The sequence below is a fragment of the Macrotis lagotis genome, chromosome 8 (genome assembly GCF_037893015.1).
Source record: "Macrotis lagotis isolate mMagLag1 chromosome 8, bilby.v1.9.chrom.fasta, whole genome shotgun sequence".
Lineage (NCBI taxonomy): Eukaryota > Metazoa > Chordata > Mammalia > Peramelemorphia > Peramelidae > Macrotis > Macrotis lagotis.
This window is the reverse complement of record NC_133665.1, coordinates 104,246,216-104,299,430: the sequence shown is the minus strand read 5'-3', so window position 1 is coordinate 104,299,430 and position 53,215 is coordinate 104,246,216. Positions and strand designations below refer to the sequence as shown.

Sequence of the window (53,215 nt, the reverse complement as noted above, 5' to 3'; positions counted from 1 at the left end):
CTCCTGGAGTCAGGAAGATCTTAGTTTAAATTCAGCATCAGATGCATACTAATTGTATACCTCTGGATAAGCCAGTGAACCTCTCTTGAGTCTCAGTTTTCTTATCTGTAAAATGAGGATAATAAGCACTATAGAAATGCTATCTGCCATTATTGTTTTCTCAACTAGTTCTGCCCTCTAGGGTCAAGCAGAACAAATCTATTTCTTCTTCTGAATACTTTTTTTTTTTTTTTTAGTTTTTGCAAGGCAATGGGGTTAAGTGGCTTGCCCAAGGCCACACAGCGAGATAATTATTAAGTGTCTGAGGCCGGATTTGAACTCAGGTACTCCTGACTCCAGGGCCAGTGCTCTATCCACTGTGCCACCTAGCTGCCTCCTGAATACTTTCATTTGAATATTTGAAGACAGATGTCCTGTGCATTCCATAGATGTGTAAGAGATTTTGGAGAGATTTCCATCCTTCATATTGTATTTGTGTCCTCTACATCTATAAGAGCTTGGATACAGGAAGGGTTCAACAAATACTTATTGAACTTTGTCATTAAAATCATCTCCCAGGTGGTGACCTTGATGACAGTCAGCCTGTAGGATGCTGGCTCTTGTGGGTGTCCTGAAATGCAGGCAGCTCCACCTTAGTTTATGGCTTCATGGCCTCCTGCAACTGCAAGTCTGCTTCTCCACAACAGAGGGAGGCAGAGCCCTTTGCTTTTGGTACCTCTATGTATGTGTGTGGGGGACACACACTTGAAACCTGAGCATTTGGGATCTTGGAGGAAGTAAGTGCAAGAGGGGGAGTCAAAGGTATATGAATTTGTAGAGGAGGACCCAAAGTTGTGCATGTCTGGGGAGATGGCTGGAGGGTAATGTCTTTTTGAGGGTAAGGCTGTGGGTTAGAGATCTTTCCTGTGTGGTGTGTGTGTGTGTGTGTGTGTGTGTGTGTGTGTGTGTGTGTGTGTGTGTATGTATGGAGAAGGGTGGAGTTGTGCATGTTAGGGGAACCAAACATTTATTAAGCTCCTTCAGGGACTAGAGTGAAAGGGGGGGGGTTGGGGGTGGAGAGAGTTAGGGAGTGGAATTGTTTGTTGGAAGTGGGGACAGTTTAAGGGTAAGAATAATTAATGCTTAGAATGGAATTGGAGGTAGGGGTGGAACCTTAGTGGAAGGTTTGGAAGACTGAGGCTGTGTGCCTTAAAGAGAGGGTAGTTGGTTTTCTTCTTTTTTTTTTTTTTGAGAGGGTAGTTCTAAAACCAAGCTTGTTTGGGTAAGAGAGTATTCATGAATCTGAGTCGGGGGAGGGGGGCAGAGATGAAGTTTTACATGTATCTGAGTAGGTGTAAGGATTGAAGACATAGGCAGCCCAGGAATAGGAGCAGGCAGGAGTGGAATTAGAAAAGAAGTATTTTTGATTTCAAACCCAAATGACCTTGACTCTATATTATGTCATTGTTTCAAGTGTTAACTCATAACCCCTGTCCTTATGGAGATAAAAAATAAACATAATAATTAGTAAAATACTTGAGGAGTATATCAGAGATACTTTTTACATGAAAAGTACATCAAGACTCATGGGACTATGGGGGCGGTTAGGGGTTCCTAGGGGAGTGAAAATTTTAAGTTTGGCTTTACTACCACTATCACTACTATTGTTACTGTCGTACTATCACCCGCCCCCCCCCCATGAAACAACCTCTATTCTTAAGGAATTTACATTGTATATTAGAAGACAGCACAATGTTTAAGTATATACAAAATAAACATTTCCAGATAAATGCAAAATACAAAGTTAAAGAAAAGGGCACTAGAAGTTAGGAGTGGAACTCAGGAAAGATTTTGTGTAGATTAGAAGGTGGATTCTTGAAGGAAGTGATGAATTCTTTATACCTCAGACTACCACCAGTCTGTGTGTCTTAATGAAGAGAGAACTGGCCTCAGATACATGGAATCCTGGGTTTAAACGCTGAATATATGATCCTTCCCATGTCATTTTACCTCCCAGATCCCTCAGACAGTTCTCTAGGACTTTAACTTTCAGAGTAGTGATGATACTTTGGAAGCTGTAGAAGAAATATCCCCTACAAGATGAAGTCCCTGGTAAGGCCATAGTTACTACTTCTTTAACACCTTTCAATTACCAAGCAGTGTTCTTAAAACAACTCGGGGAGGAGGTAATTATTCCCATTTAATTTAGGAAGAAATTGAATCTAGAGTTTTCAGAAAGATTTGTTTAGAGTTTCACAGCTAGTAGGAACTTGATTTGAACCCAGGTCCTGTTGAATCAAAATCTACATTTTTTTTCCCTTAATACATTAGAAAAAGGAAGAATCCGACCTGGGTCGGGAATAGGACCTTAATATACCTGTAACAGAGGCCGAGACCCTCCACGGAGTTCTTTTCTTTCCCAGCAGGGGAAACCACTGGAGTAACCAACGCCCAGTGGGAATACTAGTCCCAGCTCTTTATCCCCGCCCATACCTTCCCCAATCCAGGAGGTGGAGATGAAACACGAGAGAAGCCTCTGATTGGCTGGCGATGATGTCATAGCGACCGCAGCCCAGACAGCCAAGAGCTTTGTGGGGAGGGGTTAACCTAGGCTTTGGGATTCTCGGATCGCATCCCTAGGATCTTGGATCTGGATTATCCATTACCTCCTTAACCTTTTCCCCATGTCCGAACCTTGATCCCAACCCTCCCAGAACCTTAAAGTCTGGCCTTTCCCAGCTCAATATCTACATACTAAATTGCTGCAGAGGGATCCAAACTGACCCCGGATTAACGGAAGTCGAAATTGTCTGGCCATCGCCTCCTTCCCCCTAAATCCTGAAGACAAAGAGGCGAGCTCCTCTTGGGGGGGGGGGGGCGGGGTTTCTCATTGTGCTAATGAAACAATGTATTTCTGATTGGAACTTTGAATACCGACCTTCTCTTCTATTTGCGCCTTCGCTCATTAGCCCACTGGGTACGGATGGTGCCAAGAGCAGCCGCGATCTGGGAGGGGTGGGACTGTACCATTAGCCCTCACCAATGGGATTAGGGAGCGGGGGGCTACGTTAGCGTCTTCTGTCTCTTAAAGAGTTAAATGAAGGGGCTGAGATGACTGTGTTCTTGGAGCAGCCTCTTTCTGGACTGCCCTACCGGGCCAGCCTATCCCAAATGCTGTTTACTCAGCCTGCCACTGGGTGGACACTGCCTCCTCGGTGGTTTTAGAGCGCCGGTCGATATCGCGGGCTTCACTCTTAATTCTTCCTCGCCCAACCCAAGCTTGACTAGAAAGAATGGGTGTGGGGAAGCAAATCAGCTGGCTGTTTCCGGCAGGCTGAGTAGGGACCAAACTGTTGCTGGCTTAGTTCAAGACCGCGCCCCATCGATGCCCCGCCCCGCGCCTCCCGGGGAAGTGGTCCAACTCCCAGAATTTCTTTCTTCCCTGGATCTACAGCTTCCAAAGTAGTTAGAGCTCTGTAGTTACTTAGCTTACATGCCCGTGCTTTGGGGGGGTTGGTGACTTATGGAGTTATGGAAGTGGAGAGGGTAGAGGAGGTTTCTTTCCTCTTTTTGTCCCTATTTGGGTTCCTTCCCTCCAGGATAGAAGTTGTCTCTCCCCTTCGTTATTTAAAGGTGCCTTTCTCACCCTGGACAAAAGGAGAGAACCCTAGTCCTTATTCCTATTGTCCTTCAGACAGTCCCACGGGGAACTCTCCGGAAAGCCCACGCTATGTCCCCCTCCCACGCTGCCACCTCGGTTGCGGGCGCCCAGACGCGGTGAGCGCGGGAGGCTGGCTTGGGGCGTCCTGGGAGCTAAGCCTTATCGCCCCGGGGACCCCAGGGCAGGTGGAGTCAAGGAAAGAGAACTGAAGGAGCCGGAGCAAAGTTCGGCAGGAGGAGACCCGAAGCGCCGAAATCTGGAAGCCACGGTAGGAGGTGGGTGACTCGGAGAGCGGCGGAAGGCGGATCCCGAAGGACTCAGCCCGAGCGGGTCCATTCAGCACCACAGCCAGCGCCACTGCCCTCAACCAAGATGGCGGCGGAGGCGCCTGGCGCACAGGCTGCCATGCGCGGCGGGCCGTACCACCGGGCGTCGGGGATCGGGGCGGGGGCGGAGCGGACCATCGGGGCTACCGGGAGCCATGTTGGAGCTGCGGGAGGCGGCGGCGGCGGCGGCGGCGGGGATGCTGTGGCGGGGGCCGCGGGGGCCGGGGCGGTGGGCTCGGGCTGCACCGGCGGCGGAGTAGATGGTGCCCGAGGGGCGGCGGGGGCGGGGGCGCGGAGCGACTGGGTGGGGGTCGGGGGGCTGGGGTGGGGGCCCGGGCGGCGGCGGGGGCCCGGGCGGCGGCGGGGGCCCGGAGCCGGGGCCAGGGACGGGGGCGGCGGAGGCCAGGCCGGGGGCCGGGGGGCCATGGCGGAGCGGCCGCCTCGCAGGGGGCTCCGGAGCCGGCCGCGGCTCCCGCTGCTGCTCCTGTTCCTCCTCCTCTCTTTGTTCCCTCTCAGCCTGGAGGAGCCGGGGGGCAGCGGCGGCGAAGGCCGCGGCCCCAAGACCCGGGGAGAGGCGGCCGGGGGGCCCGGGGCCCGGGGCGGCCTCGGAGCCGCAGCTCTTTGTCCCGAGATTCGCGGAGCCCCGGGGGCTGCTGGCGGCGGCGGCGGCGGCGGCGGCGGCGCGGCCTCCCCCCGGAGCCCTCCGGCCCCGCAGGGAGTGAAGCCCGGCCCGGGAGCGAGAAGCCGCGGCCGCGGCCCTTCAGGGCGCTCCGGGAACGGTCGGGGACCCTGGGGTCTGCGCCCCGCCGAACAGGGCCCCCGGCCCCGAGAGGGGTCCCCGGGGACAGGCTCCGGGGAGCAGTGGCTGTGCTGGGCCCGGGAGAGCCTCTCCTGCGCGCGGCCGGGCCCCTCGGCCTCCGGGCAGGGAGGCCCGCCCCTGGCCGCCCCTCCCTGCCGGCTGCGGGCCGCGGGGCCCGGCCGGAGGGCGCCCGGAGGGGGCGGGGGGCGGCCGGGCCCCAGCGGCGCGGCCCGAGCCTCCCGGCTCCCCGGGCCCGGCTCCGCGGCTTCAGCACCACGAGCGGCGGGGACAGCTCCCGGGCCGGGCGCCCGGCGCAGGCGCCTCGCGCCCCCCCGCGCCCGCCGTGCCCGCTCCCGGCGCGCGGCCAACCGCCACCCGCACTTCCCGCAGTACAATTACCAGGCGCTGGTGGCGGAGAACCAGGCGGCCGGCACGCCGGTGCTGCGCGTGGCGGCCCAGGACCCCGACGCGGGCGAGGCGGGCAGGCTGGCCTACTCCATGGCGGCGCTGGTGAACAGCCGCTCGCTGGAGCTGTTCCGCATCGACGCGGCCAGCGGCCTCATCAGCACGGCCGAGCCGCTGGACCGCGAGAGCATGGACCTGCACTACTTCCGCGTGACGGCGCTGGACCACGGCTCCCCGCGCCTGTCGGCCACCGCCATGGTGGCCGTGGCCGTGGCCGACCGCAACGACCACTCCCCCGTGTTCGAGCAGGCCGAGTACCGGGAGACGATCCGCGAGAACGTGGAGGAGGGCTACCCCATCCTGCAGCTGCGGGCCACGGACGGCGACGCGGCCGCCAACGCCAACATCCGCTACCGCTTCGTGGACCCGCCCGCCGCCCGGGCCGTCTTTGAGATCGACCCCCGCTCGGGCCTCATCACCACGGGCGGCAGAGTGGACCGGGAGCAGGAGGAGCACTACGCGCTGGCCGTGGAGGCCAGTGACCAGGGCGGGGAGCCGGGGCCCCGCTCGGCCACCGTGCGAGTGCACATCACCGTCCTGGACGAGAACGACAACGCCCCCCAGTTCAGCGAGAAGCGCTATCTGGCCCAGGTGCGGGAGGACGTGCGCCCGCACACGGAGGTGCTGCGGGTCACGGCCACCGACCTGGACAAGGACACCAACGCCCTGGTCCATTACAACATCATCAGCGGCAACAGCCGCGGTCACTTTGCCATCGACAGTCTCACCGGGGAGATCCAGGTGGTGGCCCCGCTAGACTTCGAAGTAGAACGAGAATATGCCCTGCGCATCCGAGCTCAGGATTCGGGGAGGCCCCCCCTGTCCAACAATACCGGCCTGGCTAGCATTCAGGTGGTGGACGTCAACGATCACGCTCCTATCTTTGTGAGCACCCCTTTCCAGGTGTCCGTGCTAGAAAACGCCCCTCTGGGTCACTCAGTCATCCACATCCAAGCGGTGGATGCTGACCACGGGGAGAATGCCCGCCTGGAGTACAAACTGACTGGCATGGCCCCGGACACGCCCTTTGTAGTCAACAGTGCCACGGGCTGGATCACCGTGAGCGGGCCCCTGGACCGGGAATCTGTAGAACATTACTTTTTTGGGGTGGAGGCCCTGGACCATGGCTCCCCTCCGCTCTCTGCCTCAGCCAGTGTGACCGTTACCGTCATGGATGTGAATGACAATCGACCAGAATTTACCCAGAAGGAGTACCACCTTCGGTTGAATGAGGACGCGGCTGTGGGCACCAGCGTTCTAAGCGTGACCGCTGTAGACCGTGATGTCAACAGCGCCATCAGCTATCAGATCACCGGGGGCAATACCAGAAACCGCTTTGCTATCAGCACGCAGGGGGGTACGGGATTGGTCACCTTAGCCCTGCCGTTGGATTACAAGCAGGAGAGGTACTACAAGTTGATACTGACTGCTTCGGACCGTACCCTCCACGATAACTGCTACGTACATATCAACATCACCGATGCCAACACTCACCGGCCGGTCTTCCAAAGTGCCCACTATTCAGTCAGCGTGAATGAGGACCGGCCTGTGGGCAGCACGGTCGTGGTCATCAGTGCCACAGATGATGATGTGGGTGAAAATGCACGAATCACCTACCTCTTGGAGGACAACCTTCCCCAGTTCCGGATCGACGTGGACTCGGGAGCCATCACACTTCAGGCCGAGTTAGACTACGAGGACCAGGTGACTTACACGCTTGCCATAACGGCCAAGGACAATGGTATTCCCCAGAAGGCCGACACCACCTACGTAGAGATCATGGTCAATGATGTGAATGACAATGCTCCTCAGTTTGTGGCTTCTTACTACCCTGGTGTCATTTCTGAAGACGCTCCTCCCTTTACTAGTGTGCTGCAGATCTCGGCCACTGACCGGGATGCCCATGCCAATGGCCGGGTCCAGTATACCTTCCAGAACGGTGAGGATGGCGACGGTGACTTTACTATTGAGCCGACTTCAGGTATCGTCCGAACGGTACGGCGGTTGGATCGAGAGAGTGTTCCTGTGTATGAACTGACTGCTTATGCTGTGGACCGGGGTGTTCCTCCACTTAGGACTCCTGTTAACATTCAAGTGACTGTCCAGGATGTTAATGACAATGCCCCAGTTTTCCCAGCGGAAGAGTTTGAGGTCAGGGTGAAGGAGAACAGCATAGTAGGCTCAGTAGTGGCCCAGATCACTGCAATTGACCCTGATGAGGGTCCTAATGCCCAGGTCATGTATCAGATTGTAGAGGGTAATATCCCAGAACTTTTCCAGATGGACATCTTCTCTGGAGAGTTGACAACTCTCATTGACCTGGACTATGAGGTACGACCTGAGTATGTGATTGTGGTGCAAGCAACCTCAGCTCCCCTGGTCAGCAGGGCCACTGTCCACGTCCGCCTTATTGACCAGAATGACAATAGCCCTGTCCTCAAGAACTTCCAAATTCTTTTTAATAACTATGTGTCCAACCGGTCCAATACTTTTCCAACTGGCATCATTGGGCGGATCCCAGCCTATGACCCTGATGTTTCTGACCGCCTTTTTTATACCTTTGAGCGAGGTAACGAACTAGAGCTGCTTGTGGTAAACCAGACCAGTGGAGAACTACGACTCAGTCGGAAGTTGGATAACAATCGTCCCCTGGTGGCATCCATGCTTGTGACAGTCACAGGTAAAGAACCCAACTATGTTCATGGGGAGGGAAATGGAAAAAAGCCTTTGCAGAGTTGGCTCTGGAGAAGGCAAGCAGGGCTAGGATGGACTTAACCTCATGCTTCCCTTCCCCTTTAGAGGAATGACTCAGATAGCCATTAGCACAACGGGGTTTGCCATCCAGACAGTCTGGGTCAGTGGTCATCCTAGAATTATAGAATTTGGAACTGAGAAGACCCTTAGAGATCACCTAAGAAGTTTTTGAGTCAGGAGATCTGGATTCCCTGACTTGACTCTTATTATCAATAAGACCCACAGTGTATTTGTAGCAGTTGCTCCTTATTAGAGTTGGAGTGGAAGATTTATAACAAGGAATGGTAGAGAAATCTTACAGTGCTTTGCCTGTTTCTGGTTATAGCCTCTCTGCCATTAACTCCCTCATGGTTCAGGAGTCTAATTTTATGAGTTGCACTGTGGTTTGAAGCTAAGTTGGGCCTCTCTAAGAAAGAACTGCTTCCTGGGTTAATGTGGTGGTGGTGGTTGGGGGGAGAAAGCCTTTAATATAACTTCTCTCTGGGTCTGTTCCCTCCTCCACTAGCTGTATGACAGTAGACACAGTTGCACTTTCCTTCTCAGGTCTCAATTTCATCATTTTCAAAATGAGAGAGTTAAATCAGATAATATCTCATTTCATGAAACCAAGGACTCTAGTAGTTGGGGAAGAGTTGGTTAGACCTCTTCCCACAAGGCCAAGCTTTCTGGGCCATATTGGGAAAAGAAAACCCTGGATACCTCCCTCTATCTAGTACAGTGCATTGTGTGTAAGTAATCATTTGATAATCCACCTGAATGAATGAATGGGCAACAATCTTTTATTAAATGCAACTGTACGCAAAGCACTGTGATGGGGTGAGAGAGAAGATAAAACCTACAGAGGAGTGAAAGATGGGGTATCTCAGTCATCCCTTAGATCTTTTTTTTTAATTTTTTGCAAGGCAATGGGGTTAAGTGGCTTGCTCAAGGCCACACAGCTAGGTAATTATTAAATGTCTGAGGCTGGATTTGAACTCAGGTATTCCTGACTTCAGGGCTGGTGCTCTATCCATTTTGCCACCTAGCTACCCCCCCCCCCTTAGATCTTTTTGAGACTCCTTTAGCTTCTCACTTTCTTCACCCGTAATATAGAACAGGGCTGTCCAAATGCAGTCTGCAGTGCAATTTTATGTGGGCCCCTCTGCAGGTTCATTAAACCAAGCTGAGCTACTGCAGAGCTCTCACTAAAATGTCAAAGCAAAATATGTTGTCTATTGTTTCAATAAAGACTTTTATAAGTAAGGTTGGACAGCCCTGCTATAGAAGACAGTTAAATAGAGTGCTTGGAGATCCCCATAACAATCTCCTCCTCTGAGCTCTTGCTTCTCTCTCCCTTGTATGAAGGATCCAGTGAATTCTGCCTCCCTCCCTCAATTTGGGAAAGGAATGGCGAAATAAGGCAGCATGATAATAGTGGAAGGAACATGCGCTCTGCAGGCAGAAAACTTTGATAAGTCCTGGCCCTGAACCTTCTTAGCTCGAAGACTTTGGGGCAGGCTCCTTTCCTAATCTATTCACTGAGGTGGCCCCACGGCTTTCATCTTTTTTTTTTCTTTTTAAGTTTTTGCAAGGCAATGGGGTTAAGCGGCTTGCCCAAGGCCACAGCTAGGTCATTATTAAGCGTCTGAGGCCACATTTGAACCCTGGTCCTCCGGACTGCAGGGCCGGTGCCACCCAGCCGCCCCATGGCTTTCATCTTTAATAGAAAGAGTTGCTCTGATGCTAGGAAGGGCCAGCTTGCAAGCTCTCCTAGGCGTTTATCACAGGCTTAAGAAGCCACAGGGCACCTGGTCCAGTCAGGCCCAGGTCTGCGGGAGGAAGCAGCGGCCGCTGCCCGGGGGCCACACCAGAGGGATCCTGGGGTCCGCCTCCGCCCGCGGCTGTCCCTGGGGGCTGACCCCGCCGGCTCTGTCTCCGCAGACGGCGTGCACAGCGTGACGGCGCAGTGCGTGCTGCGGGTGACCATCATCACGGAGGACATGCTGGCCAACAGCCTGACGGTGCGGCTGGAGAACATGTGGCAGGAGCGCTTCCTGTCGCCGCTGCTGGCCAGCTTCCTGGAGGGCGTGGCCGCCGTGCTGGCCACGCCCAAGGAGGACGTGTTCGTCTTCAACATCCAGAACGACACGGACGTGGGCGGCGCCGTGCTCAACGTGAGCTTCTCGGCGCTGGCGCCGGGCGGGGGCGCGCCGGGCGCGGGCGCGGGCGCGGGGCCCTTCTTCAGCTCGGAGGAGCTGCAGGAGCAGCTGTACGTGCGCCGCGCCGCGCTGGCCGCCGCCTCGCTGCTGGACGTGCTGCCCTTCGACGACAACGTGTGCCTGCGGGAGCCCTGCGAGAACTACATGAAGTGCATCTCGGTGCTGCGCTTCGACTCCTCCGCGCCCTTCCTGGCCTCCGCCTCCACGCTCTTCCGGCCCATCCACCCCATCGCCGGCCTGCGCTGCCGCTGCCCGCCCGGCTTCACGGGCGACTACTGCGAGACGGAGCTCAACCTCTGCTACTCCAACCCCTGCCGCCACGGCGGCGCCTGCGCGCGGCGCGAGGGCGGCTACACCTGCGTCTGCCGCCCGCACTTCACAGGTGAGGGGCGGGCCAGCCCGGGAGGCGGGGCTCGGGGAGGAGCCGAGGAGCCAGCCTATGAGGGCCCGAGGGGCGGGGCCCGGGAGGAGCCGAGGAGCCAGAGAGGCGGGACCCGGGGAGGAGCCGAGGAGCCAGCCTATGAGGGCCCGAGGGGCGGGGCTCGGGAGGAGCCAAGGAGCCAGAGAGGCGGGGCTCGGGGAGGAGCCGAGGAGCCAGAGAGGCGGGGCTCGGGGAGGAGCCGAGGAGCCAGAGAGGCGGGGCCCGGGGAGGAGCCAAGGAGCCAGCCTATGAGGGCCCGAGGGGCGGGGCTCGGGGAGGGGCCGAGGAGCCAGCCTATGAGGGGGAGGAGCCAGGGGCCCAGCCTGAGAGGCGCAGCTCCAGGTGCTTGGGAGTCTCCAGTCCTGGACCTCTGGGGCGGGGTCCGGCGGGGCAGGGCCTTCTCCACCTTGGCTTCCCTGCTGTTCACTGGAGGGGCAGGTGGAGTCCCCCAGGCTCATGCAGGGGCCCCTCACTGAGGAGATAGCTTGGGGCTGGGGCTGCGGGGGAGGCTGGACCTCAGACCTGCAGAGCCTCATGGTTAGGGTGCCGGACTTGGGAGCAGGGAAAAACTGGAGTTCAAATGCGGACCAGGCCCAGAACCCTCAGTTTCCTCACTTGTAAACTGCAGATAATGATGACATCGACCTTAATAGAGCTGTTGTGATGCATCAAGTGAGAGAACACGGTAGAAAGTACTTTGTAAAACTTAAAACCCACCAGCCATTATCATAGTTCATTTTACAGGTAAGGAAACTGAGACCCAGAGTAATTAAGTCCTGCAACTAGGGAGTGTTTGAGGTGAACCCAGGGCTCTAGCCATTACTCATACTTCCTGACCCCTGGAGCTTTGGGTGCTTTATGACCTTGTCTCAAATGTTGGGGCCGGGTCCCCCACTTTTTACTTCTCTTCTTTGCTCCTTTATTCTCAATTCTGATGCAAAAGAAGATGACCACAGATTCCATGCTCCCCTTTCCTGCCTACTCACGATTTACCTCCTCAGCCTTTGAATGTTGCTTCAAACACAAGCTCTAAGACCAAGAAAGTTTCTTAAATTCTCAGTGCAGGCTTCGGTTTGCTCATCAGTAAAATGAGGGGTTTGGATGTGAATTTATGTTCTGAATCAGTTCTGAAGCTACAATTCTTTGACAGCCTTCTCTGCATCACCCCTCCAGCCTGCTATGTCTTTGGGTCTATGGAATCTTCTTTCACAGATTCCTTTAGTTAGTTCCCCTTAGCCCTGCTGCAGAGTTTCTTTTCATGACTCTCCCACCTGCCCCCTTTCCCTTTAATTTCACACACATTAATTAGGAATGAGTTTTAGTCTCAAGGGGATACAAAATAAATAAGCCTTCAAGGAGCCTATACCATTTGTGTTTTATAGCTGGATCAGCACTGTGCTTTGTATGTTCCTGTAGTATACATTTATGGCTCTATAGACTTGAAAGGGACTTCAGAGGATTTCTTAAAAACCTCTTCATTTTACAGATGAGGAAACTGAGCCCTAGGGAAGTTAGGTGACATATTTAGAGTCATGCAGTTAGGGTCAAAAGTAGGACTTGAATTTTCAATTCCCTTTGACTCTTCAGTGTAATTCTACTATTCCTTTGCTTGAATTGTGCTTGACCTAATTGTGAGGCTTTTTACTGTGTCCTTGACCCTATGGAAGCCTGAGGTGCCTGTTTGATACTATAGTCAAAGGTATCAGTTAAAGAGCTCAATGGGGATCCTAGGAGTGCTGCCAGAACCAGATTACAATCTAACTGAGAAATATTTATTTATTTAGGTTCTCCCTCCACCCAAGGCAATGGGCTTAAGTGATTTGCCCAAGGTCACACAGCTAGCTAATTATTAAGTGTCTTAGGTCACATTTGAGCTCAGGTCCTCCTGACTCCAGGGCCAACGCTTCATTCAACATGCCACCTAGCTGTCCCCAAGAAATATTTAACAAAATAAATAAAAGTACAATAAATATAGATAATGCTAACATGTAGTTTTCTAAGTCAGTACATGTCCAGCACATTTCTATTTGAATTTGATGCCACTACTCTAGATAATTAATGTTGTTGGCCCCTAGGTGAGAACTGTGAACTGGATAGTCGAGCTGGCCGATGTGTGCCTGGCGTCTGCCGAAATGGTGGGACTTGCACCAATACACCTTCTGGTGGCTTCCGTTGCCAGTGCCCAGGGGGCGGGGGCTTCGAGGGGCCCTACTGTGAGGTAGCTGTCCGATCCTTTCCTCCTAACTCCTTCCTCATGTTCCGGGGCCTGCGCCAACGATTTCACCTCACTCTCTCACTCTCGTAAGTGTCCTCCCCTTGTGTCTCTTCCATGTTACCTGTCACTTCTAACAAAGTTGCCTCTTTACTTTGCCCAAAGTTCTAGAACCCTTCCTTGGGCCTACCAGGTTGCATTCTGACTGATAAACCTCCCTCCTTCCATACTGGTACAAGCTCCTCCTGGGCCACCAAGGAAGAAGGATGGGGGATGGATTATGGTGGTAAAGGTTCTTGATACTTCCAAACTTGCTAGTACTGTAAGCTGTCAACCCCAGACATTTTATTGCCAAAAAGTCCTCAATCTGTTACCTCTCAAATATCACTTTATTTTATTATTTATTTATTTATTTGTTTTTACAAGGCAGTGGGGTTAAGTGGCTTGCTCAAGGCCACACAGCTAGGTCATTATTAAGTGTCTGAGGCCGGATTTGAACTCAGGTATTCCTGACCCCAGGGCCTGTGCTCTCTCCATTGCGCCACCTAGCCGCCCCATCCCTTTTTTTTTTATTAAAGATTTTATTTATTTTGAGTTTTACACTTTTCCCCCCAATTTCACTTCCCTCCTCCCACCCCCTCACAGAAAGCAATTTGTCAGTTTTTACATTGTTTCCATGTTGTACATTGATCCAGATTGAGTGTGATGAGAGAGAAATCATATCCTTAAAGAAGAAACATAAAGTAGAAGAGAAAACTAGATCAGACAGTAAGATAACAGGAATAGTCCTTGAACTTTGTTCAAACTCCATGGCTCTTTATTTTTTTTTAATTTTTAAAATTTTTTTAGATTTTTCAAGGCAATGGGGTTAAGTTGCTTGTCCAAGGCCACACGGTAATTATTAAGTGTCTGAGGTTGGATTTGAACCCAGGTACTCCTGACTCCAAGGCTGGTGCTCTATTCACTGCGCCACCTAGCTGCCCCCTCCACGGCTCTTTATCTGGATACAGATGATATTCTCCATCACAGATAGCCCAAAATTGTCCCTGATTGTTGCACTGATGGAATGAGCGAGTCCATCAAGGTTGATCATCGCCCCCATGTTGCTGTTAGGGTGTACAGTGTTTTTCTGGTTCTGCTCATCTCACTCAGCATCAGTTTATGCAAATCCCTCCAGGCTTCCCTGAATTCCCATCCCTCCTGGTTTCTAATAGAATAATAGTGTTCCATGACATACATACATATACCACAGTTTGCTAAGCCATTCCCCAATTGAAGGACATTTACTTGATTTCCAATTCTTTGCCACCACAAATAGGGCTGCTATGAATATTTTTGTACAAGTGATGTTTTTACCCTTTTTCATCATCTCTTCAGGGTATAGACCCAGTAGTGGTATTGCTGGATCAAGGCATATGTACAACAAATACCACTTTCAAATCATTTTCCTCCAGATATCTCTATTTTCAATTTGTCATCCTCAAAATTCATCACCTTTTCAGACTCTCACTCCTAAACTCAGCCCCCAGCCTCCCAAAATTGTCTCTTCCAAGCAACCCCCCAATGTCAAATACCTCTAACCCATTACCCACAAACCTGAAAATTCTCCCCAATATTTGACCCCCAAAATATTACTAACTACTACCTCATCTAACCTGTCAGCCCTTAAACCTGTCTCAGTTGTCCTCTACTCACTGACTTGTCAGCTCTCTCCTCTGCCACCATAATCTATCTCCCTTCTCCCTCCAGTCTCCTTAGTGACTAGGAGGTTCATACTAGTAAGGAGTCAAGGGAATTTCAGAACTGAGCCAGATGGTTCATCAATAAGAGTGCCCCCGAGGGGTAGTTCTAAATTCCTTTGTGGAAGTCACAGGAAAAGGAGCTAATCTTGAATAGTATTGGGGATATGAGTTTGGAATTCTCTAGAGTTCCTCTGACTGCTGTGCTTTTCCTTCTCTCCACAGGTTTGCCACAGTGCGGTCCCACGGACTCCTCTTTTACAATGGTCGCCTTAACGAGAAACATGATTTTCTTGCCCTGGAAATAGTGGCAGGGCAAGTGAGGCTCACCTACTCCACGGGTGTGTGCATATCCATGTGTGTATCCTTGTCTGTGTGCTTGTGTATCCTCATAGACCCATAGAATCTGTGAATTGGGCAGAACCTTGGAACCTAAAGTGTCAGAGCTGAGAAGATGTATCCCTAATACATCATTCAGTCCGAGGCTCTCATTTCCTAGACAGGGCAATGGAGGCTCAGAGAGGGCGAGTGAATCAACCAAGGTCCTACAGTTAGTAATTCTGTGTGGGGTTGGGTGGGGCAGCATCTCTTAGAGGAGGTGGTGGTGCTAGTAGGTGTTAGAATACAGTGCTGAGCATGTATGTCTTTGTGGGGCATGTGTCTAGGCAGTGGGTTTTTTCTACCCCAGAGCTGACCCCATCTCTCCCTCATTATAGGGGAGTCAAGCACAGTAGTGAGCCCCATAGTGCCCAGTGGTGTGAGTGATGGGCAGTGGCATACAGTGCAGTTGAGATACTACAATAAGGTGAATATTTTTGTTGCCTTCCAAACCTTCCACTCTTTCTAAATCCTCTCATTCCTTTTGGGCTAGTCCTACCAGTCCCTGAGTTCCTCAGACAGTTCCACAATCCCTCCAGACCTTCTGATTTTCCCTTCTCCTAATCCTGGTGGGAGGATGAGCCCAAGGGATACTGGGTAGTATTAATAAGGATTGTAGTGAGGGTCCTAGATGTTTTCCTGGGTTCCTATTGCTCCAACTGAAAAGGACTTTGCCTTTGATGTCTCCCTAACAAAGGATGAAATTATCTTGGCATAGTTATTTCCTTGATATGGTGTGAATTCCTTGCTTTGTTCTGGGTTGCTTCATTAACGCCACTTTGAGGACGATTGATTCACGGCCAGTCCGTAGATTTAGGCTATACCTTTGGGCTTGGTTTTTGGAGGAGAGAACAGAGACACAGGGCAGAGAGATTAAGAACCAGAGCTGGAAGGTCAGATTAAGAGAAGCTAGTAAAATGCATGTAGCCTCAGTTCCTTGGGTCAGGTCTATCCAGGCTTAAAGTCTCTAGGGAAATCATGTGCCCTAGGAAATCATGAAGTCCCAAGGATGGCGTGAAAGGAGGCAGTGGCCAAGTGGCAAGGAATCACTGGACCATGCCTCCTTGACTTCGTGGTGTAGATTTCTGGTTCAGTTGAGAATTGAAAGGTAAGGGAGACAATCAAAATAGGCTTTTCACAGGTTCACGGAGGAGAACTCTCCCTGAGTTCTTTCCCCATTTGAGGGATCTTCAATCTTGAGGATACTGCTATAAGCCAGGAAGACTATAGAGGTTCTAGGACTCACCAGAGAGCTAATTTGCTTAATTCTAGACCACTGGTGTCAAATTCAAATAGAAATAGAGGCTACTATTAACATTTAGGTTCTTTTGTATTTTTCAGTTATTTTGTTAAATATTTCCCAATTGCATTTTAATATGATTTGGGTCACAGTGGACCCCTCTGCTCTAGTCTCATCTCCCCTGTGAGCATATCCAGTCCTCTAGACATATAGCAACCAATTCCTTTAGTTGGTTACACTTTCCTCATCCTTATATATAGCACTACAAAAATCTGTGGTCTTTTGAGAGTCACTTTACCCCACACAGTCCATGTAACTCACAGAACCAGAGTATGGCAAGGTCTGTGTTTGCCCCTCTATACTTTGACTCTCCAGTCTCTTGCTGCATCTTGGCTTTGGTTCCTTCTTTTTTTTTTTTTAAAGGTTTTTGCAAGGCAAATGGGGTTAAGTGGCTTGCCCAAGGCCACACAGCTAGGTAATTATTAAGTATCTGAGACTGGATTTGAACCCAGGTACTCCTGACTCCAAGGCTGGTGCTTTATCCACTACGCCACCTAGCTGCCCCGCTTTGGTTCCTTCTTGTATAAGACCACCTACAGTTGGTTTAGGAGTCTCCGTCCAGTAGCTCCTCCTTCACTCTGTCACTGCTGCTAACCCAAGGTCTTGCAGTTCCCAACTTGGTCAGTAACTTCTTGCCACTGAGTCACTGCTTTTGTCATGGGGCACATGGTTTCCTGAAAAGGGTATATGACCACAGAGACTTCCTCCTAGGGGACCAGTCTAAGTATAAATGACTGAGTAATCTCCATCTGACCTCCCAGATCTGGTCCCCCCTCTCTCTCTCTCTTTCTCTGCCCCTGTGTTTCTGCTCTCCCTTTTAAAGGCCAAGTCCAAAGGTGTAGCCCAGGTGTATGAACTGACCATGAATCAATCATTCATCCTCATGTGGTGTCAATGGAGCAACCTAAGACAAGGCAAGAAATTCACACCTTATCAAGGAGGTAACCTTGCCAAGGCAATTTCACACCTTGTTAAGGATACTCATCAGTACCAGAGCCAAATCCTCCTCTGTGGGGACAGTAAAGAGCCAGGATGGTGCCTGGGAACACTCAGTACATGTTTTTGATAATAATTACTATAGAAAAGGAAGCTATAGTGGTTGCTGTTATTGTCACATGAATGGGCTGTGGAGGACAGATGCTCTAGGGAAACTGTGTACAGAGGGGTGGGTGTCTTGTCCCTCTCGTCCTGGACTCCTCTGAGTCTCTAATAATACTGTGTCCTCAGCCCCGGACCAGTGCACTAGGTGGGGTTCAGGGCCCTTCCAAGGACAAAGTGGCTGTGCTGAGCGTGGATGAGTGTGACACCCCCGTGGCCCTGCAGTTTGGGGCTGAGATCAGCAACTACTCATGTGCAGCTGAGGGTGTCCAGACCAGCTCCAAGAAGTGAGCCTCCTGCCTGTCTCTCCCTGCCTCCCTTGGCTGTCCCCTATTTCCTGTCTTCCTGGCTGAACATTTATCCTCCCTTTCCATCTTTTTAATTTCCCCTTTTGCATTTACATCAAGTGGAACCCTGGTCCCCTCAGTCATCTTCCCATCTGTCTCTTCCCAAGGAATGCCAGATCAGGCCAAAGAAGGGTAGACCCTCCTAGACCTATCCTGTGTCTCACATCTCTTCCTTAGGTCACTGGATCTGACTGGACCTTTGCTCTTGGGGGGTGTCCCCAACCTGCCTGAGAATTTTCCTGTGTCCCACAAGGAGTTTGTAGGCTGCATGAGAGATCTGTTTATTGACAGCCGACGTGTGGATATGGCAGCTTTTGTGGCCAACAATGGCACCATTCCTGGTATGACCCCATTAAGGGAATTCCCATGTCCCAAACCCCATTGGAACTTCCTTGATAGTCCTATTTCTGACAGCAGCAGCACCTCTTCCAGTATGGCCCCCTGGGACCTGCTCGGTAACCCCAAACCCCTATAAAGTGCTGACCTCTATTAACATCCTTTATATCAATCAGTAGCATTTCCTCCTCATCACATATTCCCCCACCAGGAGGGTAGAACACAGGATTTGAGTGTGGGGGGACCTGTCCAAGGAATTTAGGAGTTTAAGTAGAGGGCAGTGTGGTGCCCTCTTCATATATGTGTTTTGCTTCCTCCTTTGCTTTAGGCTGCCAGTCCAAGAGTGCTTTCTGTGTCTCTGGCCCCTGCCAGAATGGTGGTACCTGCTCTGATGGCTGGGCTGGCTTCCAATGTGATTGCCCTGTGGGCTTCGGGGGGAAAGACTGTAGTCTTGGTGAGGGACCCTGCAAGGAGGGGGGGTGCAAGGGAGATGGGCAAGGGCTGTTGGCTCAGGCTAGCAAACCTGTGGGTATAGAAAAGGGTTTTGGTGGGAGGGTGGGGTACTGTAGGCTCCCCAGGGAGGGCATGGGGAAGGAGGTACAGGACAAAGACTATTAGAAGTGACCCAGAAAGGGGAACCACTAACCCAGAATGTGGAATGTACAACTTCTCCTTCCTTCCTCTTTCAATTCCTAGCCATGGTTCATCCCTACCGTTTCCGGGGCAATGGAGCCCTGAGTTGGGACTTTGGGAATGAAATGGCCATTTCTGTGCCCTGGTATCTGGGGCTGGCATTCCGGACACGGACACCACACGGGCTCCTGTTGCAGATTCAGGCCGGACAGCACAGTTCCCTCCTGTGCCAGGTGTGCCCATGACTCCTGATCCCCAGTCATCACTGTGCCTCTAAGCTAGGCAACAGCCTCTCTGCCCCCCCCACCCCAAGTCTAGTTGTGATTCTTCTGACCTTTCCTGAGCACAGGTTCCCAATACTGATTTTCCCTCCTCCTTACCCTGTGGTAACTGGGAATGCCCAGATTTCTGTATTGTCAAGTGCCCCCCATCTAAGATTGACTTCATTTATCCTCAGCTGGAAAGGGGACTCTTGTCCTTAGTGGTGGACAGGGGCTCTGGCCGAAGTGCCCGCCTTCTACTGGACCAAGTGACACTCAATGATGGGCGGTGGCACGATATCCGACTGGAGCTGCAGGATGGACAAGCTGGGCGGTCTGGGCACTCGCTTCTCACAGTCACGGTGGACTTTGGCCTCTTCCAGGTATGAGGTCCCTTCCCTAGTGCCCGTTCCTATCCATCACCCTATGACATATCTCTCATCCTAGCAGGACCCACAGTAGGCCTGTCATTGACTTGCTCCCCAATCCCTTCCTGGCCCCATTGGGTTCCTGCATGTTCCAGTTAATTGGCACACAGGGATAAACCACTGGCCCCTTAGATCCCTGTCTCTTTCCAAGGGCTGGGCAGAGAGTTGATTATGAAAGCATTAAAGGCTGCCCTAGGAGAAGGGAGAACTAAACTGTTTTCCCAGGAGACCATAACAGCATGAAGGTTATCACGGTCCAACCACACCAGGATGGTCACTCTCCCCTGGAGGCAGGGAGGTGCCCCTTGCAAGAATTGCTTGAGACTTATTCATTCAGTCAGTCAGTTAATCGTTCATTCACTCATTCATCCATTCAACAAATGCTTACTCTGTTCAGGTTCAGGTGCTTGGTCTCAGGCTACAGAATGAAAAAAGGAAATACCACTTTTGAAGAAGTTATATTCTGATAGGGGAAGGGGAGAAGACTTATTTTCATATAAGTGTAATACAAACAAAAATGCCCCATCTCGGGCAGAATGCTTTAGGGCAGTTTGTCTCTACTGCCAGGGCTACCACTTGGGTAATTAAGGAGGACAGAATAGAAGAGGGGGTGTCTGATTTAGAACTTGGAGGAAGAGAAGGCTTTCAGTTTTCAGAATCTGGACTGAATTCCTGGAAAGGACTCCAGGAATGGGGGACACAACTCTGTGCCCACTCCTTGGAGAGAAACATGGACAATGGATGAGATTACAGAATAGCTTTGTATGTGAAAGAAGGTGAAGAACATAGATTGGAGCCCAGAAGTGTGATGTGGCCAGGCCTGTTTGGGCAATAAGAAGATTAGCATCACCAAAATCTGCTGGGTGTGCAATGGATTGGGGAGTGGAGAGAATATAGACTGCAAGACCAGTTAGGCTAAACTGGTAATCTAGTAAGAGCTGATAAGAATATGAATTAGACTGGTGGTAGTGGGATCTCCCTCAGCCAGTGTATTTAGGTTTTGGATTGTCAGTCCTATTTGTTTGGAGGATGGGGGGTTAGGCAAGCTGGGTTGTCTGGGTAGGTTGTTTTTTTTTTTTTTCAGAGTTGTTCCTCCTCATTCTCTACCCCCTGCACCCCCACTCCAGTTCTGTTCTTGGTGCTCTGTGGCCTGTTCTTATGTTGACCTGAAGTTCTCTCCCTTGTCATCCCCTCTTAGGACACCATGACAGTGGGGAGTGAGCTGCATGGGCTAAAGGTGAAGCACCTCCATGTTGGGGGCCTGCCCAAGGCCCATGAGATCCATAGGGGATTTGATGGATGTATCCAGGTAAGGGAGTCCCCCCTCCAAAGCCATGGGGTACTGAAGTGAATCAAAAGGGAGTCCCCCCTCCAAAGCCATGGGGTACTGAAGTGAATCAATCTGGGAAGAGAGAGTCTGAGGGGTATCAGGTGTCCCAGGACCCTTTGGGGGCAGGATGCTCAGGCTTCCTGAGAAAGGGTTGGTTTAGTTGGGGAGATGGGTTGGATGTCAGAATGGATAGAGGCGGAGAACTCTATTTTGGAGGTCTTGTTTGAGAGAGGGTATGTATGCTTTTGTCTCGGTGCTGGGGCAGATGTGCTTAGTACTAGGGGGTGAGTCTTGGGATTTTGGTAGAATAGGGATAGGACTTAGTTTTGAGTATCATGAGTCTTTTGCTGAGACTGGAAGGGGTCAATCTGGAAGACGTGGAGTAAGGGATTTCTGGGCTTGGGCACATTCTTAGTGAATGGGGGTGGTTCTCAGTTTCATGTTTGGGGAAGATGTTGGGTAGGAGTTGGTCCTGGTATTTGGGATCAGGACTTTGTGGCTCCAGAATTTGGGGTACAGTACTGTATCCCCCAGTGACCCATCTTCTGGCAGGGAGTGTGGCTGGGCACTATGTCATCAGGGGCCCCAGCCCTCCCTCCACCCAGCAGTAAGATGAATGCAGAGCCAGGATGCAATGTACTCAACCCCTGTGCCTCCAAGCCCTGCCCTCTGCATGCTGACTGTCGGGACGAGTGGCAGACCTTCTCCTGCGTCTGCCACCCAGGTAGGATTTACTCTTGGGTAGAGAAGGGAGATATCCCCTGTATGAGGGAGGGGGTGTCTACAAGGACAGTGTGGAAGGTTTCCTGACCTGAAGTGGTGACCAAGAGACAGAATGATCAGGGTCAAGGGAGTGATGGTGTAGTGTATTGAATTCAGAGATACTTGGGTTCAAGACTTGGATGTGCTATATAAACACAGGAGAGTGAGTTGACCTCTTGGGGCCGGAGTTTTTCTCCTCTCAGAAATGGGGGGGTGGACTGGGTGGTTTTTGAGGTCCTCAGTATCCTGAGGATGTGACCAGTAAGGCTGATACCCTTCTGATTGCCCAGGTTACTATGGGAAGGCCTGTGTGGATGCCTGCCACCTGAATCCCTGTAAGAACAAGGGCTCCTGCCAGCGGCGGGTGGGAGCACCCCATGGCTATGCTTGTGAGTGTGAGGACGGCCACTTTGGACCTCACTGTGAGCACAGGTGAGAGGGCTAGTGGTTCTTGGGGTTGAAGGAGAAAGTTAGAGGGAATTGTTCTTGAAAACAGGCCCAGAGAGAATGGAGATGAATCTCAGGAGAGTTTGGGTTGGAGAACAGGCCAGGGAAGTTCTCAGTGTGACTTCTGCTCCCTTTCCTCTGCAGAATGGACCAGCAGTGTCCTCGGGGCTGGTGGGGAAGCCCAGCTTGTGGACCCTGCAACTGTGATGTCAACAAGGGCTTCGATCCAGATTGTAACAAGACCAATGGGCAGTGTTACTGTAAGGTAAATGGGGTGGGGTGCGCTGTGTTTCAGACCCCGACTCCTTAGCCCCAGACCTTGACCTCTGAACCCCTCACCTCTAATGCCTGCCACCTGTGTCCTCAACTCTTCCTTTGATCCCTGAACTTGTTTTTACTTTGACCTAGACTCCTGACCCAAATTTTAGACCTATATCTTGATTTTCTTCTTCTAACTCTTGACTTCTGACCTTGACCCTTGCACCTCACCTGTCTCCTGATTTGGATACCCTGGCCCTGACCTCCATTCCTCCGATCCAACCATTCTCAGCTCCTGGTTTCAGCATGTCCATGACCTTTGATCCCTAATCACAATACCTGCCCTGACTTCTGACCCCAGCTCCTATGACCCCTTCCCTAAGCCCTGACCTCTGACCCCAGGCCCCTGACCCCGTCCCCCCTTCAGGAGTTCCATTACCGACCCCGGGGGAGTGACACCTGCCTTCCCTGCGATTGCTACCCTGTGGGCTCCTCTTCACGCTCCTGCTCCCAGGACAGCGGGCAGTGCCCCTGCAGGCCTGGGGTCATCGGCCGGCAGTGCAACAGCTGTGACAGCCCCTTTGCCGAGGTCACCTCCAGCGGATGCCGGGGTGAGCTGGGGACCCCAGAAAGAGATGCTTTTCGGGATTTAGATATGACACTGCACTCTGGTCTGAGGTGGGAGATACAATTTATTCAGCATTAAAAACCCGGGGAAGACCTGTCACTGTTGAGGACCATGGAGTTTGCTGTTCAAATTGCCGCTCAGACGGTTCACACATGTTGCCACTAGGTGGCAGGAATGCGCCACAATCCTGAGCAGAAGGCTTGGCCTGGGGTCCATGATGCCCAGCTCTCCTTTCCAAGGACCCTGTTGAAAGCATTTTCTTTCACTGTTGACCCAAAGATCTTGACTCCATTTGACAAATGAACGATCAAAGATAACATGTGCAAAATAATTCAAAAGCTCCTCATGGCACTATGAAAGAATAAGAATTGAAAGGAACAAGAGAGAGCATCAGTTATAGGAATAACTGTAGAATGTCTGCAAGAAAGGACTTAACGTAAACTACCAGGAACCATCAGAACTGGAGAGAACTTTAGACACAAAATGTTAGCGTATAGAAGTTTAGAACAATAAATATAGAAAGTGAGCTTAGAACCCAAATAGATCAACCCTCCTATTTTAGAGAGGGAGATTTGAGATCCAGGGAAATAAATTATTTGATATAATTTGATATCTATCTTAATATTTCCCTTATTAGCTAGGTGGCACAGTGGACCTGAATTTGAATCCTGTCTCAGACACTTAGTAGTTATGTGACTCTGGGCAAATTACTGTACTTCTTTCAGCCTGTTTCCTTATCTGTAAAATGTGGGTAATAATAGTGCTTACTTTGCAGGGTTGTTGTGAGAATCAAATGAATTAACATTTGGAAAAAATACTTTTCAAGCTTTAAAAGTGCTGTACAGATGCTGGCATTTTTTTTTCTGCTTATCAAAGCCTTAGTTTTTAAGCTAGTCCTTTTCTGAAATAACGACTTGTTTTTTTTTTTATTTTAAGTTTTTTCAAGGCAATGGGGTTAAGTGGCTTGCCCAAGGCCACACAGCTAGGTAATTACTAAGTATCTGAGGCTGGATTTGAACTCAGGTACTCCTGACTCCAGGGCCGGTGCTCTATCCACTGTGCCACCAGCCGCCTCCCCCCCCCCCCAACTTGTTTTTCAAAAAGTTTTCTTCCCAACTTTGTTCATTTGGTACTGCAAGTATAACTGTCTCCTTATGACAGATGTGGGGTGGGGTGGGGGTGGGGGTATTGTCTCAGAGAGGTCTGTTGTCACACAACTAAAACCTGGAAGACAAAGATAGGACACTAACCTGGACTTCCTGACTCCAAATCTAGGTTTGTTTTGGGGGGACAGTGGGCTCTGCAGAATTGTCTTAAGAAATTACTTCAAGGTTTGGTGATCCTCTCTGATCCAGATTTTAGCTTTTTCTTCTTGCTTTCCCAGTGCTTTATGATGGATGCCCCAAGTCACTGAAAGGTGGGGTGTGGTGGCCACAGACCAAGTTTGGACTCTTGGCCACAGTGCCTTGCCCCAAAGGATCCCTGGGTAAGTGACAGTGGGTGGGAGTGATAGGTCCTCAGTGGAACCTGGCAGAGGGAGGGGACAGCTAAAGAAAGGGGAGAATGGGGTCCCAGGATCCTTCTGACTTGGCAGAGGCCCTATAATATATAATAAGTTGGGCCTTAAGGGACAGTCCTTTTTAGGAAGTAGGAAAGGGAGGGAAAGATGGGAGTTGAGGGAATTTAGTTTGAAGTCTCTCCTTCATCACCTCTCTTGCCCCTAGCCCCCTCACCCTGTCATTTTTCCATTTCTCTTGGTTCCTGGGCAGGTTTGCGGGGAACAGGTAAGTCCCCCCATTTTTACACTCAGGGATGCTTTGGGCTCCTCTGCTGCCTGAGGTCCCCGCAGACCCCTTTACTGTCTGAAGCCCTGCCTGCACCTCTCCCCCTTTCCACTTGCTGCCTAAATTCTTTGCTGTCTCCCTCCTTGTCTGAAGTCTCTGCAGATCCCCACTCCTTGTGGCGCTATCAGTTGGTTCTCAATTATCCACAATGTAGTGAGGATGATTTAGGGCTACTGCCTCCTTCCACAGATGACACTGTGGGGCTGAATATGGATGGGGTGTCTGTGTGTGTCTTAGAGTGGGTGTGGGTGTGTTTGGGGGGGGGGCTAGCGTGTTTGTGTTTGCTTATACCTCCCTGCTTCTTAAATGCATTTCTGAAGTTTTTTAATTACCTGCTAGTTTGGAATCTTCCTTGCCTCTGCCCTGCTCTATTAGTACAGGTGATTGAGAACTGACAATGCTTATAATCCCCCCCCCCACCAGGATACTCCTCCTTTGCTTATGGTGTCACCAGGCTTCAGGAGTGCTAGACTTTTAGATCTGGAGGGTCTGGGGGGAGAAGGGGTGGGGCTTCCCCAGGGTGACCTAGGGAAATCAGATGTCAGGGTTCTCTAGCTTCTCTGGACAGACTAGCCCTTGACTCGGGTTGTGTGGGGGCTCAGCTTGTGATTAGTACCTGGGGCCTGGAGGTTCTAGTGGCCCACAGTCTGGCACTCTGACCAGGATGCCCTCTTGCCTTTGCATAGGTGCTGCTGTCCGGCGCTGTGATGAAGACAGGGGGTGGCTGCAGCCAGACCTTTTCAACTGTACCTCACCTGCCTTCCGGGAACTGGGCCTGATGGTAGGATTCCCCCTCCCCTTCCTGTAATGAGGTGGTGCAGTAGATGCAACTTGGGGACTGGAGTCAGGAAGCTCTGAATTCAAATCCAGCCTACAATACTAACCAGATATGTGACTTTGAGCACTTGTTTGCTTGTTTCCTTATCTGTAAAATGAAAATCACAATAGCATCTACTTTCCAGGGTTGTGAGGATCAAATTAGAGAATATTTGTAAAGTGCTTAGTACAGTATATTTCCTGGCCTACAGCAGATCCTTAATAAATGCTTGTTCCCTATCTACCTCAACATCCCCAGGCTCTCTCCAGCTTCCTAGGAGATGGTTTTGCTAGAAATACATGTCACTCCTACCCCAGAGACCCCTCCCTATCTTCACAGCCCCTCACATCTTCTGCAGCTCTCCAGTGCTCTCCATCCTTCTGAACCTTCATTCAACTGGTACTGCCTCCTTCCTGGCTTCACGACCTCCTCCTAAGGCCTACCTCATGTCTGCCTTCCCAAAACTGATGCTACAAGAATAGCCTCTTTCAGCTCAGAACCAGAAATGTATAGACCTCAAATCCAAGAATTTGCTCCGTTCTTCCCTCCCATCTCTATAGACACTCTTTCCCTAGGGTCTTACCTGCAGTTACCACTGGACTTCTTGACACTTAGAATAGACCCTAGTGACGTACAGATTTTATGGATCTTCCCAAAAGACCCTGACTATGGCAGTGGTAGAGCATGAGGCCTGGAGTCAGGAAAACCTGAGTTCAGACATTTGCTGGACAGGTCACTTAACCTCTGTCTACCTCAGTGTTCTGGGCTGTAAAATGAAAGCATTTACTTTCCAGGTTTGTTTTGAGGACCAAATTAGATCATATTTTAAAGCCTGACATGTAATAATTTAATAATTTATTTTCTTTCTCCTTCCCTTCCTCCTTCCTTTTTTCATTCCTTCTTTCTTCCCTTCCTCTTTCCTTCTTTCACTCCTCTCTCCTTACCTTCCTAATTTCTTCCTCTCTTTCCTTCTCTCCCTCCTTCTTTGCTTTCCTTCTTTCTTTCTTCATTTCCTCTTGCCTTTTCTCCCTCTTCCTTCCTTGATGGGGAACAAGCATTTCTTCCCTCTTTCCTTCTCTCCCTTCTCCTTTTCCTTCCTTCCTTCCTTCTTCCCTCCCTCTTTCCTTTTTTCCTCCTTCCTTCCCTCCTTATTCCTTCCTTGGAAATGAGCAGCCATTTTTCATTTGGAATGAGGTCAGATTCTGGTTTTGTGACTCTGAATCTGTTTTGTTCTCATTAAAATAAGGGGGTTAGGTGAGCTAATTGCTGTTTCTTATTGAGAGTCTGAGCCAGCCAGTGGTCCTTATCTGTTCCCCTTGGTATGGCTATGAGAGGACTAGTAGAAATAGTGTAACTCTGGGAATCCCTAAGCCCAGGTAGAGATGGGCTTTGTGTGATCCTTGCCCTTTTACTTCCTCATGGGCAGCTGGAAGACCTAGAACGCAATGAAACAGAACTGGACACCATTGAGGCCAAGAAGTTGGCTCAGCGGCTTCGTGCGGTAACTGGCCACACCGAACGCTACTTTGGCAATGATGTCCACATTGCTGCCCGTCTTTTAGGCCGACTCCTGACCTTCGAGAGTCATCAGCAAGGCTTTGGACTGACGGCCACACAGGATGCCCACTTTAATGAGGTGACCCTGGCTATCCCTGTTGACTCCTACCCTTTTCTGCTTTTCTGTTCCTGGTCATGTTTGTTGACCCTGACCCCTGATCAAATCCCAGTGCTGTACTACCCTAGCTGACATCCCTATGGACACAAAGAATTCCCACTTTAGTAAGGAGATTCTAGACATGCCTCTGACTCTATTAATGACTGTCTGAACTCACCTCCATAGCATCCTGGTCACCACAATGACACCCCACCTTCTCCCTGCTTGCAGAATCACAGAAAATGAATCCCTGAACCAGTCGACCCTGCCCCTGCCCCACTGTCTTCATTCAGATTGGTTATCCCTTATCACCGTAGCTGATATCTTCACATTTATAAGCTCATTTCATTGGGATGATGGGGCGACTCTGCTGCCCCCTTACTCTACTAACTTCTGACTCTGTTTACCACAAGCCATGACTTCCAGTCTATCCTGTTGACTCTCCTCTGACAATTAACCTCACTTAATTCAGTTCAACGGTCATCAATACTACTGGACAGTTCTGCTGACCCTTTGACCCCACTGAATGGCAGCTAATGATGATAATGAGATGACCCTGATGAGCCCTAATGCCTTCCTTATCTGACAAATCTATTCTCTTATCCTGCTGACCTGACAGCAATAAGAACCCACCTCATTTAAACCCCTCAGCCTGATTGCCTCCCCTACCTAAACAATGTTGAATGATCAGTATGGACAATGGGTCTGTCAGAGCTCAGAAAGAAAGGAAAGAAAATTATAGGTGGTAGGAGAGTGAGATGAATAGGGGTGGAAAATTTCTTGGAGGTGTGATGGGGTCTGCCATTTGGGGTAGAGCTTGGGGAGGCAAAGGGTAAGCCACAGTTAGTGACCCTCCAGGACAACCAACCCCACCAAGACCTTGAAGAAAAGGTAAGATTTGGAGAAGAGGAGGAAAGGTGTTTCTGGTAGACTAGTTCAGATGGATATGACAATAGCTGGCACGTCCAGCTGAAACATGAGGATATTTGATGTGTCAAGTGAGTTAATTAGGACCAATGTGACAGAGCAAGGAGTTTGAGCTTTATCCTATAAGGAAGTGTTGGAGAAGGCAGTGTTCAGAACTTGTTTTAGGAAAAGCAGTCTCCTTGCTTTCTATGGACCCGTTCTAGGGGAAAGAGCCTTGAGCTAGGAATCAGGACTGGTGACCTCTGGCCCAGCTCCATCTCAAACATGGTTGGGGAGGTCACTGCCTGGCTCTAGATCTCAATCTGTGGGATGTTTTTGAGATACTGTGAAGGTGGAATGGACAGAAGTGATTTAGTCTTGATTGCATTTGTTAGATAAGGGAGAAGAACGTCATGGAAAACCACTAAGTTTTGGACATGTGAAACTAGCTGATGGGTGAAGCCAAAGACAGAAATAGTCAAGTCATGGGATCAGAGAAACTAGAGCTGACCAAGACCCTAGGGCCTGGTCCAGTCAGGAGACTGAGCTTGAACTCTGGGAGGGTTGACCTGAGGTCAGCATTAATGAGAGTTGACACATCTCTGTGGCCTTTTTATGAAGTATTTCATGTTTATTCTCAGGTGTCATCCTTACCACTGACTTGCCAGGTTGTCATGGATATCATTATCCCTTATTTAGAGAGGGGGAAGCTAAGCCTTAGGCCAAGTGACTTGCCCTGGGTCCCGTGGCCACTAAGTGCAGGGGGACTTGAGCTCCTCTGATCCTGCAGTCTGCTCACTATATTTGCGGGGCCTGCCCTCTGGAGCTCCTTGTGTCAGGTGGTCCTGGGGCTGTGAGTGAGAAGAGGTCAGCAGAGCCCTCCTAACCAGAACCTTCCCATCCCCAGAATCTACTCTGGGCTGGCTCGGCTGTGCTGGCCCCCGAGACCCGTAAACTGTGGGAGTCTCCATGGCTACAAGCTGTCGGTGGGACCTCAGCCCATGGGGTCAGTGCAGGCCTCATCGAGCAGCTGGAGGAGTATACAGCAACATTGGCCCAGAACATGGAGCTCACGTACCTGAACCCTGTGGGATTGGTGGCGCCTAATATTAGTAAGTAGGGACTCCAGTGGGTGGGCAGATGGGAGGATAGGAGCTCCTTAGGAAGGAAGGAGGGGAGAAGTGACCTTTAACCTATGACCTTTGACACTTCCCTTCTACCCCAGTGCTCAGTATTGATCGAATGGAACCTCCGGTGCCCACCTTGGGGGGACATCGATACCCTCGTTACCATGGTAGCCTTTTCCGGGGCCAAGATGCCTGGGATCCTCATACACATGTACTGCTGCCCCCTCCAGTACCTCGGCCCCCACAGTCAGAAGGTAAGTCCCCTAAGGGCAAGCAGCACTAATGGTTTGCCCTCATAGAATAACACCTTTCCTGGGTGCCACGGCCATTCTAAGAAAGGCCCCTGATTGTATGACCTTGGTGGGGTTGTCCTGGAGGGTCACTGATTGTGGCTAACCCTTTGCCTCCCTCAGCACTACCCACAAGTGGCAGCAGTGATGCCAATGAGACAGCAGAGAGTGTGGCAGGCCGAGCGGGGCCCCTGGAGGCAGAACCGGGTCTCACCATTGTCATCCTTCTCATCTACCGAACTCTGGGAGGGCTACTTCCAGCCCGATACCAGGCAGAACGTCGAAGTGTTAGGTATGGGCGGGGGGCAGTCCAACAAAGATTTGCTCTAAAGGAGAAGCTGAGTGGCTCCTGTCTGGGACCACTCAGACTCTGGGTCTCATCAGAACACGGTGTCAGGGCAGGAGATTTCCTACCTAAAGACCTTCCTAGGTCTCAGGCCTAATTATAAACGGGCTATAGAGTCAGAGCCAATTGATTTGGAGAGGATCTGGGTCCTTTTCTTTGCTGAATGCCCTCTGGCCTCAAATTCTAGACATAGTGTTCTTTATAAAGCAGCTTGTCTAGATTGTCACCTTAGGTGGTAAGGGGAGGGGAGAGGAGGGGCTCAAATGGAAGGATATGTTATTCAAAGAATGTCTAGGGGGCGGCTAGGTGGTGGCTAGGTGGCACAGTGGATAGAGTACTGGCCTTGGAGTCAGGAGAACCTGAGTTCAAATCTGGCCTCAGACACTTAATAATTGCCTAGTGGCCTTGGGCAAGCCACTTAACTCCAACGCCTTGCAAAAAAAACCCTAAAAAAACAAAAAACAAAAAAATAGAATGTCTAGGACCCTGTGGTTATAATGTTGATGCAAAGGCCTCATGACCACTGTCAGGGTAGAGGAGGGGTTTGTCTGTTTAGATCTAGATTGTATTGCATCCATTTTCCCATCCATACAATGAGGTGGTCAGACAATGATGTCGCTGTCATTGGGGGGTGAGTAGGTGTGAGTATAGCATAACACTTCTAGATCTCAGACAGTAATGTTCTTTTCAGGCTCCCCCGGAACCCAGTCATGAACTCTCCAGTGGTCAGTGTGTCTGTGTTCAGGGAACGCAGGTTCCTACAGGGTGTTCTAGAGTCACCTATCACCCTGGAGTTCCGCCTGCTGCAGACGGCAAATCGAAGCAAACCCCTCTGTGTACAGTGGGAGCGGCCCAGTCCGTGAGGATGCATCCCTTCTTTCCCTGGCAACCCCCCCCCCCGGGTGACTCCCAGAGCCACCTCTATTGAATGATGTGTTGGCTTAGTCTTTGAGGACCTGTCCCTTTCAGGGAAAACCTCTAACCCGCCCCAGGATCAGCCTGTGTGTGGTAGAACTGGTCCAGCTCATGGGGATGTTCATCCTAACCCAACACCCCTAGACCCACTAGACCTTGCTCAGTCTCAGGTCTTCATCTTTAAGGAGGTCAGAACAGATGGTCTCTAAGAGCCCTGATAATTCTAGATCCTTTGACCATATTAGTTTGAGTACCGGGCTGGCCCACAAAGAGGTCCACACACTTGTCCCTCTCTCCCACCCAATATGGATATAGGCACAGTACCCTCAGTTTCTAGCCTGGGCATCTGATGTGATTCTGAACTCTGATGTGATTCTCCACAGGAGTGACCCTTTGGGTGTGTGGACAGCTCGTGATTGTGAGCTTGTGCACAGGAACGGTACCCATGTGCGCTGCCAGTGTTCCCGGTTTGGTACTTTTGGGGTGCTTATGGATGCCTCTCATCGAGAGGTATGGGGATATCCACTTTCCTGTATGTCAAGGAACTTTCCAATCAGTTCTTGAGTTAGATGGGAGTGGAGAATGATTGTCTTAATCCTTCAGGGTCCTTTGTGGGAGGGAAGCTCAGTTAAAATCTGGGGGGTTAGATTGAGTGTGGGAATGAGAATGGTAGAGTCTGTCAAAGGACTGAGGGAGGGGGATCAGGCTAAGGAGACAAGACCAATAGAGGGTAGCCTGGGGAAGGTGGTGGTCATGCCAGGAGCTCATCCGAGTTTGTAAGGTCCCATTCTGTCCTGACTGCCCTCCCCATGCCCACAGCGTCTGGAAGGTGACCTGGCCCTCCTGGCTGTAGTTACTCATGTGACTGTGTCAGTGACTGTGGCTTCCTTGCTGCTGACTGTGGCTGTCCTGCTCAGCCTTCGAGGCCTCAAGTCTAATACCCGTGGGATCCATGCCAATGTGGCTGCTGCGCTTGGCCTGGCTGAGCTGCTATTCTTCCTGGGGATTCACCGCACCCACAACCAGGTGCTTAGCTGGGGGTCCAAACCAGGAAACCTTCTGAGGCCTGGGCCCTGGTGGTGGTGGTGATGGTGGGGAATTTAGGGGGAAAGGTGGGACGAGCTCTGGGCAGAGGAAGCAGGGGTCTTCCCTGTGGAACTGAGGTTACCCTCTGCTTTCTTCCCCTTCCTCCAGTTCCTGTGCACTGTGATTGCCATCGTTCTACATTACCTCTTCTTGGGCACCTTCTCCTGGCTCTTTGTGCAGGGACTGCATCTCTATCGCATGCAGGCAGAGGCTCGAAACGTGGACCTTGGGGCCATGCGTTTCTACTATGCCCTGGGCTGGGGTGTTCCTGCCATCCTTCTGGGTAAACTGAACTAACCCTTCTCCTTGAGAATTAGCAGAGTAATTTTAGCATTTGCTTTTCTATAAGACTTCCAAAGTACTTTCCTTTCAACAATTATAGGGGCCATTTAGCACAAGAATTATTATTCCCATTCTGTAGATGAGAAAAACTTGAGGCCCACTGAGAAGTGTCTTATCCCAAGCTAAAAAGAGAAGTGGGATTCAAACCCAGGGCTTCTGACCTTGAGTCTAGCACCCCTACCCCTGGTGGGAAACACAGGCAGCACTCCCCAGCCATGGTAGATATCCAAAGGGTTCTTGGTAGAAAAAAGGTTCTCTACACCTGCCCTAAAGCTTCTCTCCCTCTTTAATTTGAGATGTCTGAACTACCTTCCCCCTTGATCAGGAAGGAGGGAGACTCCTCCTCTAATATAGTGGGACCGTGGGTGTGGAATGTGATCCCATTGGGCCTTTTCTACCCATCTTTGTTGCCCTTTTATTTCCTCTCTTTCCCCCCCATCACTGTGATCTTCCTTCTGATTGATGAGCCTGTCAGGGGTCGTGGGGAGGGAGTTGCTTCCTGCACTGATTCCTCTTTTCTACAGGCCTTGCAGTAGGCCTTGACCCAGGGGGCTATGGAAACTCGGACTTCTGTTGGATTTCCATCCATGATAAACTGGTTTGGAGCTTTGCTGGCCCTATTGTCCTGGTCATTTCGGTAAGGCCCTGAAGGAGTCCCAGTCCCAGTCTCAACTTCCAAACCTAACTCTGTCCTTAATTCTAACACCTATCTGCTTGTTTCTATCTGGGATCTAGGCTGGGGCTGAGGACTTTGGGTGTTTGGTGAGAGGAGACACTGACTTAGGTGTCTTCTCTCCATCTCTTTGTTTTTCTATATCTTCACCTGACTTTCCACCCCAACTTTGTGTGTGAATGTCTTTGTCTTTTTCCAAATACAACTAATTCTGTGTGTTTTCCTCCATGTCTTTGTTCCATCCCTTCTTCCTCTTGGTTCTCGTGTGTCTCTTTCTGCTCCTGTCTATCCCTCTATCTCTGTTTCCATGCCCCAACTGTGTTGTGTGTCCAGATGAATGGGGTCTTGTTCCTGCTGGTGGCAAGGATGTCCTGCTCCCCTGGGCAGAGGGAGGCCAAGAGAATGTCTGTTCTGTGAGTTGATGTCGGGGGATGGGTAGGACCATGTCGGCCTAGACTGAGCCCTGCTAGGCATTTTGGAAGGGATGGCAAGTGGGACTAAGGTCTAGAATATCTCAGTTGTGGGGGAATGGGGATGGAGAGAAGGTTGTGGCTTCTGACTTAGAAAAGTGATTGTTCCTGCCCTGTCCCCTCTCCTTTCTCCTATAAGACTCTCCTTGCTCCCTTAAGTTCCCCATTAGATGTTTCTCTATGAAAGGAAATTCTACTGGTACAAATTCACCTTTTTTGGGGGGCTTGTTTCTATCCCTTTTCTTGTCTTTGTCATTTTCCATCTCTGTCTCTGTCCTATCTCCCCCTCTGTTTCTATTTCTATTTTTCTTCCTTTTTCTCTATCCTGGGTTATCTCTTTGTTTTTGTCTGGGTTTTGGTTCCCATTATCTTTCCCTGGCTTTCTGTTTCTTTGCCCCTATCTCTCCTTCCCTTTGTCTCTCTGGCCCTGTTTTTGTCTCCTTATTGGTGCCATCTTCGTGTGTGTGTGTGTGTGTGTGTGTGTGTGTGTGTGTGTGTGTGTGTGGATGTCTGTCTTGTCTGTGCATCCATCTGTTTCTCCCCCCACCCCCCCCTTTCCCTATCTCTGTGTCTTTTCCACGTTATCCTTTGCAGCTCCTTCCTGCTGCTCCTGCTCATCAGTGCCTCCTGGCTCTTCGGTCTCCTGGCAGTCAACCATAGCGTCCTGGCCTTTCACTACCTCCACGCTGGGTTCTGCGGCCTTCAGGTGACCCTGGACTTGCAGGGGAAAGCCAGAAAGCTGGCTACTACATAGGAAGCATGTGATATTGCCCTATCCCTTTGTCATAGTTACTCCCTTCCTAACCTTCCCCATGCTCCCCAGATTCCCCTTTCTAATATTCCTCTTGCTTCCATCATTTACTGTCCCTTCACTGACCATCCCCTCCCTCTACCATTGCCACAGGGCCCAGCCATCCTGCTGCTTTTCTGTGTCCTGAATGAAGAGACCCGAGGGGCCTGGACCTCTGCCTGTTTGGGCAGGAAAGCGGGTACAGAAGAGGCTAGGCCGGCCCCGGGCACGGTGAGGCGATCTTGGGGGATATTGGTGGTGGTAGTGCTGTGTTGCTGCATAGGCCAAGCATTGGAGAGATCTAGTGGTACTGGAGGCCTTTGGGTCCTGATTGACCATGCTTTTCCCTCACAGGGCACTGGTGCTTACAACAACACAGCTCTATTTGAGGAAAGTGGCCTCATCCGAATCACTCTGGGGGCTTCCACGGTGTCTTCTGTTAGCAGCGCTCGGTCAGCCAGGACGCAGGACAGTCAGCGGGGCAGAAGTGGCCTCCTCAGGTACAGCTGGAGCAGGGTGAATTTGGCAGTCTATGCAGGCTGGATCAGAGTATGAGGAACATCAGGAGCCCTGAGGCATTCTGAGACTAAAGAGTTGAGGGTTGGAAGAATGTCCAATATCTTATTCCTTTCCTTTACTATATGAAGAATTTTTACTCTGGCTTCCCTGAGGAACGTTTTGAATAGATTTTCTGAGCAAAATCTGGAAAGTCTCCTTCTGTGCCCTTAATGCAGCCTGAGATGTAGTCTGGATTTTTGCAAAGGTTTTATATCCTATGATTCTAGAGTTGATGTTATCTCCTCTCTGGGTCTCCATTTTCTAATCTATAAAATGGGGATGATAATAGTTGTATCTTTCAGGGTCATGAGAGTTTAAGCCTCAGAAGACTACCTAATCCTGTGAAACTGGAGCATGAGAGGAGACAAGAAGAGACAGAACAGAGACTTAACATATGATTTTCATTCTTTTTTTTTCTTGATTACATGTAAACAGTCGTTTTTTTAAAATTTTGAGTTCTCCTTCCCTCCTTCCTTGAGAAGGAAGCAATTTGATGTCAATTATACACATGCAGTCAAGAAAAACATTTCCACATTAGCCATGTTGCCAAAGAAAACACAGACCAAAGGCCCCAAGAATAAAGAAAATAAAAATAATCTCCTTTAATCTTCATTCAAACTCCATCAGTTCTTTCTCTGGAGGTGGAGAGCATTTTTTTTTTATCATAAATGACAGAGTAGTTGTGAGGAAGACTTGAGTGAGATAAGAGAGCTCACAACAGTTGATTTTTCAATCTTTTTTAGTAGAAGAGGAAGTAAGATTTTCTACTGAAAGGTTTCTGGCTCAAGGAAATAGGAGGAGCCATTTGGAGCAACTTCTGTAATGACAGGCTCTCAGAATTAAAAAAAATTTCGTTGTGCAGTGGTGAAGGCCCATCTGCATGGATTGTGTGCCATGTTTCAGGAAGGATATTAGAAAGCTGTTTTGTACCCAGTGGAAGGAAACCTGGATGGTTAGATGCCTGGAGAGCATACTGTAAGAGGGATACTTGAAGGCCTTGGAAATGTGCTGCCATTAGTATTTGTATTTTCAGCAAACAGAGGAAGGGCAGGAGAGAGGGAGAGAATTTGAAGCTCAAAATTAAAAAAAAAATTAAATTTAAAAATAAATAAATGAATTTGAAGATGTTTAATCTAGAGAAGAGAAGACTTACGCACATGAGAACCTGATACATATTAGGAACCTAATTTGACTTGGTAACTGCCTTCCAATATTTGACTTGCTGTGAAGAAAAAAACTTAATTTGGGGCAGCTAAGTGGTGCAGTGGATAGAATGACTGGCTCTGGAGTCAGGAGAACCTGAGTTCAAATCAGACCTCAGCTGCTTAATACTTGCTTGGCTGTGTGACCTTGGGAAAGTCACTTAACCCCATTGCCTTGCAAAAACCAAAGGAAAAAATAAAATAAAAAAACAATTCAAGTTGTTGCATAAGGAGCTAATCTGCTCTCTGGTTTAGGGAGGTTCCCCCCCAAATAGAGGCTAGATAACCCCTTATCAAGAGTGTTGAGACATGAGATGAAGCAGATGCCTTTGGAGATTCTTTCCAGTGCTCAGGTTATTCTGAGATAAGGTCTTTGCTTAAAAAAAAAGTGAGGAATATTTAAAACAACATGTAAATAAAGTCAACCACATCAGTTACCCTGTCCTCTCATCTCTGTCCTCTAGGGAGAATGTTTTGGCAAAACATGGCTCAACTGCAGACCACACTGACCAGAGCCTCCTGGCCCATGGTGGGCCCACGGACCTGGATGTGGCCATGTTCCATCGAGATGCTGGAGGAGGTAGGGCTTTGAGGAGTGGGTAGTTCAGGGAACAGTTTGTAATTTGAATGCTCATTGTTCAGAAGCAGATCTGAGAGAGCCCAAGCAACACTGAGAATGCCATTTTTTCTGGGTACCTCTGACCAGTTCCCTCTTAATCCTAGTCTTCCAAGTCTGTTCCAGCCCCGTTCTCCATTTGTCACTTCTGATGTCCACTGTTCCCCAGGCATGGACTCAGACTCAGACAGTGACCTGTCCCTGGAAGAAGATCGCAGCTTGTCCATCCCATCCTCAGAGAGCGAGGAGAATGTCCGTCCCCGTGGCCGATTCCAACACCCTCTTCGACGGGCAGCCCACAGTGAACGGCTCCTCACTCACCCAGTCAGCAGCACTCCCAAAGGTGACCTCTGGCCTCCCTCTACAGGGTCCCCAATGTGGCCCCACTGACTCCCAAATGCTTCCCACAGGCTTCCCAAGCTAATGTCTTTGATTGCCAGATGCTCTGAACTCCCGCAAATCAGTTATAAGAACAAGCAAGTTTATTAGTTTCATTTCTCCTCTCCCACACTCCCCTGTCCTTTCCCCTTCGTTTCCCTCCCTCCTGTCACCCTTGGTACTATTGATAGAATTTTTAAGTGGCCTCTCTGGCCATCCCAATCTGGGACTATTGTTTATCCTCTCTGACTTGGCTTCTCTTAGCTGAGCTCTACTCATGACTGGGGGATCTGTCAGGTCATGAGGAAGTGTTGGTCAGAGTGTAACCCAAATCCCCATCTGCAGATGTGGATGGTAATGACCTACTGTCCTATTGGCCGGCCCTTGGGGATTGTGAGGTGCATCCCTGCTCGCTGCAGACCTGGGGATCTGAGCGTCGCCTGGGGTTGGATACTAGCAAGGATGCAGCCAACAATAACCAGACTGAACTGGCACTGACCAGTGGGGATGAGAACACAATTGGCCATACCCAGCTCAGCCACACTCAGCGACAGAGGAAAGGTAAGATGAACCCTCCCATTTTCTTATTATCTTCCTACCAGATCCATCTGCTGCTGTGACCCTTAGACCTTTCTCTCAACCTTCTACCCCATTTACCTCAGGATTCCTACAGATTGGCTCTAAGATTTGGAACTAGTATTTTCCAAAGACTTTCTCCATGGGATCTTAGACCAAACACCTAGACCCTTCCTTTGGAACTCCCTCAGATTTCCCCCAAATCCCACACACATTCCCCTATACTCTCTTAGTAACAACCCTCCCTCTCAAGATCAACTTCCAAAGGGGGTTGGAAGCACAATCTCTAGACTTTTCTTGAGATTTCTTAGATTTGATATTTCCCTTAGGATCCTTGGGTCTCCTCACCCTAAATTCTTAGCACTAAAAGTTCCAGACTTTAGAGTCCCAAATCTTCCCTTCTATTGCCCTAAGACACTTTCCTCAGAAACCTCTCGGATACCCCATCAGATGTACCTCTGAAGACCATTGAGATTCTCATAATGTTTCTGAAACCTCTTTTTCCATTCCCTGAAAGTGGCTTCTTCCAGATTGCCTTTGAAGGAATGATTGACCCTCTCAAGTGACCTTCTGGACCCAGCCCTTTTGTCCCTTTGGCATATTTGTCTCCCCACCCCCCTTCCCCAGCTGTCACTAGCTTTCCATCCTCAGGTATACTGAAGAACAGACTACAATACCCATTGGCCCTACATGGGCTGCCTTCCACCAGTGCTCGAGGGGCTCCTGAGCTGTCCTGGTACCGGTCTTCTACATTGGGCCACCGGGCAGTACCAGCTGCCTCCTATGGCCGCATCTACTCTGGCACAGGTAGCCTTTCCCAGCCAACTAGTCGCTACTCCTCTCGAGAACAGTTGGACCTGCTGCTTCGTAGGCAGATGTCTCGGGAACAGCTGGAAGAGGCCACCCCTCTTCCTATGTACTCTACTAGTCGCCATGGTTCCCGGGAACAGTTGGAGAGGGTCTCTAGCTGCCATACCTCCCGGGAACACCTGGAGACTATCCCTAGCCGCCATGCCTCCCGGGAGCATCTGGAGACTATACCGAGTCGACATGGCTCCCAGGAACATCTGGAGACCATTCTCAGTCGGCATGGCACCCGGGAACATCTGGAGAGCTCCAGCAGCCGACATGGCTCCTGGGAACATCTAGAAGCCTGTCTTGGTGGCCCAGAGCCAAAGTTCCGGGGGAGCACGCTGCCTCGAAGGCAACCACCTAGGGACCATCTAGATACCCTGGCCACCCGGTTTGGGTCCCGGGAGCCCTTGGACTCTGGGGCATCTCAGGAGTGGCCAAGCCCACTGCCCCACCTCAGGGGCTCCAGAGACCAACTGTTGCCTACAAGTCAGAGGTCTCGGGAACAACTGGATTGTTTAGCTAGGAGCTCAAACTCTCCAGAACAGCTGGATGTGAGGCCCTGTCGACATCCATCAAGGGAGAACCTGGAACCACTCCCTAGGCGGCTCCCGTCAAGGGAGAATGTGGCGGCTTGTCCTAGCAGGCCCCCTTCCACTGAACAGTTGGACATCCTCTCCTCCATTCTGGCCTCCTTCAACTCCTCAGCTCTCTCCTCCTCTGTGCAGTCTTCCAGCACGCCTTCGGGCCCTCACACCACCGCTACGCCTTCTGCCACAGCCTCAGCACCAGGGCACTCCACACCTCGCTCAGCTACATCCCATAGTATCTCAGAGTTGTCGCCAGACTCAGAGTAAGTAGGGGACCAAGAGTACATCGAACCATTGTGTGCATCTCTCCATCCATACAGTCACCCACCACCCCATCTCCATTCCTCCCTTCTAAAGGGATTTATGGATGGATGCCTTGCTATATGCATATATGCTTGGGCTCAGGCCTAAGTAAACATCAGTGCTGCTGCCAGGGAAACAAAAGAATGAGAAGGGATCCTTGTGACTTTAGCAGAGCAAATAAAATCCGTGTTTGAAAAGTTAACTGACAATATAAGCCAATCTATGCTATGGTCTAGACTGTAGCTGGAGAGCAGCAACATATACCACAAGGTACTTGAAGGGGGAGAAAAAGGTGGATATGGGACCAAATTGAGAATTTTAGATTAAGAAATAGGAACTAACTAAAAATTTTCAATTAGGGAAATTTCAGTAAAAATGATGCATAGGGAAGATTGTTTTGGCAACTGCGAAGGATGGGTCAGAGGGAGGAGAGACCAGAAGCAGGAACCTGATTAAGATGATATTATAGGGGGTGGCTAGGTGGCGCAGTGGATAAAGCACCGGCCCTGGAGTCAGGAGTACCTGGGTTCAAATCCGTTCTCAGACACTTAATAATTACCTAGCCGTGTGGCCTTGGGCAAGCCACTTAACCCCATTTGCCTTGCAAAAACCTAAAAAAAAATGATAGTAATCTGTGTTAGAAGAAATGAGGGCCTAACCTCAGCACAGGGTCGGGGGGTGGCAGAAGGGGAGGAGAGATGACAGTCACTCATGCTGACTCTGAACAAGATGATCAAATGAGGGCTAGATGATGATACTATTAGGTAGACATGGAACAGGTGGAATCTCCAGGATCCAAAATATAGTCTTCATAGGCACAGATGCCTGCTGCTCAGATTCATAGATGGCAGAAAGCTGGGGTAGGGGTAGTTAACATATTGGAGGACAAAGTCACAACTCAAAAAGGTCTATATCTAATTGGGGTGGGGTAGGTAGGATGTAAGGAACTTAAAGCTTCATGGGAAACAACAGTGAGATAAGGCAATCCAGCAAACCTCTGAGAGTTGCAGGCTGCGTTAAGATCCACAGAGTGTCCAGACTGAGGGAGGGAATGGCTTTGCCATGTCCTGCCCTTTTCAGGTCTCATCTAGTGAAGTATGCAGAGCTGAATGCCATATTTTAGAAAGGATATTGAACCAAGTAAACTATGTGAACAGGTGAAGGTACTGACTGGAAGACCCTGAGCTGTTATTTGAGGATAATTAGTTGGATGACTTTGGAATGTTTAGCTTTGAGAAGACCAAGCCTACAGGAGAAAGATAAGATTCCTTCCAGTGTTGGGAAGGCCACTTGACAGAAAAGGGATTGGATTTTCTGTACTTGGCCCCTGAGAGAAGAACTCCAATACCAGCAGTTTTAAGCTTAATGCAGGAAAAACTTGCTAAGTGGAAGTGGGCTTACTTTTTATTTTTAGATTTTTTTTTCCCCAAGGCAATGGGGTTAAGTGGCTTGCCCAAGGCCACATGGCTAGGTAATTATTAAGTGTCTGAGGCCAGATTTGAACCCAGGTACTCCTGACTCCAAGGCTGGTGCTCTATCCATTGTGCCACCTAGCCTCCCCGTGGGCTTACTTGCAAGAAAAATCTGGATAACCACTTTTTGGGGATGCTGCAGAGAAATTGTAGGTCAGGTATAGATTGAGCTGAATGATCCCTCCAGTCTCTTCCAGGGATGAGATTCTGGGAGGATTGTTCTGTGTAGCCCCAAAGGGCAGTGAGTAGATGTTGTTAGGAGTATGTGGGAGGGAAGTGGTTCAGTTCCTTAGAAGGAATAACTTCCTCATAATTATAGATTTCCAAAATGGAAATAAATGGACAACCTTGGGAGTTTGGTAGGGAGGGGGCAATCTCCTCTCATTGGAAGTCTCCAGGTGAAGATTAGGTATAGAGATGATTTCTGCCCAGTAACAATTTAGACTGGATGCCTTCTGAATTCTATTTCTATCTTGAAGTTTTATAATTCTAGGGGATATTTGGGTGTTAATAATAGGAAATTACTGAATATGGGGAGGGTGGGGGGAGAGGGAAGAGTTAGGAGACTTGGAGATTACAGAAAATAGAAAGCTGAGAAAAGAGGTAAGTTAAGGGTAATGAGTTCCAGTTAGGGTGCGCACCATGCAAGGGAAGCTTTTAGTGATAGGATCATGATACAGAACGTGTCAAATGCTTTTCAGACCTTCAGGCAGTTGGAAAGTCAGGCCTGGAACTCTAAAGAATAGGATGGAGTATATATGTCTGAGAGCCATCTCTATAGAGGCGATAGTTTCACCTACTTATATGAATTAATGACGCCATCAGGAGAGAGTCTAGAGAAAGGAGAGAAGAGGGATCCAAAACAAAGCTTGGAGTGCTCCCCAAAATGGGACACTGACACTGGTGAAGGGAAGACCATGACAAGGCTTCCACATTAGAAGAGGTGAGAGAATAGAGGGGCCTTTAGATTTACTGGGGAGCAAGAAGCAAGCTCACCAGCCTTTGTCTCCTTGCCAGTGACTTCATTAGTCACTTCCACTAATCTTTTCTTTAGATTTAGTTTTTCATTCAACAGGCTCCCCCCTCCCCGGCCGCCATTCTTACTTTCTCACATCCCCTCCTGCCATCCTACCATTGAACAAAAACTAAAAGAAAATAATGAATGATTGAAAGGAAGATAGAAAAAGAAAATAGGCAAGAGATATGTATAGTCAAAGCAAATTTCCTCATTGGCCATGTCCAAAAATCTATCATTCTGCATTTTGAGTCCCTCTACTTCTGTCAAGAGTGGGGTAGCATGCCTAATCTTTAGTATGCTGGAATTGTGGTGTATTATTGCATGATCAGAATTCTCAAATTATGCTTCTCTTTTAAAATTCACTTTTATTTTCAGCTACAAAGTCTCCCTCTCATCTTTTTCTCCTCCTCTGTTGAGAAAGCAATAAAAACAAAACCCATTAGAAACATGTATAGTCAAACAAAAAAGTCTTTCAAAATGTTTTTCTTTTTAGTGTTGTTATTGTAAAATTTATTCTGGTTCTGCTAACTCTACTCTGCATCAGTTCATATAAGTCTTCACAGTTTCTTGTGGAACTGTCCATTTCACTATTTCTTTGACTTAATATTTCATTACATTCTTATGGCATTATTTTGTTTGTCCTTCTCCTGACTTCAACCATTGATCAATGATCTTTGCTTGATATCACATATGACTAATGAGATTTGACCCTGTGAAATTTCTAACCTTTTTTCACCTTTTTGACTCCTATCTTTGCAGAGTCACCAGAAGTGAGGGTCATTCCTGAGAAGCAGACAATGGCAGAGGAGGAATGAAAGAGCAGAAGATTTGAAGGGTGGTACAGACAGATCAGATATCTCCAACACAAGTTTGGGGGTTCTCCTATCTACCAGCCCTGGATTTGACAAGAGGAGAGTCTGGGAGAGTCAAGATTCCTTCCCCTTCTCCTACATTCAGACCCACTTTCTTGTGAGAAGAGGGGATCCACTGGCCCATCCCAAACTGGATATTCCTTTCCGTAACACTTGGGCACTGTATGTGCATGAGTGTGCATGCTGGTGCGTGTTTGGGAAGGGCCCAGGGCCTAGGAGGACTTTTTATATATTTTGTACCTTTGTAATCAGAGAGAAAGATATCTATCCTTATTTTTAAGCTTTTCTGTCCCATGACTTCCCTGGGCTAGGTTGAGCTGGTCTGGTCTGGGGAAAAGTGGTTGGGTTGGGACAGAGTGAGGAGCTAGCAGGGTCTGTGGTCTCCCTCCATCCATCCCTAAGGCTCCATTACCCTCCACCTTTCTGCATTTAACCCCCCTCTTCCTGTTCCTTGGTGCCAATTATCTTTCTTCAGCCCCATCAGTCTTCCCCTTTTCTCTTACTCCGTGAAGTCTTTCACATACCCTTCCTCCCAAGCTCCACCATAGCATATGGTCAACATGGAACTGAGAAGGGACCTTAGAGATCATCTGATTTCACCCTCCTATTTTAACTAGAGGGAAGGTGATTTGCTTCAGCTCACACAGATCAGTTATATAGTGGCAAAGTCAGGATTTGAATCCACATCTTCTGGCTACAAATTCAAGGCCCTTCTCATTATACTCCTCTTCTGCCAGTCCACTCCTATCCTGCCCTTTCGGGGCTCTCCCTTTCCTCTTCAGAGTCTACCCTGGAGGCTGAGTTCCCTGCAAAGGAAGCCTCCCCCTTCAGTCTTTTTCCTTTCATCAGAAGAGGGTGGGGATGAGGTGTGTCCAACCTTTCTGTCTCCCCTTCCACACATGTACTTTGTTGTTCATAAGATTTTTGTTTTTTTGAACCATTACTTCCTATTTTATTTTCTTCTCTAGTGGCCTGAGAGCCAAACTCCTCTGGAGGAGAATATGCCCAGACCCCTAGAGTCTGCTCTTTCCAGGACAGAAATTGATGGGGGGCTTCCTTCCTGGGCTGAGGAGATGCCTCAGTCCTTCCCGGAACTGAGCCTTTTCTCCCCTGCCCCAGGACCCTACTTACTGAACTTCAGGTTAGGGAGGAGTGTGTCCTCAGACTCTGCTTGTGGAGGGGGTGATGAACACAGACCGTCCCCAGGCCCCATACTAAGCTACATGTATGTATGTATTGTGGAGTCACCCTAACCCCCGTTCCCACCATTTACTGCCTTATAACCCTCCGGGCCCAAGCGGAGTTTAATATTTATTCAAACAGCAGACATAATGTTTACAGAGTGAGGCTTGCCCTCCTCCATTGTGGGGGGGTGGGAGGGGGGGAGGGCTCTGCCCCCTTGGGGGAGGGGTGCCAGGCCTTTATTCAGATACATTCCATGGTGTCCTCTTCCTGCCCCCCAGGACTGCCCAAAATGGGAGACCCCTACACTCTGAAAGTGAGATAGGGAGGAGACTGATTCTCCTTCCCTCCCTAAGAGACTGGACAGGAGGGAAGGATGAATAACCTGGGATGGGGTGGTTTGATTTTCTCATTCCATTTCCTCCCACCCCCTCTGCCAAGGCTGTTTATGGTTGGATGGGGTACAAGACGGGACGACTACCTCCCCCAACTATGTTTACAGGAAAACCCTCAGGCTTAGTCCTTTGGTGACTTAGTTCTTCCTGTCTTCTATATTTTCTTAAAAAGAGGAAACACACTTATTAGGGCTTCTTTCATAAAATTGTTTTTTTATTTATGGTATGTAATTTTGGACTTTGTTATTTTGTTTACATTTTGGAACTACGGGACTTTGTTTACAGTTTGGAACTTTGAAATTTTTTTAATTTATTTACTATTAAGCTCTTTGAATTTTGTTACTTTGTTTACAACTTGGAATTTTGGACTTCAAGTTACTTTGTTTACAGTTGAGGGAAGGAGGGAGGGAAGACACAAGGAATTGGGGAGAACAAAAATGTGAGAATCCCCAGCTTAGATCTCAAGCTGGGCTGTGCTCTTGCCCCTTCCCGTAAACATCCATCAGCCCAAAGGTCATTCATTCTACCCTGCTTCCATACATCACTGAAAATACCCCAACACATTTGTACCCCTGGCTCATGGGGGATAAGGTATCTTTGTCCTTAGTGGAAGGAGGCTCCTTTTTTTTTTCCGGTTTTTTGCTAGGCAATGGGGTTAAGTGGCTTGCCCAAGGCCACACGGCTAGGTAATTATTAAGTGTCTGACACTGGATTTGAACTCAGGTCCTCCTGACTCCAGGGCCGGTGCTCTATCCACTGCACCACCTAGCTGCCCCAAGGAGGCTCCTTCTTGAAGAGGACAGTGTAGAATTGGGGGAGGGACACCATTTGCCAAGGAGATTAAAAGTTCCATCACCTATGAGTGCCAAATCCCCCTCCCAGCCACATTCCAATCACCCATTCACCTCACCTTTGTGCCACCCCTTCCTGCTCCCCTGCTCTAGTGTTGATTGTGTCCTAGGATGGAGTGGGGAACCAGATCTGAATGATCCCTAACAGAAAATATTATTCAGAGCTGGAAAGGACCTTTGTGATCAGGGGATCCAACAGTCTCATTCTATGATGGAGGGCAGGGACAGGAAACATATAGGGTGGTTAAAAAAGCTAATAAGTGGCAGAGTTGGGGGCTCACATCCTGAGTCAGCTTCTTTCTACTTGACATCTTGCCCTCTCTACTGTCCTCCATGTCTCCGATTCTGTAGACAGCCACAGAAGGGAGAGGCTGTTTCCCTCTCCTGCTCCCCCAGCAGCCACTTCCCTATCTGTATAAATTGTGAAAGCCTGGGTAGGGGGTTGGGAATAAACTTCTATAGAAAACAGCTTCAGCCTCCATCTGTCCTGAAGAGAGAAATTGGGAGGTTGGGTAAGGGTGTTGGGGATTTCTAACCATAGTGTCAGGGTCTGGAGTAACCCAAGATGTCTCAAGTCAGAGGTGGCCTGGTTTCAGTGATAGATGGACTTGAAGCAGGACTTCCTTCCTAAAGGAATCCTGACCTCTTTTTTAGCTTCATTTCTCATCCCAGTCCCTCCCTAGAGAACCCATTCAGCTAAACCAACTTTGCAGTGTCGGATTTATCCTTCAGTCCTTCATGCTTGATAATATAATCTGTTACTTTTTTCCTTTTAGACCTCTAGTCACTGGGTAATAGATTAACAACTAGAGGAGACTTCAGAGATTTTCTAGCCTAACCGTCTCCTCTCGTGTCGTCTCCTTACACGGGGAAGAATTTGAAACCCAAATCAGCTGCAGAACTAGAGCTGAAATTCAGGTGATCTGACTCCAAATTCAATGCTCTTTTCATTAGGTAAAAGCATTAGAAAACATGATCAAATTTATAGCTAATCCAAAGCTGGGAGGCCTATTTGGAATCACAGAATTGTACTTGCAGAGATGAGAGCAGCCTTCAAGAGAATTTAATATTATAGCTGGGAGCTGAGAGGGCAAGTGATTTGCCTAAGATCTCCCACACTGAGTGAATGGCAGCCTCAGGATTAGAATCCAGATATGACTCCAGGCTTCTTTCTACTGCAGCAAGACCAAGGATGCAGTGAATAAATAGGGTGAGAAAGGATATCAGAACTAGGATCATGAAACATCGAAGTAGGCTAGAACAGTGGACTGAATCTTAAGAAAACTATATTTAATTGTGATAAATTGTTTGCTTAAGGAGTTTTGGTTTTTATTTGCTCCTACAAAATGACACGTTCACACCAACAAAAAAGTATATTTAATAAAGTGATTATAAAACAGGTAGAAATAAATCAGTTTTACAGCAAAAGTCATCAATAAGTCCCAATATAATAAAAAGAAGAGCAAAGCCTACATAAAGATATTAAAAGAAAACATCACCAATTGGGAGCACCAGCATCTGAATCAACAGAGGCTAGGGAGTTCCAGGGTACAGCCTTCAGAGTCGTGATTGGGAAAATATCCCAGGCAAAGCGTCCTTTCCATGGGTGAAACTCCAAGGGGCTGGCCAATGTTAGGAATTTTAAGGGGTCCCAGACAAAGGTGGCACATCACCAATAGGCTTATATAAGCTTTTTTTTTGGCTCTTAACCAGGACATGTGAAGAGTATGCGCATGACCATGTGAAGAGGCCGTGCATGACCTGGGAAGACTTCGTGGCCAAAGTTCTGAAATTAATTAAATGGACCTCTGGGCGGGTAGCCAACCCTCCCAGGATTCAACCTCCAAGAATGGCTAGTTCCTAGAGGGAGTATCTGGCACATGCAAAAATAACCAAGTTAATGCAAAGTTGATGAGAGACCTTGGGTGGGGGAACCAGCATATGGCCTTGCCCAGGATCAGAATGGGTATTAACCCTTCATAAATGTACATTATTTTTTACTTTAAAATCAATTTAAAAAAATAAGCAGACATCATTTCATGTGACAAGATTTGACAGTTTTAGTGAATTAACCCATGTGACACAAAGGATACACTGGGGGACCTCCAAACTTCTCTTTGCCTCTACCAGGTAGAGTGGAAATGTCAGCAATACTTCTCCATTGCTGGCACAAGGTTTTCTTGAAATTAAAGCATATAGGCTCATGAAATCTCAAATAGAATTGGGTTTTAATTTATGCAGTAAAGAATACAGAAAGGACTTAGACCTGATTCTGGCCTTTACATAGGTAAGAACACATCCTTTTTTCCTTCACCCTAGAGATCTGAATTCCAAATAGGATTTTCTCCTATTTAGCTCTTTATACAGATTCTCCCTGACATGTCTCCTCCTCTGCCTAGAAATGGTACTATTTCTAACTGCTGATTTGTAGTGAGGTTACTTGGAATCTATGTTCCTAGTGTCAAGGTACCAGACTACTTACTCCTTTTTACAAAGGATCCCACTGCCCTACCCCACCAACAAAGGGCCTCTTTAACGACACTGTGAATCATCCTTTGTGATCTGCTCACATCAGAGGCTCCAACTCCTGGTTGAGTTATGGTGAAGTCATTTCACTTAATTCCCACTTCCAGGTTCAGTTCCTCCTCCTAAATCTTGGGGACAGACATTAACAGGGTATTCAATTTGCCTTTACACTGGTCTTAGGCCTTATAAATGCAGTTTCAAGAAAACTGGAAAAGAGGGAAAATCTCATTCAAAATTGTTTAGATGGTCCATAATATATTGTGGTCCCAAGAAAAGCCCCAAACTTCCTTCACTGTGAGGGTCTTAAAATGATATGTTCTTGGTTTCATCCCTGGGGAAAGTATTTTTTTTACACACTCTTCCTTAGGATGAACTATCAAGACAAGGATAGCAAATTATTTTTCCAGGCCTGTACTTCCCTCTGTCCCTCTCCATTATGCCCAAAGGGCAATATTTCTGTTTACTACACCTATGTTTTGTTTTGTCCATTGGAGCATTTTATTTGTATATATATTTTACCCTTAGAAAAAGAATCCCAGGATTTTTCTTCCTGTATGTTCTTCTCGCTTCCTCATGGTCTATGATGCCAGCTGAGGGTTGTAAGCACAATGAACCCAAACTGATAGGATGGTAGCAGATTATTCTGCCACTTTTCCAGATCTTTCAATTGAACATCAAATCTGGGGCTGATTACACCACACTTGTTTAATCTGCCTGTGAGGTTCACAACACATTTTTCCTGCTCTGTGATCATCAATGATCTCAAATTCACCAGTGTAACTATGCTTCATCATCACAGTTAACCGGATGATTACTTTAGAGCATAGCTTAATAAGAACCTGGTGTTTTCCTCAGTTTTCTGCATCGCTGATGCTTTTGAGAGCATCTGCCAGGACATTCATGCACACCATGGTGGTGGCACTACAAGAAGGTGGAATTATATTTATGTTTAAAAATGGTGGGGAGAGGGGCATCTCCCTCAGAAAGCTTTTCTTCACACATAAACAATATTTTGAGTGACTCAGCCAGTAATATTAGCAATTTTTTCCTGTAATTGACATTCACTTGGAAATTATAGGAATATAAAATGTCTATGAGAATAAGAACAATATAAATATCAAGTTTTTGAAGGATTCTTTGGAAAATTGATTGTGACTATATTCCTGGCCCTGTTGAGGAGGGTAGGGGAAAGAGGCTGTGTCTTGAGCTTGTATGTAATATGACATGGCAGGCAAAAGATCTATGGTTGAATCAAATAAGTGTGAAGACTGGGGTGGCCAGAGTCATAGTCCTATTCTCTCCTCTTGCCAGATCACCTCTGAAGTATCACTGGATACTGAGTACTCTATTTTAGGAAAGAAATGTCCAAATTTAACTCGTGCAGAGCAGGATGACCATAATGGGGAGTAGGGGGAAGGATGTCACAGAACCAGTTGGAGTTAAGAAGTTTGAAGACTGAAGGTAAGAAGATTGAAAAACCTGTTATATAAGGATCCATTAAAAGGTTGTTGTTTATACTGAAGACAAGACTGATGTGATACCAAATATTTGAAGGATTGGTCAAGAAGGGGAATTGGGCTACTAACATTCTACCCTACAAGGTAGAAGGAAGAACAATTTGAAGGGGAAGGGGAGTATCAAGGCAGATTTTGCCTTGATATAAGGAAGCACTTTCTAACTAAAGGTTTCCCACCAATGGTTGTATGAATATCCTTTGCAAGAGTTCCTTCCCTCCCTCTAGATACTACTTTTTATCTACTATATAGCTAGTATATTCCTTGTTTATTTACATATTATTCCTGTCAAAATGTAAGCTATTTTAGGACAGGGAACACACAAAGATTTCTTGCACATGGTAAATGTAATACTTTTTAATCGATTGATCTGACATGTTCAAGCTTACACTAGACAGTTACAGTCTTTGAAGCCACAGGGTTCTGTTTGAGATTCCAACTCGGAAAGAAACAAAACTGACTCTTTGAAGATAATATGATGAAATAATCTAAAAAAAACCCCGACTTGAAACAATTAGCAACTATAGCAAAGTTGCAGAATATAAAATAAATCTACATAAATCATCAGCATTTCCTATATATTACTAACAAGACATCAGCAAGAGATAAAATGAGAAATTTCATTTAAAGTAAACTGGAGACCTCATAAAATACTTGGAGTCTACTGGTCAAGGCAGACTCAGAAACTAAATGAAAATAACTATAAAACACACAAAATTATATCTAATTAACTGTGCAAATGTTAATTACTCATGGATAGGCTAAGCTAATACAATAAAAATGGCAATTCTACCTAAATTAAATGACTTACACAAATGCCATAACAATCAAACTTCCAAAAAATTACCTTAGTGAGCTAGAAAAAGTAGTAATTAAATTCATATGGAGGAATAAAGGTCAAGAATATCAAGAGAATTAATGGGGGAAAAAATGAAAAAGAAGACAGCCTAGCATACCAGATCTAAAATTATAAAACATTTGTCATCAAAACTGTTTAGTACTGGTTAAGAAATAGAGTGGTGTATCCCTGGAATAGCTTAGGTGCAAAAGAAATAGTAAATTACTATAGAAATCTGTTTGATAAACTCAAAGATCACAGCTTCTAGGATAAAAACTCACACTTTGAGGTCCCAACTCAGATGTTTTGATTCTGATCCTATCTTCAATTCTGGAATCTCAAATGAGTTGGAAGGTTGGAGACTATGTCTAGCTAAAGAGCTTTGTCCCCTTCTTAGCCCTGCAGTATCCCCAGGTATTCTAACTTCTTAACTCCAACTGGTTCTGTGAACTCTGATTTTCCTTCAACCTTCTCCTCTGACATCACTCCCCTCTTCATTTAGACGTTGATACTAAGGGGCTGAATATTGTGTATGCAGCCACTGGATAAAAGCAAGAAGGGGAGGGCAACTTCTGAAAGCATTTCAAGGGGAAAAGTATGGTTGTCTCAAATCCCTAGGGTCACAGATTTATACCTTATTTCTACTTCTATGAATGGGCCCAAGGGCAGAAGACAGGCAATATGGCCAGAGGACCATAACTGGCCTTTCCTGTACTCTCTTAGCTCTCTAAACCAAACCAAATTAATTCCCTGCTCTCTGGAGTCATAGAATGTCAGAATTAGAAAAGATCCTAAAGATAATCTAGGTGGCCACTCATATTTACAGAAACTAATACAGTGTCTGGGGGCACCTTCCACTCTGCTTAGAGGGAAATCTGATGGCTATTCCAGGTTCCTGCCACTATTAGCCCCTGAAAATGCAGTAAGCAAGCTCCCACTGATGTGTTAACCTAGTGGTAGAGTGAGTGGACTGTTTGATCTGGAGTCAGGAAGACCTCAGTTCAGACTGGTGACTTTGTTTTTCTTTTTTGTTTTTAGGTTTTTGCAAGGCAATGGAATTAAGTGGCTTGCCCAAGGCCACACAACTAGATAATTACTAAGTGTCTGGAGGCTGGATTTGAACTCAGGTACTCCTGACTCCAGGGCCAGTGTTCTATCCACTACACCACCTGGCCACCCCGAGACCTGGTGACTCTTAAAGTGCTGGGTGAGCCTAGTGAGCAAAAAAAAAAAAATCCCTGCCTGCCTCAGTTTCCTTGTCTGTAAAAGTTAACACCTGCCTCCAGGAGAAAATGTGAAAATATTTGTAAAGCCTTATGCAAATAGTATATCTTACTATAGTAATCTGTTTAATAAACTCAAAGATTACAGCTTCTAGGATAAAAACTCAGATGTTTTGATTCTATCTTCAGTTCTGGAATCTCAAATGAGTTGGAAGGTTGGAGACTATGTCTAAGAGCTACGACCCCCCCCAATTAACCCCAGGTATTATAGTGTTAGCCAGAGAACATAATTCAAAGCTAAGGCACTTAATGAACTTGCATAAGCATCGACACAATATTCCTCCCATAAACTGTCAGTAGGGATGTATTGGGAAACATGCACTCATGGGGAATACTTTACAAAGGAAACAGATTTGTGTATGTAAATAAGGCCAATGTACCCCTGCATCCAGCCCTCTAACAATGTGCAGGGTTGATGTCTCCCAGGGATGCTGGGGCTCTCATTTCTATGAGGCAGTTGTTGTTCTCTGGTCTCAGATGGACACAGAATCTCTGCAAACTGCTGCTCCGTTGGGTTATGGTACACTAACTCTTTTCTTTCTTTTTGTTTTTTTTGTTTTTGGTTTTGGTTTTTGTAAGGCATTGGAGTTGTGACTTGCCCAAAATCACACAGCTAGGCAATAAATGTCTGAGGCTGTATTTGAACTCAGGTCCTCCTGACTCCAGGGCTGGTGCTCCATCCACTGCACCACTTAGCTGCCCCTCGTTATCTCTTTCACAGGGAGAGTGGGAGCTGTCCTACTTTCTTAGTGAAAATCGGGGAGGCTTTTATCTGGCTCTTTTAGAAAAGGCAGAACTTTTGCCCTAGCACCAATAGAATGCCTCCCTTGTTTTGTTCCTCCAGTCTTGGCTACTGAGGCCTTTCATCTTACTGGCAGGAGAACCTCAGGCACGAACTGCTGAGCTCTAGCATAAACTCTTAGGCTTACTCTTTTCTTCAAAGAGTATTCTTTCCAGTAAGGAACTTGAAGCCCTTATTCAGGTCATTATGCTTGCTAATCCTCTGAAGCCTTCATCTAACTTATCCTAGTTAATAAGTGAGTAATCTCTACATTTCACACTTTTCACTGGAAATCCAGTAATGGCCATTTCCTCAGTAATTTCCTCCGTAAGTTGGAGATTCCTGTTTTTTCAAACCCCACAGAGAGGAATCACCAAGCCCAGAGGGCAATTACCTCTGCAACAGCCTTAGCCTACAGCCAAGCTGCATTTCTAGCCGGATCTCTTGCTATATTCCAACCAGTCTGAAAAAGACATTTTCCAAGGTCATCCAGCTGACTAATAACAGTCTGAACCAGAACCCAGTCCTCCAGACAGAGTACTAATATCCCCTGCTTAGCAAGTTTTCCAGTCCCTTTGTCACCTGCCCATCTTGGACTCCCAGGAGTCTTCTTGAGGAGATGGCTTCTTGGAGAAGGCCTACATATTTCTAATCGCTGGGAGGTGTGCAGATATGGAGTTGTGGCTGAGAGGTGTGGGCAGGGATCCTGTTTTGTGCTCAGAGTAACAAAGGGGATGCGGGATTAATCAAACCCAAAGTTGGACATAAGGGAGGCAACCTTGTGGAGTCTCCCTTTTCTCAGATAGCTCCCCAGGCCTCTCTTCCAGACATCTCTGGATAACTAATGTAGGCTTGAGTCTAAGTTGTATAGTTGTATTTCTCTTTGAATCTTTGCTTATAGATATTTTCAAGTCATTGTCTTCTCTGTGTCTTGAGTTTATTTTCACCTTAGAGTTATTTATGGTTGAGTTCTTTACTTTTTTCCCCTCATTTTCCAACCTCATTCTTGCTTTTTAACTTTTTTTCCAATTACACATAAACCCATTGCTATTCCCAGAACTAGTATAGGATTTCTTTCAAACCCAGGGCTTCCTGCTCTCATCTTCTTTCAGTTCCCTTTCATTCCTGAGCCCCAGTATATTTTCAGCCTGCCTGCTTGCTTCTGCTACCACTACTGGACTCCCAGTCAGTCTCCACTACAGTCTGTCTTCCTAAATGCTTTGGACTGGAAAAATGACTCACTGTGACTCTTCTCTAGGTTTTTCTGATCAGAATTCAATCTGGTCCATTTGTCTAAGTTGTTATGAAGGTGTTGAGTGGAATATTCCCTCTTAAGAGTTAATATTCTGGGCGGCTAGGTGGTTCAGTGGATAAAGCACCGGCCCTGGA

At 48.3% G+C, this 53,215-nt stretch overlaps 1 protein-coding gene across 1 annotated transcript; it reads left to right on the top strand.

The window, feature by feature from the left end:
- The first annotated feature begins 4,367 nt into the window (after window positions 1-4,367).
- CELSR3 (cadherin EGF LAG seven-pass G-type receptor 3) lies at window positions 4,368-45,352 on the top strand. Its single transcript, XM_074199027.1, has 35 exons — window positions 4,368-7,910; window positions 9,905-10,564; window positions 12,679-12,904; window positions 14,780-14,895; window positions 15,271-15,359; window positions 17,460-17,617; window positions 17,855-18,018; window positions 18,342-18,467; window positions 18,710-18,879; window positions 19,104-19,289; window positions 20,533-20,643; window positions 21,217-21,388; window positions 21,717-21,858; window positions 22,018-22,138; window positions 22,559-22,742; window positions 24,144-24,245; window positions 25,290-25,384; window positions 26,847-27,056; window positions 28,888-29,092; window positions 29,206-29,361; window positions 29,521-29,689; window positions 30,435-30,602; window positions 31,042-31,168; window positions 31,478-31,684; window positions 31,853-32,027; window positions 32,611-32,723; window positions 33,093-33,172; window positions 33,824-33,935; window positions 34,134-34,250; window positions 34,374-34,519; window positions 36,244-36,359; window positions 36,565-36,738; window positions 37,119-37,334; window positions 38,001-39,054; window positions 42,344-45,352. Exons 1-35 carry the CDS (start codon window positions 4,391-4,393, stop codon window positions 42,369-42,371), a joined length of 9,915 nt encoding a protein of 3,304 aa, XP_074055128.1. The 5' UTR covers window positions 4,368-4,390; the 3' UTR covers window positions 42,372-45,352.
- Window positions 45,353-53,215: the final 7,863 nt, after the last annotated feature.

Bases quoted from the DNA above. Each gene is read 5' to 3' on its own strand.
- CELSR3 (XM_074199027.1), top strand. From the start codon at position 4,391: ATGGCGGAGCGGCCGCCTCGCAGGGGGCTCCGGAGCCGGCCGCGGCTC. The intron at 27,057-28,887 runs GTGACCCTGGCT...TCCCATCCCCAG, and splicing joins AGGATGCCCACTTTAATGAG to AATCTACTCTGGGCTGGCTC. The intron at 36,360-36,564 runs GTAGGGCTTTGA...ACTGTTCCCCAG, and splicing joins CCATCGAGATGCTGGAGGAG to GCATGGACTCAGACTCAGAC.